The following is a 72,089-nucleotide window of genomic DNA, read 5'->3' as shown; positions in this document are numbered from 1 at the left end:
ATCCTGCTATCATATTTATGAATACTGCTTTTCTTTTATATGGGTTATTCATGATTAATTTTTCACATAAAGAAGAATCAGTAGTTCAGAGAACTATAGAAGCTTTTGTGAATTGCATTAATTGAATAGCCCCCCTTTTTTAGTAGTTATACAAAATACTTGGATTTTATCAATCTACCCTACTCAAAGGAATATATATATATATATATAATCAAATTATAGAACAAACTGTACTTTTTAATGTATTATTACTCGACCATTTTTGAAGATTGTTCTTTTGTTTTGCTATGATGTTTGATAAACTTACAATTTTTTTTTTTATTTGGTGGTTGAAGCATATCTCATGAATAAATTTTTGTATTTAGAAAAATAAAAAATGGAGAAAACATGAAGCCTGAGGATCTATTTCTTCCTCTACATACCAAATGAAACTGCCATCACAACTTCCTTGATGTGGCATAAAATGGCGAGAGCAGAGATTCTGTGCCCTATGGCAAGCCATTTGAAGTGTTATTGATTGCCTTCTCTTTCAATAAGTCCAGAGTAAATAGGATTAATAAACTAATATTTCTAAAGTAAAGATATTTTTATTGAGGTTTGTTAGCAAGGGAAATATATTTAGTAATTTCTTGTGATACTTATCTTGGTTTATATGGTTTAATTTGCATTTTTGACAGAATACATTGCTTCTTAAAGAAAACAAATCTACATAGTATAAAAAAACAAGTAGGCAGAGTAAAATTAAGTTTGGGATGTTTAAATGTTCACTGAAAAAAGTACCCAAAAGCAGATTAAAAACAGGATTAGAATTATCTGAAATGAAGGTGATCAAGATAGCCATATTGCTCCACTTTGTTGTTATGCAACCTCAACTAGAGTGATAGATTAGTAGAATATTCAGAGGAACTTATTGTGACAGGAGCAATCATGGCTTCTAAAGATGTCCATATCCTGGAATCTATGAATATGTTACTTTTTAAGGCGCAAGGCTATGATTCAATTAAGGACCTTGCGATGGGGATATTATCCTAGATTATCAAGATGAGCCCAGTGTAGTTAGAAGGATCCTTGTAAAGTGGATGAGAGAGGCAAGAAGGGAGTCAGAGAGATGTGACTAGGGAAGAAGAGTCACAGAGACATAATGTTACTGGCTTTGAGGATGGAAGAAGAGAACCAGGAACCAAAGAATATAGGCAGCCTCCAGAAGCTGGAAAATACAAGGAAAACAGATTTGCCCATGTCTTAGTCTGCCATATCTGCTATCAGAAATGCCATAAAGTGCTTTTGACCTAACAACAGGAATTTATTGGCTCACAGTTCTTAGGCTAGAAGAAGTCCAAAATCAAGATATCAGCAAGGCTTGCTTTCTCCTAGAGCTGACAGACTTCTGGTGCTGGCTGCTGGCAGTCCTTGGGTTTCCTTGGCTTGTATCTCATCTCTGCCTCCTGTCACATGGCAGTGTCCTCTTCTCGTGTCTGCTCTTCTGGTTTCTACTGACTTCCAACTTCTTTCTGTTTGGCTTTCTACAACTGGCTTCTGGCTTCTTTTCTTTATAATGCCTCCAGTAATATGAACTAAGACCCACCTTGAGTCACTTGGGTCACACCTCAACTAAAAAGAAAATCTACAATGGTTTATACCCACAGGAAGGATTAAGATTAATAATATGTCTCATTTGGAGTTCATAAATCAAATTCTACCACACCCCTGAAACTCCAGAAATGAACCCTGGCCTGTTAAAACCTTAATTGAATTTAGTAAGGCCCATGCCAGACTTCTCACCTACTCACAGAAGTTTTTCCACTTAGTAAGATGGAACTGTAAAATGATAAGTTTGTGTTGTTTTAAGTCATCAAGTTTGCATTACTTTCTTACAGCAGCAATGTAAACTAATAAATTTGTTAACCACAACTCCAATTCTAAGACAACTATTAGTAGCAACAATAAAACATCTGATATTTATTGACCTCTTACCATCTGCCAGTACCATGAAAAGCGTTTTGCAAAGCTTATTTAATTTAAATCTCACAATAAACTTGTAGGATTGGTACTACTAGTAGCTCCCTTGTAGAGATATGAATATTGAGGCTGTAACTCAATTGATAGAGCATAAGTATACAGGAAGTTTGAGTTCTGTAACGTCTCTCTGAACTCCTTTCGATGTCCCTCCTGTCTGTTCTATGATGGGTTAAACAAAATCCCCTTTTGATCCAATTCTGGTTATTGAAAATCTTTCTAATAGATTTTATAAGTTTAATATTCATTTAAACTTAGTGATTTGTAGGAAAAGGTAGTTTGATCTTTCTAAGTAAGAGTCTTGCAGTACCTCAAAATTATAATTCAAACCACCAATTCCTAGTGGGTCAAAATATAGGGAGAAATATCAGGACAGGTAGATTCTGTTTTGACTCTGGGATAAAGTTAACTCGCAAATCCCAAAGAAATCACTCTTTTCTTGTCCCATTTGAAGAAAACAAAATGTGTCATTTAATTCATACTATTTAGATTTCTGTCATCTAGACTGGATATTCCGATCAAGGTAAAAATTTCTTCTTTTCATTCTCTATCCTACTCCTTTGTGACTGCTTTGACCCTCTTAATCATTTGAAAAATATAATGTTTAAAATCTTATTTTATTTAACTGAGTATAATATAGCTAGTTAATTTAAAATATATCAACTATTCTCTGTTTTTAGTACCTGACATTTATTAGGCTTTCTGTGTTTCTTGTACCTTTGTCTGCAAAGATTCTTTTACTTAATGTTCCCTATTTTTTCTTAAAATTTTAATATTTTTCATCCTTCCAGTGTTTACAATTTTTGCCCTACTTGCCATCTGCCTTCTGAATCTGATTAATCAAATCTATATAGTCTTCCTAAATTGGCTTATTTTTTTCTTCCTGAATTTACATTGTATAAAATTGTGGACAAAAGTTATTTTTCTTGGACTCATTTCTAATTTTCTCTACAAATTTTAATATGTTAATATCATTGAACCTATATTTTCATGTAGGTATTATCCAATGATGATAGCTGTTGCTGTATAAGTTGTATACAAGGCAGCTTTGAATGCATTTTATAATCACACAGTGTGACACAAAGTAGAATCTTAAGACTTGGCCAGCTTCATTCAAATCTTCCTCAACAGAGCTTTAGGGGACTACTGATCCCAGCTTCCTGGCACAGGAAAACAGACAGTAATGAAAGCAATAAAGACAATCAACTGCAAATATCATATCTTAGAAGACATGGAATAAAGTATTATTGTTATTATCATTTTGTATTAATGATACAATGATGAGAATGATAAGACCCACATTTCCTATTGCTGCCCGTCTCCAAGGCTGCAAGATACAAAGAGTTGTTTAGAGCTTTTGCCTGAATTCTCCATCAGCAGCCTACTGCTATGGCAGGTTCATGAAGAAAGTGAATTACAGACAAGAAAACCAGGTGAAAAACTTTCAAATATCTGGGACTCTTACTACAATTTCTGTCTGGAGCCTCTGACCCTCATGAGTTGACTAATCAGTGGTTCTCAAAATGTGGTCTCCAGATCAGCAAATCAGCTCCAGCAGGGAACTTGTTAAAAATGCAAAATCTCCAGGTCTACCTCAGATTTATTGTGGTAGATTGAATTATGTGTTCTAATTTAATCTTAATATGTATTTCTGTGGGTGTGAATGTTCTGAAAATAGGATCTCTTAAAGATGCTATTGTAGTTAAGGTGTGGCTGAACTAAATGAGTTAGTTTTAATCTGGATTACTGGAGTTCTTTATAAACAGAAGAAATTAGGGGAGGACCTAAAAACCAGAAGTCAACACTGGAAGAGAAAGAAGAGAACATCACCATGTGAGTTGAGGCAGAGCTATAAACCAAGAATCACCAACAGCCAGCACCAAAATGTTATAGACTTTGGGGAGAAAGTATTGCCTAGCTGATGCCCTCAATTTTGGACTTCTCCATGCCTTGAAACCGTGAGACAATCCCATTGTCTAGGGCATCCATTATGTAGTACTTGCTATAGCAGATTAGGGGCTAATCTGGGGAAGAGTCCCAGCTATCTGTGTTTTAATAGTCCCTCCAGATGAGTCTAATACACACTAGAGTTTGAGAACTACTGGATTAGACCATAGGAGAGTCAAGAGGATTTTTCTTGCAAGGACCAGAGTGTAGTTAAGCAATTCTGATGAGCTTCCTTTTCTCGAGACCCTATGCCAGCCAAGCCTCTGTTTTCCTTCAGAGAGTGGAGTGACCTTCCAAGGCAGGAAGGCAGCTCCCACAGGGCAAGCCAAAAAAAGTGCATACGAAGACCTCATAGGTAGAAATGCTTTTAACTTCTTTCCATACTGAGAACTCTATTCCCTACCCGGTGGGTTAAAAGTGTCTTTGGAGCTGGTCCAGTTTGGCGTGTGATGTGATTGTGTGATTAGGTTGCCAGTTTATGACATGTGCTAAAATATCAGAGAAATAAATTTGAAAATGCTGCTAGTCAATACAGATTTCCACAGTTGAGTGGGTCCGTAGCTTGACTCCCAACAAAGGGTTACCACCTTGGATAAATGAGCAAACAATCAGCTTCACCGTTACCAGGAGTCCTTCTGTGACTCTCCATGCTGGCTGCACTATACAACCACAGTGTGCCGACCAAACCCTGAGGCCAGCCACTTGACAGATGCAGTCAGCTGAAAATTCAACACTGAATAATGCATAGTGGTGTTTACTAGAAATAAGCAGAATATTTTATTAACTGATCGAAATACCTTTATTATGCCTCTTATGAAGTCTCTGGTTTGGAAAATTGCAATTTGATGACATCAAATATTTAAAATGCGTTATTTTCATGTATATTATAAATCTATTTCAATCTTAAATAGAGGCATAGCATTTTTATTAATAGAAAATTTGTTTCTCACTGTTGCTACTAAATAAATTTAAGGGTTTAAAAAATACCAGTGAGCAAGTCATCAAATTCTTAGCTTGCAAAAATGTCCATGTGTTTCTGTTTGTCTTTGTCTGGGTTTGCTGTGAGCCATTCTCTTCAGGTGGAATGAAGAGGGGGGTCTTTAACAGGCACCAGGATGAAATCACTGCTGTAGTTAACATTACGTATGTTATGTTTTGGGGGAGACTTCAAGTTTTCAAAGAGTAATATTCGTTGTGGGACTCTCCCTCTTTGCCTAAAATATTGCAACAGCTTCCTTGTTGACCCACCCTGTCCCAATTTTTCCCCTTCTAATCCACCCTGCTACCAGATAAGTCTTTCTAAACATTGTAGAACCTTACTAGTTTATATTACCTATGATCTAAGTCATTTCAACTGTATCCCTTATTATAACCTTATATCTAAGCTTTGGAAAACTGAGTACGCACGAGCATGAAAAACCTGGTAGTATAATAGAAAGTGTACAAAAGCACAAGTGTAAAAATGTCACATATTCTTGGAGTGTCATTTTTACTCCATAATAAATAATTTAAATAATTTTTATATCAATTCATTTTCATTTTAAAAATAATTCAGCAGTCTTCTTTTATGCTTATGTACAGCTCCTATGGGCTCTGTTTTAATCTTTCTATAGAAATGTTTAAGAAGAATTGCATTGTCCAAACTCTCTGTTTCAGAAAGCTATGCTGCATTGTCTCCCCTAAAGGCTGTCTAAATCCTGGGTCTCTCAGTGGTCCCCACTTACCAGTGACAATCCCTAGTTTCTCCTTATCAAGTGGTTTCACCATCCTGTGTTGCTTCAGAGTTCTTAAATTTCTCTGACTAACCAGATTTGCTTAGCTTGTGCAGATCAGCTTGATATGACCACTTTGAATAAACTACTGAACCAGCAGCTGCTGTTGCTGGGTTGCCATATTATGCCTCCTAATTTTTGACATTTCTCCACTGGTTCAATGCCTACGTATTTATTTTCCTAATGGTTTTTTTTTTTTTAATTTTTGAGCCTCCAGATTTTTATGAGCTTTTTCTAAGAGTTTTAAAAATTTTCTTTAAGGGACCTTTTCATAACAACTTAAAGAAAACGTTAATCATCAACTATTTTGAATCTTTGAATGTATGATTATAAGGTACCAGGCATGTGAATTATTTTATTTATATATAAAGTCCCAAGATGGCTCACTGAAATTCTAAATTGCCCTTGACAGACTCATTCCAGGGCATCAAATATTTGGTACTATTTGGCACCATAATGTCTGTACATATAAGAAGCTTGACAATGACCTGGGAGTTCATTGAATGACTGGCGATTGCCCACATTCAAAGGATGAGAACAAACAAGAGACAATAATTGTCCCAGAGAATCTTAGTATTATACCCCATCTTCAAAGTCCTGAAGAGTGAAAAATGATTCAAATCAAGAGGCTTATATGACCCTAATGTGTTTTAATAGTACCTCTAAAAGAGAAGTAAATTTTAGAAAACATAGTTCCGAAAACACAAGAGAAGATGTTGGATAGTGAATGTGAACTTTTTTGTTTCAGAATTTTGGGTCAAGGTCCAAATTAAGGACACAGAAATAAGTATATCCACATTATAAAGAAAGCACAAAATGGTTGCCAAATATCTCTCCCAGCAACAATTAAAGAGCAAGGAAATTTTTTTGAGAACCTCAGTCACCACTACACCATCCAGCCTATAACTAGAAGACAAAACTGGAGAGATGTCAGTTAAAGAAGGAGGATACACTAGTGAGTCGTTGACCTCAGAGGAGAGGCCTGGGGCTGACATCCTTCCCTGCCAAGGTTACTAAGAGATTTACAGAGATTCAGCTTTATGGAAGCAAACTTCACATACAATAAACTGTACCACTTGAATGTATAGTCTGAGAAATACATACATCCCTATAATTACTGCCACAGTCAAGATGCAGAACATCTATGGGTTTATACTTCTTATCAAAGATGGAAAATGTTTGGACATTATTTCTTCACATATTTTTTCTTGCTGGCACTCACTGCTATCACTTCAACTACGCCTGTGTAAGGCCAGTTTATATGTCCCACAGGTAACTGGTGCTTTGTCCACTTTTCTTGCATCATTTTCTCTATGTGTTTTACTTTAGGTGTTTTCTAATCACTGTGTCTTCATATTTAATGATTATTTTTCTATAATGTCTAATCTATTAGGCCTATGTAATAGGCCTATGTAATAGGCCTAATACAGTATTTTCCATTTAGAGTATTTTTTAAAACCAGTTTAGCCTGATTTTTAAAGTGCAATTCTTCTGATGTCTCTAGTATCTGCCCTGATTATTGAATGAGCTATCTCCTTCCACTCTGCTGATCGGTACTTGAATGCCTCCTAGTCCTGTCTTTGGGACTATCTCTGGGAATTGTTCAGTTTATAGTTTGCCTTTAGTTTTTCCCTTGGCCTCTGGCATTTCACTTCATGCCTGGCACCTTAGTATTCAAAAACACACTTTAGGAAACCCACCATGAATGTTTCTGGAATTCTTCCTCTTTAAAACTCGTCCTTCTCTGCATTGCCTGAAAAATGTTAGTTGTCTCAGTGAGAACTCGTTTGAGTGTCTGTGGTGCAGTCCAGGATGTTCCTTTAGGCCCCAAGCCAGGAAGACCGAAGGGCTCACATTGTTTGTTTTCCTTCTCTCAGAGATCACTGTGTTCAATTCTTCAAAGGAGGTATTTCATCCAGTGTTCCGGTTGTTTACTTCAATATGGCAGGAGACTTGTGAGCAACTTTTTCTTCATTTTTTTTTTTTATAAATTGAAAAAAAATTTGAAATACTTTCAAACTTACAGGACTATTGTAAAATGATACAACCTACCTACAGAGGACACCAATATATTCTTATCCCCCAGATACCCAGATTCACCAATTTCACATTTGTCATATTATTGTGTATCTATCCTTCCATCCTTCCATCTATACATACATATATACATTTTCTAAACACTTAAGTGTAGGTTGTGTACATTATACTTCTTGAGCACTTAAAATTGCTATGTACATTTCCTAAGAATGAGGACATTTACTTTTGTAACTGCCTTTAGTGCAGTTATCAAGTTCAAGAAATTAAATCTTAGTGTAAAGGTTACAGTCAATGTTTACATTTCTGTTCCTATGTACCAATTATGTCCTTTTGAGCCCTATCTACTCCCTTATTAGATCCTATCCAGGATCATGTATTACTTTTAAATATCATTGTCTCCTTAGTTTCTTGTTCTTTCTTTTTTTTTTTTTTTTTTGAATTATGGGAACATATACAATGTTCTCAACTTAGTCGCTCCAAGGATACCATTCAGTGGGGTTAACAGTTAATAGCTTTCACAATGGTGTGGTACTTCGCCATCTTCCACTTCTACAGCTTTCCCATCTTCCCAAATAGAAATGTACACCTTAGGCAACTCTCCATTCCCTCTGCCCCCTGCCCCTGGCAACCTGTATTCTACTTTGTGTCCGTGACTTGTAACACTGGTATTGTCTTTGTAATATTCATGGGGCTTAAATTTAATATCACAAATCTTATAACAATATTGTTTCCTTTGATACTAATTTAACTTCAATAGTTCAAACTATGTTCCTGTAGTCCTCTGTCCCTGCATTTTTGTTTTTTAGGAAAAGCTGTATTTATCTACCACAGTTTTTAGACTATATCATAAAGTCTGAGAAGACGATTCATGGCATAAAATAATTAATCAAAAGACTAGAACAAATATTTACAGAGAAGATATATGAATGGCCAATAAGTACTTGAATGAACACTGAACTTGTTAGTCATCAGGGAAATAAGTGAGATACCCTTACATAGCTATTAGTATAACTAAAACTAAATGACTGAAATTACCACATGTAAGTGATGTTCTAAGGCATCAGGAAAGCTCATCCACTTGTGGTAATGAAAAATGATACAACCTCTTGAAAAGAAAAAAATTATAAAAATTTAAACATATACCAGTGATATGGCCAGCTACTTGAGTGTAGGTATTTACATTATATATCTACACAACAGTCTTCACTTTGTGTTCACTCTAGATTTATTTATAATTTCCAAAATCTAGAAACTACACCAGTGTCTGTTACTAGGCTGGGAAAATAAGTGGTTGATCCATTCTTCCTTCTTTTCCTTTTCATGAATGTTCAGAGGCCTGTGGTCACACCTTTGTCACCTCAATGGAGGCAAAACCAGCAGCCAGCCTAAAGAGAAACATGCTACAGAGGAGTCATCCGAGAGCCAGGCTTACATAACCTAGGTGGAAATGGATGCCTAGAAGGTGAGGGAATGCAGAGGATCACTCTCCTCAGCCCGCCCACCCCTCTCTTCACAGCCTTAGCCTCTATGCCGCTGAACCTCATGGTACTTTTTTTTAATTGTGTAATATAACATATATACAAAACAAAGAAAGAAAAAAGCAATAGTTTTCAAAGCACTCTTCAACAAGTAGTTACAGGACAGGTCCCAGCGTTTGTCATGGGCTACCATACAATCCTCTCAGATTTTTCCTTCTGTCTGCTCCAGAATATAAGAGGCTAGAAGGAATAAATATTTTTTTTCATCACAACCAACTTTTTTTGTGTGAAAAAATAACATATATACAAAAAAGCAATAAATTTCAAAGCACAGCACCACAATTAGTTGTAGAACAGATTTCAGAGTTTAGTATGGGTTACAATTCCACAATTTTAGGTTTTTACTCCTAGTTGCTCTAAAACACTAGAGACTAAAAGAAATATTCGTTTAATGATTCAGCAATCATATTCATTTGTTAAATCCTATCTTCTCTGTATTACTCCACTATCACATTTGATCTTTCTGTTCCTCTGTTTAGGGGTATTTGGGCTATGGTCATTCTAACTTTTTCATGTTGGAAGGGGCTATCAGTAATTTGGGATGGGGAGATGGAACTATCTGATGTTCTGGAGAGGCTGGGCCCTCTAGGTTTCAGGACTTTTCTGGTCCAGGGACCCATCTCGAGGTTGAAGGTTTCTGGAAAGTTATTCTAGTGCATGGAAACTTTGCAGAATCTTATATATTGCTCTAGGTATTCTTTAGGATTGGCTGTAATGGTTTTGGTTGGGGTTTGGCAAGTTATGGTAGTTAACAATGTCTAATTGAAGCTTGTATAAGAGCAACCTCCAGAGTAGCATCTCAACTCTATTTGAACTCTCTCTGCCACTGATATTTTATTAGTTACACTTCTGTTCCTCTTTTGGTCAGAATGGAATTGTTGGTCCCAGGGTGCCAGGGCTGGACTCATCTCTCACATTGCCAGGATGAGTTTCACCCCTGGATGTCATGAGGGGAGGGCAATGATTTTGCTTTCAGAGTTGGTCTTAGAGAGAGTGGGGCCACATCTGAGTAACAAAAGAGGTTCTCCAGAAGTAACTCTTAGGCATGCCTATAGGTAGTCGAAGCTTCTCTGCTACCCATATAAACTTCACAAGAGTAAGCCTCAAGATCAAGGGCTTGGCCTATTGATTTGGGTGTCCCTAAAGTTTGGCACAGTATCAGCGTTTTCCTGGTGATAAAGTTTAATAGTTCCATATTTTTTCTTCCATCCCTCAAGGGACTTTGCCAATACTTTTTGATTATCTGCTTAATATACTCTAGCATGTATCCAGGCATTACCTTAAGCTATACAAGGTTAAAGCCCCTCTTTCATATTCTGAGCTCCCTGTGTCTCAGTTGTTCAAATGAGCTTTACAGATAGGTTGGGTTAGATTATGTGCTACAGAAAATTTAGGTTCCAGACAAAATAAACCTTTCTTCCTTTGGTCTCAAAGAGTATATGTGGTTCTAAAATATAGACAATGTCTTCCTTACCCCTGTGTTCTGAATTACTTTAACCCCTACCTGATCAGCTTCATTCTTATTTCTAAATACCAGTTTTATACATACATACATATATTTATGTATAAATCAGCCTCTCAAAATCCAGAAAAAATAATTACCATTCCAGACTGAATGTGTCTGGTATAAGAGCTTAGAATCTAGGCCCCTGTTTTCTTATAAGCATTTTCTAAAGGAGACCATACAAAAATTTTTCTATCGTTTCTGGCTCATTTTGCCTCACCAAATGTCCTACAGATTCATTCACATCGTTGCATGCCCCATGACTTCGTTCCTTTTTGTAGCATCACAATATTCGATCATATGTATCCATCCTCATTCACCAATCTACTTTTCAGTCAGCACATCCTACAGCCACCTGCATTCTTTGGGCATTATATATAATGCCCAAAGCCCACAGTCCATCAACACTCTCAATTTTAGATAATTTCATTGTTTCCAAGAGAAAGATAGCCAATGAACATACTCTCACCAAATAGGAAACCTAACCTCCTCTTAACTTTTGTCCCTCCCCCCATTATTTACCTCTGCTGTTGCTGTGGTAGTGTTGATGTTTTCCTTTTAAACGTAGCCCCCAGCATGCAATAGCAGTTTTCCCCCTGTACCTAACTCCCTTAGTTGTTGTTTATTTGGAAATGTCTTAATCTCTCTCTCATTTTTGTAAGACAGTTTTGCCAAATGCATAATTTTTGGGTTGCAATCTTTTGCTTTCAGCACTTTAAATATGTTGTCCCATTGCCTTCTTGCCTCCATGGTTTCTGATGAGAAATGAATACTTGTCCTTATTGAGTCTCTCTTGTAGTGACAATTGCTTGTCTCTTGCTGCTTTCAAAATTCTCTATCTTTAGCATTCAGTAGTTTGATTATAATGTATTATAGCCTGGTCTTTTTTGTTTTATCATGTATGCAGTTTGTTGGGTATTTTGGATAGGTATATTTATGTCTGTCATTAAATTTGGGAAGTTTTCAGCCATTATTTCTTTGTATAGTCTTCCGTCTTCTCTTTTTCCTCCTTTTAAGATTCCCATAATTCATATACTGGTATGCATGTTAGTGTCTCTCAGTCTCTGTTCACATTTCTTCATTAGTGTTTTTTCTTTTTGCTCCTCAGACAGGATGATTTCAATGGTCTCATTTTCAAGATCTTTGATTCCTTCTTCTACTGGATATAATTTGCTGTTGAACTCCTCAAGGTAAGTTTTACTGTTACTATTGTTGCAACTCTGTTTAGTTCCAATTTCTTTAGTTCTTTGCCCGTATTTTCCTCTAGTTCTTGAGTATTTTAGGACCATTTTTAAAAGTCTTTGATATGTCCCAGATTTTTTCCTCTTTATTGGTGATTTTTAATCTCTATTATTCTCCCTGTTTCCTTATATGTTTTGTGATCCTTTGTTGCAATCTGTACAGTTTGATATTTTAACATATTGTCACTGGAATTTAGACTCTGAGATATTTGATTCTTATGCTTGTATCCAGTTAGTGTTATGAAAGCACTTTCTTTGAATGGCAAGAACTAAAATAAGTAAATGGGAAATAAAGAAAACACCTTTCCCAATCTTTGCAGATTGACCTGAGAGATTGCTATGCTTCAGAGCTCAACCATATGATGAATTTAGAGAATAGCTTCAGGTCAACATGGAGGGGCCTCCCCGATCCTTTCTGTGCGTGTGTCTTGTCTTACATGTATATATGCATGTATCTAGGAATTCTCCCATGCACACAGATCCAAATGTACCCTTTCCCCCAAGAAACAGCTTTCTTACAGTACTGGGTATTGCACTGCATTTCCCACAGCCAAGAATGTCTTGCTCCAGACACCCACAACTTGACTGCTGTCCCACAGCATTCTGGAGGAGAGCTCTGGGACCTACCTTCTAGGGCAAGTTCTGGGATGGCAAGCCTAGAGTGATTTTCCTGGTTTAGTTTCTTAGGCTGCCATCAGAGAAATTGGGTCAGACATACATGCTCCCAATTGTGCATGAGGGCTACTCTGTTCCTTCCAGACCCAAGAGCAGGCATCTGTACTGGCTGTGCGGGCTATCTCAGGCTGATCCAGTGAGGGGATGGGAAGGTCCAGCCAGGATACCAGGAGATCCTACCACTTTTAAATTGCTGTTTTCTTGATTCAGTGTGGCCCTGGTATTGCAGTCTTGAATTGTTTACTAGAACTTTGAGAAAGATGTTTTTGTCAGTTCTTTCTGGTTGTTCAAAACCTATGGGGGGATGGAGCCCTAAAGTTTCTCACTCTACCATCTTGGTACCTTCAGGTGTGAGGAATTTTTAATACAATTTAATACAATCTCCTAGTTTAAAAAGTGTAGGAAAGGCCAGCATACAGTGAAAAGTCAAAGGGCTTCTTTGAATCTCTGAAAGGGACATGAATGCTATATGCAGGAGAACTTACAGAATATGTTTGACGATAGAGAAGAAAAAATAAAACAATTTCATATTTGCATCTGTCCCAGTTCAGAACGTTTAGTAGACTGAGAATTTAGGTGAGGATGTTTTATAGGGATTCTTTTCTTCTCTACATTTGTAAATGGAACAATTTGAACCAAAATAAAAGTAGACTGACCCTTCTGATATTTTTCAACTTCAGGAGAGACTGACATTCAGATTCCTTGTTTGCATTAGATGAATCAGTTCTTTCATCTTCTGATTTAATTCCCTGATAAACTGTATGTAGCTTATTTCAACATTTACATCACTTCTGCCAAGTTTCATAATGTTTTCTTGGCTATCTGGTCACTTTTTAATGCTCTTTTAACCTCTTTTATACTTTGAATCCTGTAGAGTTATTATTTCTGGGGATTAGTGGTAGGATCAATGAAACCACTGTGAAATTTAAAATATTGCTTTTCTGTGGACTATTCCTCCAGGGACAAAATAATCAATCAAAATAAAAGCTCCCCCACCACATTTATCTGTAAACAGAATGTGCTGAGTTGGAATAAATCTTGGGGTAATTTAACTTCGACATTCTGTGATTCTGGCCTCTGAACTTTTCTCTATGAGTCCTGTCTTTCGACTCCTCTTTGTCTATTTTAATTTTGATCCAGGTCCCAGCTAGAGTTCCATTCCATTCATTAAGTTTTTTTCTGACCACATCAGCCAACATTAATCTCTTTGCCCTCTCAATTCTTAAACTATTTTGCCTATATCACTTGCATATAATTGATCATATATTAACTTGCTGCATATTTTATCTATTATTTGATCTATGAAATGTTCCTGTTTCCGTCTTCATGTGTATGAAAGCACAGTTGATTCTCATTATTCACAGTAGTTACGTTCTTCAAAGTCACCACAAATACTGAACCCTTGCACATAGTGGTAACATGGGTTAGTTTCCCGCGAGCCTCTGGTCACAGCATTCCTATCAATCAATCTATATATAACCTTATTTTATGTGAGCTTCTGTTTAAAGACATCTTATTTAGTATGTATTATTGATTCATTAGCATTGAATTCATAGCAAACAGCACTATAATCCATGCCTGAATGAAGCTTAATTAACCCCTATTTTTCTCTGTAAGGCATGTCACAACTTCTTATGCTTAGCATTATGTGTGGAGCACGCTTTTAAAATAAAATTACCAATAAAAAACACAAAAATGTGGAAAACTTGGCCTTAATTATATCACAAAGAAGATATTTATTTAGGGTATAAGGACTGCAACACCTTATACCATGTGTAACCTCTGCTAGGAATGTATTTATCAGGCAATTCACATTTGTTGGCTGGTTGTTGCGTGTCCAAGAAAAACTGTAAAATTGCCATGAGTATTACTTTTTGGGTTACAAATAAGTTTTAGCAAGTAGGTGAATTTGTTCACATTGAATCCGCAAATAATGAGAGTAGTGATTTGTTCATAGTTATTTGTTCCCTCATTTATTCGAGTATTTATTAGGCCTCTATTCCATGCCAACTACTGTGCTGGGAGTTGGATATACACTGGCAAAGTAAATAGATAGGTGCCTGCCCAGGCATAGCTTAGAATGGCAGGGCAGAATTAGAATTTACTATGATACACAAATGTATCATAGTAAATTGTGTTAAGTGTTTGATAGAAAGGAATTGGGCTGTATAAAAATAATGTTAGATAGGATTTAATTGCCTTTGGGTGGTTAGGGAAAGTCTCTCTATGAAAGTGACATTTGAGCTAAGAAATGAAGAATGAGGAGTTACCTGAACAAAATGTGGTAAGACCCTTCCAGGTAGAACACATAGCATGGGATACAGCCTTGGGTTGAGAAAGAGTTTGACATATTCAAGCCACATTATGAAGTTAATTGTATTCTTGCGTCTATAGTAGTTGCATAATCATTATACTCTGATAGAAAATTAATCCAGGAGGCACAACATTACTTAGAACACATTTCAGTAACCCCTAAAGAGAATCAGCCTGTCCTTTGAAGCTTTGAAGCCAGGTATTGATTTTTTCTCTCTAGCTAGGAAAGTCCTAGAGGACATCTTCCAATAGAAGACAGTTTCACCTACATTGAAAATCTTTTGTTTAACACTTTCTTCAACCATTTTAGCTAGATCTTCTGGATAACGTGTTTCAGTTTCTGCATCAACACTTGCTACTTCTTGCAGTTTTATGCTGTGGAGACAACTACTTTCCTTAAACTTCATGAACCAACCTCTGCTATCTTCAAACTTTTGTTCTGCAGCTTTCTTACCTCTCTCAGCCTTTACATAATTGAAGAGAGTTAGGGCTTTGGATTAGGGTTTGGTTTAAGGGAACGCTGTGGCTATTTGATCACCTTCCCAGATCACTAAAACTTTCTCCGTGTCAACAATAAGGCTGTTTCTCTTTCTTGTCATTTGTGAGTTCGTTTGGAGTAGTGCTTTTAATTTCCCTCAAAAGCTTTTCCTTTGCATTCACAACTTGGCTATCTGTTTGCTTCAAGAGGCCTAGCTTTCAGTTTATCTTGGCTTTTGACTTGCCTTTGTCACTAAATTTCATCATTCTTAGCTTTTTTTTTTTTTTTTTTTTTTTTAAAGAAAGAGAGAAGGAAGGAAGGATAGAAGGAAGGAAGAAAGGGAAACATCTTTAAACATTTTCTTATTATATTTTGTTTGTTTGTTTGTTTTTTACATGGGCTGGGGCCGGGAATCGAACCGGGGTCCTCCGGCATGGCAGGCAAGCACTCTTGCCCGCTGAGCCACCGCGGCCCGCCCCATTCCTAGCTTTTAATTTAAAGCGAAGACATGCAACTCTTCCTTTCACTTGAACACTTGAGGACAATGTGGGGTTATTAATTGACCTAATTTCAGTACTGTTGCATCTCAAAGGTTAGGGAAGACTGAGGAGAGGGAGAGAGATGAGAGAGAATGGTCAGTTGATGGAACAGTCAGAACACAGCATTTATCAGTTGAGGTTGCCATCTGATGTGGGCATGGATGTGGTGTCCCCAAACAATTATGATAGTAGCACCAAAGATCACTGATCACAGATCACCATAATAGATACAATAATACTTAAAGAGTTTTAAATCGAATAAGAATTACCCAAATGTAACACAGAGATATAATTGAACACTTGCTGTTGGAAAAATGACACCAACAGACTTGCTTGATACAGGATTGCCACAAGCACAATATGCAAAAAAATGCAAAAAATTGTGAAACACAATAAAGTGAAGTGCAATAAAAGAAGGTGTGCCTGTATAAGGCAAAGGTAAAAATTTATTAGAGTAATAGTTCTCAATCCTTTACTGTCAATCAGAATAATCTGTATACTTATTAAAAATGCAGATTTCTGGCGCTAAACCCCAGAGATTTTTGTGCTCCAAGTAATATTTTCTGATCTAGATAGCCCAGAATACACTGTTTGTGAAATATTGGTCTAATTTGTTCTTTTCCCTTTTTTTAATAAGTAAAATGAAGCTAAACAAATTCAAGAGGAACCAGTAGCAATATAGGCAACTGGGTGAAATAAAAGGACTAAAAATTTGGTGTACAATGATGTACAATGGAATATAGATTAGGCTTGAAATATTAGAAGTTCAGATATTAAATTCTAAGTTAGAAAAGACTTTTTAACCTTAAAGGATAGATGGTAATATGAATTTCTTTGAAGGAAGTAACAAAATCTTAAGGAGGATATATATTTTTCAGCCTACACTGTACCTTGCACAAAACTTCTCATATACTTGGTCAATTTATAAATGTTGAATGCATGAATGAATGCATTAATGAATATTTTCCTGATCCCTCTTATCTTGCTCTAATTGTTTCCAAAGCACTTATCACCTTCTAATAGACTTCTTAGGGGAGAGGTAGGACCCTGATAGTTGTTTTAATTGATGTATTGCCTCTTGGGAATAATGTAGGTTAAAAAAAAATGTAATGTCTGGAAGAGAGAGATGATTAACCCAAAGGAAATTATCTTCAGTCTATGTTCTCATAGCACTTCATAAAGGTATCTATTGTATAGAGACATAAAAAATAACACATGCTGGGGTACCACATTTGAGTGACCTTGAGACTAATTTTATATCTCAAAAGAACTCAACTGAAGATGTTGATTTCTGGAAAACTTGGTGCCAACAGCAACAGGATGAGTATTAGATGGAAACAACATTTTTAGTTTGTGGAAGGCAGGGCTAAGTAAAACACATGGGCTGGTAAAGAATGACCTCAGACTTGTAAGTGATTCAAAGCACAATATCAGCAATGACTTGAGAGTTGGATCATTGGAGCTCAAATCTGGTGATGGTGACAGTGGGCATATGTGAGTATCCAGTTGGTAGTTCAGGCAAGTGACATTTGGGCTCAGGAAGTTGGCGCTTATTTGGTAGAACCCCAGGGGACATGTGGGTAACAGAATATAGCTCAGGTCAAAATGGTCTATTGGGAGCAAGTCCATGGGTATAATTTGCATGAGGGTTTCAGATCTAGAAGGGATTAGGAGCATGTGTTAGTTTGCATGCTGCCAGAATATGATATATCAGACCTAGAATGGCTTTTTAAAAAAGATATTTAATAAGTTCCAAGTTTACAGTTCTAAGAAAGTGAAAGTGCCAAATTAAGGCACTAACTAGAGGTTACCTTCACTCAAGAAAGGTCAAAGGGTCTGAAACACCTCTGTCAGCTGGGTAGTTATGTGGCTGGCGTCTGCTGGTCCCTTGCTCCTGGGCTCCACTGCTTTCAGCCTCTGTTCCTACGGGGGTTCCTCACTTTGCTTCTCTGGGGCTGGCTTTCATCTTTTGGCTCCCCTTAGCTCTCTCTAGGTCCTAGGTTATGTAACATCTCATGGCAATGTCTGCTGGGCTTCGAGCATCTCCAAACATCCGTGTCTCTGTTCTCTGAAGCAACTGTTCTCCAAGTGTCTATATTTGCTCTCTCTGTTGGTTCTGAGGCTTCTGTCATTTCTGACTCTCTCCAAAATGTTTCCTCTTTTAAAGGATTTCAGTAAACTAATCAAGAACCACCTAGAAAGGGTGGAGTCACATCTCCATCTAATGAAAAGATCACACCCACAATTGGGTGTATCACATCTTCTTGGAGATAATCTAATCAAAAGATTCCAACCAACAAAATTGAATCAGGATTAAGAGAAAGGGCTGCTCCCACAAGATTGGATCAGGATTGAAATGTGGCTTTTCTGGGATACGTAGTATTTTCAAACCAGCACAGAATGCTCAAGTGAGAAAGTAGGCAAATTGAGGTAGATATTATGGCAAATCAGTGTCCAGCAATTGATCTCTGGTAAATCTTGTTTCTCTGATGTGTTCCTGAGAGTCAACCTATGTAGGTTGATGTCTACAGAACATACTTAAATAATTCATTTAAAATACTCATGATATGATTGTATTGTATAGCTGACCTCATTCATTTTGAACCCAACAATAGGCAGAAGCAGTACTAACTTGCTTGGTTGAAAAATGCATTGTTTTGAGAACCTTAGTATTATTTTATAGAAACACTTCTTTTTTTCTTTTTTGATTCTCCTAAACCTAGTATATGAAGAGCATTTTCAGTTTCTCTTTAAGAACATATTGAAAGGATGGTTTTGTGTCAGCTGGTGACTAGCTCTTCATCAGCCTCTTTCTAAATTTAATTTTCTTGTTTCCTTTCCTTCCTCCACTGAGCCCTTCCTTAATTATCAGATTACAGTGTTCAGCATGATTCCTGGAATTGTTCGTTTTGTCAACCAGAGAGAAAACAGACCATTGATATATGTAAGACTGTGTACTTTCTCGTTTAATGATTCTCCAATTAGCGTCCTGGTCAATCTCAGGAAGTGCAGCTAAAAAAGCCAGTAAGCACACTGTCTTTCCTTCCTGCTCCCTAATCCCTCTCCCACCACTGTCTTTATCTATAAATTATAAAGCAGGAGTTTTGTGAAGTGGTCAGTCATACAATGTCATGCAAATATCAGATCATTGTGCTTAGGTCTCTATTCTGGTAAATGTATAAACCTCTGTTCATGTAGAACTCAGTATGCCCAGGGGATGGGCAAACTTTCATTTCATTAATTAAACGAAGAGGCATCAAACTACTGAGAAGGTTGGGAAAATACTTTGACCAAATATTCAAAGCAGTATGTCAGGTCTGGCTTCTTTCTTTTTTTTTCACATGACCAGGCACCGGGAATCGAACCCGGGTCCTCGGGCATGGCAGGCAAGCACTCTTACCTGCTGAGCCACTGTAGCCCGCCCAGGTCTGGCTTCTTGGATATGCAACTGTGCAGCTGCACAGGACCTGCTATCAGAAGTGCCTACGTTTGATTAATGTTCCACTGTTCTTGTTTTTGAAATGTTCAACAATTTTACCTTTGAACTTGTGTTTACATGTTTACTTACAGTGAAGTTTGGTGGGACAATGGAACATGTGTGTGAGCAGGAAAGGTAAGCACAAAAATGTCACTGTTCCCCACTGCTACATATTCACACAGTGTTTGTGATGCTCCCTGAGCACAGAATTCCAGTGGATCCAAATGTGTTACCCATGGAATCCCAGTGTGATCCAAATTCAGCAAGAATTGAAGTGGGTGTAAGGTGTGTTACATCTGCAGCTGAGTGGGTGGAGCTACTGACAGACCCAAGGTGCCATGTTTTCCACTAGAACAAGAACTTGCTTCAAATGTCTGAGGAAATCAATGATCTTCTAAAACACATGAAGAACCAAACAACCCTATCATTTCCTGTCCTACTCAGGTTTCTTTCTTGTGTTAACCAATTAGTTATACTGAAAATGATGAGAGGGAAGGAAAGAGAGAGATAGGGACACTCATAGATCATTTTCATTTCTGTCACTTCTTATTCTTCAATAAATAGAAGGTAACAAGACTGATAGAATGTGTACATATCAAGTGAAATAAAAACAGTCGAGTTAGTTTTGTGCAGTGTTTCTATTGTTTTTGTAGAGCAACATTTACTTGGTATATGAGCTATAATATATGACTGGTGTGATTTTGGTGATTTTGCATATGAGTTAAATTCTTTTATCTCTGCATTTAAAGTAGGCATTGCACAATATGAAGAATGGTAAAATTCATGCTAATAATTAAAATTTAAATGTTTCTTTGCTGAGAATGACATTCAATAGCAAATAAAAAACAACATGACAAGAGAAAGGCCGGGAAGAAAGGAAAAAAAATTATGCTTTAGTACCTTTAAGGATGCTTTGTTCTTATTTTTTGAACGAGAGGCACCACATTTCCATTTTACTCTGGGCCCTGAACATTCTATTAGCCAGCCCTACAGAGTATTGTTAGCATCGCTTCTATTCTCTTTTTCTTCAGCATACATCCCCCAAATTGTATGTGGCCTTGGGAACAGGCTGTGTGAAAGGCTGCTCTGTGTAAATTCCCTCATAGTCAGCCCATGTCGTATAGGCCAACTTCTCCAGTGCACAGGGAAGACAGTTTTCTTTGTAGGAAAATCTCTGTCTCCCAGGGATGGGGCATTCTGAACAGGGTAGGTCTTGCTGTGTGTGAGAAGGTCTGATGTCTTTCTGCCTTCCCTCTCTGAAGTCTGCTCTTCATTCAGAATTGATGTTGAACACATAGCACTTTGGTTGCCAGACATTTTTGGAGTTGAAAATGTTTTTTTTTTTTTTCTCTTTAAACGTTTTCAGTGAAGCGTCAGTTCTAGGTTACCTGCAGTAAAGAATATTTGGGCTGGAGTCTTACACAATTACTGATTCTGGCAAGGGATATTAGTATCATTTTGTGTGTTTGTGTGTGTGTGTGTGTGTGTGTGTGTGCATGTGAGAGAGACAGAGAGACAAACAGAGAAAGACAGAGAGAGACAGTATGTTTTAGTGGTGGCAGAAAATTGAGGGTGATGATATCCTTTTTTCTCCTCTCTGCTTCCCTACAACCAGCCTAACCCAACTATGAGAAAGTTCAGAAGATGATTTTCTTCATTTGAAGGCTTCAGGATATATTTTGTAACTTTAAATATGAATGAGGATCCAAGGAAAAATTGCCTATAATTTCATCAATCACTTAACCACTATGGATACTTTGGTGTATTTTCATTTTGTCTCTTTCTCTCTTCTTCCAATCCACTTCTTCCCCTCTCAACCTTCATTTCTTCCTCCCTTTATCTTTTATATTTATATATTTTTTTCCACAAAGTAGGTTTATCCTCTTTATAAAATTTTGTCACCTGCTTTTTTAAATGTAATATTAAGGTTGTATTTCCCTCATTATTAACATGTTTCTGAAACATCTTTTGAAGGTTGCATCAGAATATCACTTGGATGCTTATGCTGTAATTTACAGAAGAGTCTTCTATAGTTGTACATACAGATAATTTGCAAACTAGTGTTTCTGGTCCCACAGGTACATTGATTACATCTACTTTTTAAAACTACTTAGAAAATATGGTAGACATTAGCCATGTCTATAATATCCATTGGATTAAGCAATAGCCAGTCTGCGCAGTTTAGGATTTAGATTTCAGTACAGTCAACTCAGTCAGTTGTGTGGTGAGTAAGAATTTAAAATGACCAAAAATAGAATTGATTCAAACAGTCAGTTTGATACCCCTGAATAGAAATAGCTTCAACCATTACAAGATTAATCAGTAAGGTGTTAACATAAACCTATAAAGCAGAGAAGACTTCAGATTAAGAATTTTATATCGTTTAAAGTCTGAGCCCATTATCCTTTGCATGCAAGTGCCCTCAGGCTTTCAAATTAATTGTGTGCAGTTTAAGAAGATTTAAGATGGGGGGCGATACACTCAGCAGAGAGCAAACTTGACCATTGCTCTCCTACTTTAATTAATCTCTTTATTCTCTCTCTTTCTGTTCACCAGCACCTGAATATATATATATATATATTTTTTACTTTTATATATATATATATATATATATATATATATATATATATATAAGTAAAATCATGTTCTTTTGAGTTGAGGAAACAATTGAGTTACAAAGTAATCTGATATGGAGAAGCATGAAGGAATGTAAAACTTAGAATTCTTAACAAGTGAACCTGAATTGAAAGTCCTTTTACACAAGCATCCTTTTCATGCTTCAGTGGCTGGCTTTTCTTCCAGGTTCCTGGATCATGCCCTTAACCTCTTGGGGGCTGTGAACATTAAGCTTTCTCCCTTTTACTTACAGCCTAGGCTGGCATTCTAAAAATGATCAGGTTCAAAAAGCTACTCTTTTTTTTTTTTAACTCTGTAAGAATTTAAGGCACCTTTAGAAATCAAAATCCTCTCAGGACAACTGAAGAGTATTTTCTTTTTCCATAGCAAGTCTTTCATTGTATGTTGAAAACTTAGCTAGTTTATAAGTAATTTGTGCGTGCATTCATCCTTCAGCCTAAGAAATATTTACTGACCACTTATTATATACCTGGAATAATGGTAGAGGAATGAAAAGAAAGCCTTTTTCCTCTTGGAGTACACTCTCTGGGGAGAAACCAACATGAATCATATGAACAAAGTGAAATTACAAGTGTTAAACATGCTGGAAGGAGAGCTGGTTGGGGCTATCAATGCCGATCCTAGGGGGATAATGGTCACAAAGAATAGCGGCTTTCTTTGAGATCTGAGAGATGAGTTGAGGTAAGCCAAGGAAAAGAGCAGAGAAAGAACATTCCAGAAAAGAATAATTTGACATAGGGAGGTTCAAGGACTGTAAGGGACACCTGGAAAAATGTGAGTGGAAGTGATAGAGTGTGTGACCTGGTCAGAGTTACATTTAGAAAAGAACACACTGGTTGGAGTCAGCGAAATGGATGGGCTCCAAGTCCCAAGACTATGGGCTTCTTTAGGTTACTGGTGAAGCTACTAAACCCATCCTAGGCTATATTATCTAGAATGCATTTTATTCAAAGCTTGGAAACAGGATACAAAAAAAAAATGTTACAATATTAAAGGTCCTATGACAAAAACCACATTTGGAAATGAAATAACTTAGGGAGTCTGGAAAGGCAAGACAAAATGTAGCAGTTTAAAACATTTTCCACTCAACAATGCAGTGTTTCAGACTAGGGTGGTGGTGGTGGAAAGGTCGGAGAGAGGTGGTGTTCTAGGTACTAATGATACCTTGCACAGTGGAGGACAGAGTCACTGCCTTCCAAGAACCTGAGTCTGGTGTGGCCTGCAGATGCACGATAAGTTCCTACAGCACACTGTAAGACTGGACTATGACATTTGAGCACACAGGACAGAGCTCCGATGATGTGATTCTGAGCCTGAAGTCCCGAAAAGTGACTGAGAATTCACAAAGTGAATGTAAAGAGAAAAAGAACAAGAGACAAAAGGATCAAAATAAGTGTATGCTAAATAAATTGCTCATTATTAAGAGAAGTATTTTACAAAAAAACTGGTTTGGGATTGTATTTTCACTGGTCTGTCAAAAAATGAGAAACATAAGAATGATAAGAACACATACACACACATTTTCAAAGACACACAGTTTTTCCCAGATGCTGGGAATACAAAAGTGATCAAAGACCCTGTCCTTGAGAAGCTTACTTTCTGAGGGGGAAGAGAATGGATAAGTTATAAGTGCTTTGAAATAGAGATAAGTGCTTCGAGGAAATATAAAGCTGTGTAATAGAGAGCAATGGAGGATTATATTTTAGATACTGTGGTTGGCATTTCTGATGAGGTGACATCTAGATGGAGACCTAAATGTAAAGGGAAAGTGAGTCAGGCAAATAGCTGGGAAATGAGTGTTCTAGGTCGAGGTAAGAGCAAGGGTAAAAGCTGAGAAGCAGGAACACGCTTGGCTTGTTTAAAGAAGAGTAAGAAGACCAGTGAGACTAGAGTAAAGTAAGTGAGAAGGAGAAGATAAGATATGAGAGTTATCTCAGGAACAGTTATGTGGGTGACATCTCTGCCTCACATTCTCTTTTAGGACATCAAGATAGGGAATTTGGAATTTATTTTAACTTTGTTGGAAGAAAACTCATCTAGCCTTTTGTTTCCCTGGGTGTATTACTTGGAACATCTAAGATGAGAAGTATTCTTTTAAAAGATGGTACCGTAGTTTGCCAGAGCTGCCATCACCAATGCCAAACAATGGGTTGGCTAAAACAAAGAGAAATTATTGGCTCATTGTTTTGAGGCTACAAGAAGCCCAAAATCAGGAAAGAGGTAAAGCTTGCATTCTCCCTGAAGACTTAGATTCAAAACTCCCCCGTCTTGTATGTCATCAACATGGTAATGTAAGACATCCCCTGAAAAAACTCCCCCTCCTCCCAGAGATTTAGCAAATAAAAAGACAAACCCCACTTGTTTAGAGTTCTGGAGGATGGTAGAAACTGTAGAAGGACTCCACAAATGCTGAACCAAAGAAACAGAAAAATATCAGGTAGGAAAATTTCATCCCAGAACCCTGGTCCTTTCCCGTTGTCCTCCCTCTCACTTGGTCCCATGCAGCTTGAGAGTCAATGGAAGCAGGATGGCTCTGGTTCAGGTTTTCCCACCATGGACAGAGACTATAGAGTGACTTACAGCAGTAAATTAGAAGTCCACACTCATCCAGGTATAGGGACTTAAGTCTGCAGAGACCCAGGGCAGACCACAAGCCTCAGAGGAGTGCTGCATACAAAGGGTCTGGGAGGGTGGGGGGAGAGAGACTACAATAAAACTTCTGGCAAGAGCTGGTGTGCGCTTCGTGCAGTTTCAGTTAGCTGGAACACCTAAAGACAAAATGGGCTTTTCTGGAGTGACTCACCTTTCTGGATTGACTCCATCTGGCTCATCAGGGCAGGATACCCTAACCAGAGGGAAACCAGAGGCAGAAATGCCTCACAGAAAAAAAAAAAGGGAAGAGAAGAGTTTACACTGGCTGCTGTAAAATGGGACAAGTACCAGAACTAAAAAGTGAAAGGAAGAAAGGTCACTGATTGAGGGAAAGAATTTTAACAAATCATAGGAGCTAGGGAAAGAAGTCTGCAAAAAGAAATAAGCCCAAACAGAATAGATAAATATTCCCAGAGAAGGAACAGAGGAAAGGAAACTCTTTTCTAGAAGTAAAACAATTTCACAAAAAGTATAGTCATGAAAATTGTACCACATACCTAGGGCAAGAATCAGATGAAGTAGAGCTGAAAAAAAATCTGAACAGTTAAACAAGGCTATTCTAAAGGCCCAAAATAAGTTAGACCAAGTGTCAAAGAAGAGCCTTAACACAAAGCCAATCAATAATAAATCCTAGACAAGAGGGAGAAATAGACCTTCAGAGTTAAATCATCAAGATAATCAGATGCCTAGACACCATCAAATATTACAAGCTATACTAATAAACAGGAAGCTATGGCTCAGTTGTGGGAACAAATTAAAACTTCAGTGGAGACTCAGAAATCGGAACAACTAATCAAAGATATTCAAAGAAACCTCTTCAATCAATTCAATGAGATGAAGGAAAATATGTAATATAGAGCTCAAGGATATGAAGATAATGAGTGGAGCCATTAAGCAGAAGACAAGCAGCCCAGGCAGGTAGGTGTGAGGGCAAGGGAGGCAGTGTCATTGGATCTACCCTCAGTCTGCAGCTTTACTGTGCCTGAAGGCAAGTGGAATCACTGGTCCCAGTCAGAGCCCAGCCGTGGACACTTTGAGGGTATGGAGAAGTAGGGGGCCCTTTGGGGACCTTGTGCCCTGACCCTTGCCCAGAGAAACTGGCAATATGAACTAATAATATAGTTGCATGAGAGGGAACAGCATACTCAAGATATCATTCCTATAAATAGCCACTTTAGATGTGTTCAAGAGGTAGAGGAAACTCTTCTGATATGACATACCATCAAACAGTGGCTGCAAAATTTGGGGTCAGTGGGACTGGACCAGAGCGTGCCACTTTGAAATCCTTGACAAGAGACACTGCTTGAAGTTCCTCTCAGAAGTCCTCACTGCTCAGGAGGCTCAGTCACAACTTCTTATTCCAGAGCAAAAGGACTCTTCCAGCTGGTACCCGAAATTAGACACTAAGGACAACCTTCTGTTTTTCCAGGACTTCTTGATTTGAGGATAATTTTCATTTACATATTTGGACAAGAAAATAAATTCACAAAACCAGCCCATTGGGATTCATTGAGAACCGCCTCCCCAACCCCCTTTAGTGAATAGAATACTTCTATGTGAAAAAAGATGCTACTAACAAGGTCAGCCCAAAGTGACCAACACCAGGAGGGAGCTCTTTATACCCGTTACCCAGAGTGGGCAGGGGAGAGTCTCATCAAACATAACCTGGCAAAGTGTGAGAAAGAATATGTCACATTCAGATTTTTTTTATTGGAACTTGGAATGTGAATGGTCAGTCTCCAGGTTAAAACTTTGGCTGAACTGTATCCAAATCCTCCTATCTATTGTGTTGGGTTACAAGAACTGGACTTGAGCACAGAAGACTTTTTCTATTTCAAAGGAAGAAGAGTGTTCTGTGTCTGTGGAGAGGGATTTGCACTCCAAAGCCATGTAAAAGAAAGCTCAACTAGTCCACCTCATTGGGATGATGCTTCTTATATTTGCCAGAAAGGACCAGTGGTGACATAGTCATGATGTTGCTATGGAAACAATCGAAACTAGAATCATGGGAAAAATGGGAAACAAAGGAGCTGTAGCTGTGAGATTTGTATTTCACAGCACTACATTTTGCATTGCCAATTCCCACCTGGTTGCCCAAGTGGAGGACTTTGAGACAAAGAATCAAGAGTATAAGGACATCTGTGCATGAATGAGTTCTGTGATCCTAAATCAGAACCTTCTTCAGCTAAACATCATAAAACATAATGTGGTCATTTGGTTGGGGGATTTGAAGTATAGGCTCTGCATGCCTGATGCCAATGAGGTAAAAAGTCTTATTAGTAGAGACAACTTTCCAAGATTCTTGAAATTCAACTAGCTAAATATTTAGCAGACATAGAAGAAAGCTTTTGCTGACTTCACAGAAAGGGATATTAAATTAATTCCCACTTACAAGTATGGCTCTACAACAAACCAATGGGATTCCAGTGGGAAATGCCAGGTTCCTGCCTGGTGTGACCAAAATTCTTTGGAGAGCCACAAATGTTAATCAGCTTCATTACTTGAATCACATGGAACAGAAAACCAGTGACCACAAGCCTGTTAGCTCCCTCTTCCATATTGAGGTGAAGGTTGTGGATGAATGGAGGTATCAAAAAGTCTTTGAGGCTATTGTATGTATCATGGACAGAATGGAAAATGACTTCCTTCCTTTCTTAGAATTCAGCAGGAGGGAGTTTGTATTTGAGAATGTGAAGTTTTGGCAACCAGAAAAGGAGGAGTTTCAGGTCAACAACAATGGACATTTTCCTTGCCATTTTTCTTTCATCCTTAAACTTAATGACAGCCAGTACTGAAAGCCATGGCTTCAAGCCAGAGCTTTTGAGGGCTAGTTGGAGCCAATTGTGATGCTGGATATTTCCCTTGTTGTATATGTCAGCAAAAACTCTGTGACTATCCTGAACTCAGGGGAAGATAAGATTGAAAATATTCTTGTTCTTCACCTGGCCTGAGGCAAAGATTACTTCTTAACCATCAGTGGAAATGACTTCCCAAGTTGCTTTGGTACATCCTTAAAGCAAAGGATGCTGAATGAAAAGACCAATCCAAGAAGTACCTTTTATTCATAGACTTAGAGAAATCCTTTCTGCAGATGGTTCCCTTAGAAGAAGGTGTGAGTGAGTGATTCCTTTTTAGGTCCCCAAGGAGATCTGGCTTCTAGATCACTTATTTAGATCACTTATTTAGATACACTTGCCACCAGAAGGACTGTCCAAATCCCCGGAATGTAAGAGAACTACAGCAGATCATTGATTGTCTGGATACCAGCATTCCTGAGACAATCCTTGGCAATAATCATTCTGTGGCTGAAGCACTGCTCATTTTCCTGGAAGTCCTGCCAGAGTCAGTCATCTGCTGTGAGCTGTAACAGTGATGCCTTGACTCTGCCCATCATCCCCATGTCTGCTGACAAGTGATTTCACAGCTTCCATGATGTCATAGAAATGTTTTCTTTTACTTGATGGCTTTCTTTTGAGAACTCTTAAAATTCTCTGAGTATGTCAGTACCAACATGATCGCTAATCTCTTCACTAGTCTCCTCCTGAGGCTTCCACTCAACCTATGACAAGACTCTCTCTGAGTCATTGCTAGCATGCTGTCCAGTTCTTTTGAGTTTTCTGTTTATGAGTGATGAAGACTAATTATTTTCCTCTTACAACTCTCTGAGATTCTAGCAGTAGAAGATCTCAGGCTCCAAGTATTTCAGAATGGTTTGCAAAGTTGAGCCACACAGAAAGGTTCTATTGCAAAGTTTCAAGGCTAATGGTGTGAGCCACCAGCCACTGACTTTGAAAACTGCTTAATGCAATTGGCTTCCTCCTGGTTTTCTTTCATTAAAACCACTCTGGGGTTCCCATGGTGGCTCAGCAGGCAGAGTTCTTGCCTGCCATGCTGGACACCCAGGTTTAATTCCCAGTGCCTGCCTGTAAAGAAAAAACACTCTGATTTGAGGAATTATTGCCTGATAACTTTAAATCCAAGGAGCATAATGTACAGGTTCTGCGTATAATCTTGGTCCTTGACTCCATGACTTCTAGTGCATCTAAGGAAAGGAACATGGAAAACACCACCACTGAATGGTACTCCAATTCCCCCAGTTCTCCAAACAAGAACTTCATAAGATAAAAGCACTAAATTGGTTCAATCTTTTGTCAGCTCTGATAATGGGCTGTGTATACAGTTGAGGGTTTTAGACAAGTCTCTAAGTAGAGGGGACAAGAAGTCGACCAGACATAACAAATACACCTCCCTACTGTGCCTATTCCAGGACCCCAACCTCTAATTCCTAAGTGATTCTAATGTACTATTTTTTCTTTTTTTAAAATTTTTACTAATAAAACCAATCAACATACAACGTGAACATTCTTAAGATATGAACATTCCATACTTGGTGTGCAATGGATGGCTCACCATATCATCACACAGTTGTATATTCATCACGATGATCATTTCTGAGAACACTTACATCACTCCAGAGAAAGAAATAAAAAGAAAATACTCATACATAACCCTTAACCCTCCCTCTCATTGACCACTAGTATTTCCCTCTACCTAATTTATTTTAACATTTGATCCCCCTATTATTGTTTATTTTTCATTCATATTTTTTACTCATCTGTCCATACCATAGATAACAGCAGCATCAGAACAAGGTTTTCACAATTACAGTCACTTTGTGAAAGCTAAATCATTATACAATAATCTTCAAGAAACCTGGCTACTGGAACACAGCTCTATAGTTTCAGGCACTTCCCTCTAGCCTCTCTAATATACCTTAAATTAAAAAGGAATTGTCTATATAATGTGTAAGAATGTCCTCCCAGATAACTCTTGACTCCATTTGAAATCTCTCAGTCACTGACACTTTATTTTGTCTCATTTCTCTCTTCCCCTTTCAGTCAAGAAGTTTTTCTCAATCCCTTGATGCTGAGTCCCAGCTCATTCTAAGTAGGATTTCAGATCCAACTGGCAGGGAAGGATTCTGCCTTTATTGATTTTAGGAAAGAGATGGTTAAAATCCATCTGGTAAAGTTGCATTAGTCTCCCTTTCACTGTTTTCTGATTCTTGATCTGTAATTGTTATATACTCCAAAATGTCATGGTCACTAAGCAAAGTTGCTAGTGGGATTCTGTATTTCATGTCATCTTATATATTATAATTTATTACATTTTTTTTCTGAATATATGTTGTGTGAAAAAAGACAAGTGAGCATAAAGAAGAATTTGAAAATATGACAAGAAACTTAGAAATTATGGGGATGAAAGGCACATGGTAGAGATTAAAAATTCACTAAAGACATATAGCAGCAGATTTGAAAGGTAGCAGGAAGAATTAGTGAACTACAAGACAGTACAATCAAAATCATGCAGTCAGAAGAACAGATAGAGAAAAGAATAGAAAAAAATTGAGCAATGTCTCAGTGATTTGAGTGATAGCACAAAGTGCACAAAAAATGCACCATGGATGTCCCAGAAAGAGACAAGAAGGGGAAAAAGGGCAGAAAGAATATTTGAGGAAATAATGACCAAAAATTTCCCAACTCTTATGAAAGATATAAATACACGTCTTCAAGAAGCGCCATGTACTCCAAACAGAATAAATACTAATAGATTTACTCTGGAACACATACTAATCAGAATGTCAAATGCCAGACATAAGAAGAAAATTCTGAAAGCAGCAAGAGAAAAGTCACTCACATATAAAGGATCCTCAATAAGACTGAGTGCCTATTTCTCTTCTGAAACCATGGAGGTGAGAAAGCAGTGTTATGATATATTTAAGGTACCAAAAGAGAAAAACTGTCAGCCAAAAATCCTGTATCCAGAAAAACTGTCGTTCAAATGTGAGGGAGAGTTTAAAATATTCACAGCTAAACAGAAACTGAAAGCATTTGTAAGCAAAAGATCTGCCCTACAAGAATTGCTAAAAGGAATTCTGCAAGTTCAAAGGAAAACACAAGAGTGGCTTGGAGTAGTGTGAAGAAATGAAGATCATCATTAAGTGTAGCTGAAAGGACAAATGAAAACCCAATACTACTATCCTTAATATAAAACTCTAATCTTTAATTCATACATCAATATGAATACAAATTGAACAATAAAACGGCATATTTCCTGATAACAGATATATAAATTATAAAGTGGGAAAGTGGGAAAAACAACATAAAGAGGGTAAACAGAAGAATATGGGAGCAGGGAATATGTATGCCAATGAAGCCAAGTCTGTATCTTTTCAAATTAGTAGGTTATAGATATAGGTTGTGTAACATAAACCCCAGCATAACTGAAAAGAAAATACTTTAAAAATATACAGAAACAGGAATGAGAAAAAGATTAGTCACATACATCACAAAAGATCAACTACATAGAAAAGGAGGTTGAAATAAAATATATGATATATGAAAACAAAATGGCTGAAGTAAGGTGCTGCCTTTACAGTAATAAGACTGAATATTAATGGACTAAATTCCCCAATTAAAAGACACAGATTGGAAGAATGGATAAAAAGGCATGATTCAACTATGTGTTGTTTACAAGGACTTGACACTAATGGATTGAAAGAAAAAGGATAGAAAAAGATATTTCATGCAGATTATAATAAAAGGCCTGGGATAGCTATACTAATGTTGAACAAAGTGGAGTTTAAGTCAAAAGCTGTTATAAGAGATAAAAAAGATGCTATCTGTTAATAAAAGAAGCACTCCACCAAGAAGAAATAACAATTGTAAATATTTATGCCCCTGACCACAGTGTCCAAAAACACATGAAGCAAATACTAGCAATAGTGAAGGGAGAAATAGACACCTCTACAGTAAGAGCTGAAGACTTCAATACACACCACACTCAATATTAGAACATCTAGATAGTAGATTGATAAGGAAACAGAGAACTTGAATAATATGATAAATGATCTAGATTTAACGTACATATACAGCACATTGCACTCCAAAACAGCAGGTACACATTCTTCTCAAGTGCACATTGATCATTCTCCAAGATAGGTCACAAAAACAAGTCTCAATAAATTTAGAAAGATTGAAATCATGCAAAGCATCTTCTCTAATCATAATGAAATGAAGCTGGAAATTATAACAGGTGGGAAACTAGAAAATCCACAAATTTATGGAACTTAGGCAATACTTTTTAAACCATAAATGGGTCAAAGAAGAAATTGCAAGAAAAATCAGTAAATATCTTGAGGCAAATGAAAACTAGAACACAACATATCAAAACTATGGGAAGTAGTAAAGGAAGTTCTAAAATGGAAATTTATAGTCTTAAACACTGACATTAATAAAAAGACTGTGCTAAAATCAAAGACCTAACTGCATAGTTACAGGAACTTGAAAAAGAACAGTAAACTAAGCAGAAGGAAAGAAATAATAACTATTAGAGCAGACATAAGTGAAATTTAGAATAAAAAATAATACAATTAACCAAACCAAAAGTTGGTTCCTTGAAAAGATCAATAAAATTGAGAAACCCTTAGCTAAACTTAAAAAGAAAAAAAGAGAATATGCAAGTACATAAAATAAAAATCGAGAAGGGGGAGGGGAAATGAGAGGGGGACATTACTACTGACCATATAGAGATAAAAAGGATCACAAAAGGATATTATGAATAATTGTATGTCAATGAATTAGGAAATCTAGATGAAATGAGCAAATTTCTAGAAACACACAAACAACCTACACTGACTGCAGAAGAAATAGAAGACCTTAATGGACCGGTTACAGAGATTGAGTCAGTCATCAAAGACCTCCCAACAAAAAAAGCCCACAACCAGATAGCTTCATAGGTGGATACTACCAGTCATTCCTAGAACTAATACCAATCCTGCCCAAACATTACAAAAAATTAAAGAGATGGGAACACAACCTAACTCATTCTATGAGGCCAACATCACCCTAATACCAAAGCCAGATAAAGACACTACAAAAAAAGAAAATGTCCTCCTATAGATTATGGTAGTGAAATCATGACCATGTACTTAGGTTGGATTGTATGATGTGCAAATAAAACTGTTTAGAAATGAGCAGAGAGAAACAAGTACTAGAGAAAATGTGTAGAAAGACATATCTATTCAGTGTTTGTAAGGAAGCTGAGAGGTGCAGCTTCTCTGGTGGGCAGCATGGTGGTACCACAGGAGGCTAGTGGTGAGATTGCCATATGATCTTGTAACCCAGTTGCTAGGTATATACCTGGAGGAACTGAGAGTGGGAACACAAATGGACATTTGCACACTGGTGTTTATGGTAGCAATATTAGCAATTCACAATGGATGTAGGTGGCCTAAAGGAACAAAGACTGAGGAATGGAAGGGGGAAATGTGTTTGCATACAGTGGATGCTGAGCAGCTGCAAGAAGGAATGAAGTTGTAAAGCATGCAACTAGCTGAATGAACCTTAAGGACAGTATGTTCAATTAAATGTCTGAAACAAAAAGACGATATTATCATGCATCATTCATATGGTCTAATTATAGTATACAAACTTGGAGAATTGAATTTGAGAGCATGGATTATCAGGTTGGGGCCTAGTGTAAAAGTTCCTAGAATGTAAGCTCTTACAGCAGTCACATATATTCAAGAATTGTAACTGTTATTTCTAAATTCTGAAGATACTGAGCTATTTGTATATAATGCTGTTGTTCCCTGAAACTTCAGATATTTATGTGACACCTGAGATTTAGAGTTAGATTACTGAAGCTAAGAAAGTCAGCATTACCCTGTTCAACAACTGTTAAAAAAAACTGAAAAAGTGATCAGTCTTTGACTAGAGATATGAATGAAGCTGATGTGGATAGGACTTAGGGAAATCAGACTACTACGTAAAGGATGATATGGCCTATATTTTCATACTTCAACTTCTGTGTGAGACCAAAAGGAAAGATGTTTATTTGGTGCAAAAGTTTTATTTTGGGTAGCACATTATCAGTTTAACTTGTATAGTCAGTTTACTTGAATACTATAAGTACATGGAATCTTGAATAGGGCGTGAGAGCTTGTTGGTTTGTCCAAGTTAGTGTGATGCCATGATATATCCCACAGTAATTTAGTGAGAGAATAAAAAAGTATTTGCAAATTTCCCTTGAGAGTCTGGGGAGAAAGAAGGAATTATTCAACTTCATCTGGGGAATTCCTGCTATTCTCTCAAGCAGTAGGGACTAACAATTCAATAGGTTGAGCCCTCAATCCTATGAATTGAACCTATCATTCCTATGAAGCTTATTCCTGCAAAAGAGGAGCTAAGCCTACTTACATTTATGCCTAAGAGTCACACACAGAGAACCTCTTTTATGGTTCTCTGGGCAGATGAACTCATTGTCCTACGTAGAACATGATGCCAGGGGTATAAACCTCCCTGGCTATGTGAGACGATTCCCAGGGATGAATCAGTACCTGGCATCATGGGATTGAGAAAGCCTTCTTGAACAAAAGAGGGAAGAGAGAAATGAGACAAAATAAAGTTTCAGTTGCTGAGAGATTTCAAACAGAGTGAAGTGGTTATTCAGGAAGTCATTCTTAAGCATTATATAGATATTCCTTTTAGGTTTGTGGTGTATTAGAGTGGCTAGAGGGAAGTACCTGAAACTGTTGAACTATGTTCCAGTAGCCTTGATTCTTGAAGACAACTGTATAACTATATGGCTTTTAAAGTGTGACTGTGTGATTGTGAAAACTTTATAGCTGATGCTTCTTTTATTCAGGGTATGGAGAGATGAGTTAAAAAACTTAAGGATAAAAATAAATAAATAATGGAGGGCATAAAGGGTAAAAAATTGGGTAGATTGAAATACTGGTGGTCAATGAGAGGAAGAGGTAAGGGTTATGGGATGTACGAGTTTTTTCTTTTTGCTTTTTATTCCTTTTTCTGGAGTGATGTAAGTGCTCTAGAAATGATCAGGAGATGAATACACAACTATATGATGATATTTTTTTTTTAAGGTTTTTTTTTGTATTCTTTTTTTATTAATTAAAAAAAGAATTAACAAAACAATTAGAAATCATTCCAATCTACATGTACAATCAGTAATTCTTAATAACATCACATAGTTGCATATTCATCATTTCTTAGTACATTTGCATCGATTTAGAAAAAGAAATAAAAGACAACAGAATAAGAATTAAAACAATAATAGAAAGAAAAAAAAACAAAAAAAACCAAAAAAAACCTATACCTCACATGCAGCTTCATTCAGTATTTTAACATAATTGCATTACAATTGGGTAGTATTGTGCTGTCCATTTCTGAGTTTTTATATCCAGTCCCGTTGTACAGTCTGTATCCCTTCAGCTCCAATTATCCCTTATCTTTTTTTTTTTTTTAAATAATGGAAAAAAAGAAATTAACCCAACATTTAGAGATCATACCATTCTACATATGCAATCATTAATTCTTAACATCATCACATAGATGCATGATCATCATTTCTTAGTACATATGCATTGGTTTAGAAGAACTAGCAACATAACCGAAAAAGATATAGAATGTCAGTATAGAGAAAAAAATAAAAGTAATAATAGTAAAATCAAAACAAAACAAAACAAAAACCTATAGCTCAGATGCAGCTTCATTCAGTGTTTTAACATGATTACTTTACGATTAGGTATTATTGTGCTGTCCATTTTTGAGTTTTTGTATCTAGTCCTGTTACACCGTCTGTATCCCTTCGACTCCAATTGGCCATTATCTTACCCTGTTTCTACCTCCTGCTGGACTCTGTTATCAAGGACATATTCCAAATTTATTCTCGAATGTCTGTTCACATCAGTGGGACCATACAGTATTTGTCCTTTAGGTTTTGGCTAGACTCACTCAGCATAATGTTCTCTAGGTCCATCCATGTTATTACATGCTTCATAAGTTTATCCTGTCTTAAAGCTGCATAGTATTCCATCGTATGTATATACCACAGTTTGTTTAGCCACTCCTCTGTTGATGGAGATTTCGGCTGTTTCCATCTCTTTGCAATTGTAAATAACGCTGCTATAAACATTGGTGTGCAAATATCCGTTTGTGTCTTTGCCCTTAAGTCCTTTGAGTATATTCCCAGCAATGGTATTGCTGGGTCGTATGGCAATTCTATATTCAGCTTTTTGAGGAACCGCCAAACTGCCTTCCACAGTGGTTGCACCATTTGACATTCCCACCAACAGTGGATAAGTGTGCCTCTTTCTCCGCATCCTCTCCAGCACTTGTCATTTTCTGTTTTGTTGATAATGGCCATTCTGGTGGGTGTGAGATGATATCTCATTGTGGTTTTGATTTGCATTTCTCTAATGGCCAGGGACATTGAGCATCTCTTCATGTGCCTTTGGCCATTTGTATTTCCTCTTCTGATAGGTGTCTGTTTAAGTCTTTTTCCCATTTTGTAATTGGGTTGGCTGTCTTTTTGTTGTTGAGATGAACAATCTCTTTATAAATTCTGGATACTAGACCTTTATCTGATATATCATTTCCAAATATTGTCTCCCATTGTGAAGGCTGTCTTTCTACTTTCTTGATGAAGTTCTTTGATGCACAAAAGTGTTTAATTTTGAGGAGTTCCCATTTATTTATTTCCTTCTTCAGTGCTCTTGCTTTAGGTGTAAGGTCCATAAAACCACCTCCAGTTGTAAGATCCATAAGATATCTCCCAACATTTTCCTCTATCTGTTTTATGGTCTTAGACCTAATGTTTAGATCTTTGATCCATTTTGAGTTAACTTTTGTATAGGGTGTGAGAGATGGGTCTTCTTTCATTCTTTTGCATATGGATATCCAGTTCTCTAGGCACCATTTATTGAAGAGACTGCTCTGTCCCAGGTGAGTTGGCTTGACTGCCTTATCAAAGATCAAGTGTCCATAGATGAGAGGGTCTATATCTGAGCACTCTATTCGATTCCATTGGTCGATATATCTATCTTTATGCCAATACCATGCTGTTTTGACCACAGTGGCTTCATAATATGCCTTAAAGTCAGGCAGCGCGAGACCTCCAGCTTCGTTTTTTTTCCTCAAGATGTTTTTAGCAATTCGGGGCACCCTGCCCTTCCAGATAAATTTGCTTATTGGTTTTTCTATTTCTGAAAAATAAGTTGTTGGGATTTTGATTGGTATTGCATTGAATCTGTAAATCAATTTAGGTAGGATTGACATCTTAACTATATTTAGTCTTCCAATCCATGAACATGGTATGCCCTTCCATCTATTTAGGTCTTCTGTGATTTCTTTTAGCAGTTTTTTGTAGTTTTCTTTATATAGGTTTTTTGTCCCTTTTATTAAATTTATTCCTAGGTATTTTATTCTTTTAGTTGCAATTGTAAATGGGATTCGTTTCTTGATTTCCCCCTCAGTTTGTTCATTACTAGTGTATAGAAATGCTACAGATTTTTGAATGTTGATCTTGTAACCTGCTACTTTGCTGTACTCATTTATTAGCTCTAGTAGTTTTGTTGTGGATTTTTCCGGGTTTTCGACGTATAGCATCATATCGTCTGCAAACAGTGATAGTTTTACTTCTTCCTTTCCAATTTTGATGCCTTGTATTTCTTTTTCTTGTCTAATTGCTCTGGCTAGAACCTCCAACACAATGTTGAATAATAGTGGTGATAGTGGACATCCTTGTCTTGTTCCTGATCTTAGGGGGAAGTTTTCAATTTTTCCCCATTGAGGATGATATTAGCTGTGGGTTTTTCATATATTCCCTCTATCATTTTAAGGAAGTTCCCTTGTATTCCTATCTTTTGAAGTGTTTTCAACAGGAAAGGATGTTGAATCTTGTCGAATGCCTTCTCTGCATCAATTGAGATGATCATGTGATTTTTCTGCTTTGATTTGTTGATATGGTGTATTACATGAATTGATTTTCTTATGTTGAACCATCCTTGCATACCTGGGATGAATCCTACTTGGTCATGATGTATAATTCTTTTAATGTGTTGTTGGATACGATTTGCTAGAATTTTATTGAGGATTTTTGCATCTGTATTCATTAGAGAGATTGGTCTGTAGTTTTCTTTTTTTGTAATATCTTTGCCTGGTTTTGGTATGAGGGTGATGTTGGCTTCATAGAATGAATTAGGCAGTTTTCCCTCCACTTCGATTTTTGTGAAGAGTTTGAGGAGAATTGGTACTAATTCTTTCTGGAACGTTTGGTAGAATTCACATGTGAAGCCATCTGGTCCTGGACTTTTCTTTTTAGGAAGCTTTTGAATGACTAATTCAATTTCTTTACTTGTGATTGGTTTGTTGAGGTCATCGATTTCTTCTTGAGTAGAAGTTGGTTGTTCATGTCTTTCCAGGAACCCGTCCATTTCATCTAAATTGTTGTATTTATTAGCGTAAAGTTGTTCATAGTATCCTGTTATTACCTCCTTTATTTCTGTGAGGTCAGTAGTTATGTCTCCTCTTCCATTTCTGATCTTATTTATTTGCATCCTCTCTCTTCTTCTTTTTGTCAATCTTGCTAAGGGCCCATCAATCTTATTGATTTTCTCATAGAACCAACTTCTGGTCTTATTGATTTTCTCTACTGTTTTCATATTTTCAATTTCATTTATTTCTGCTCTGATCTTTGTTATTTCTTTCCTTTTGCTTGCTTTGGGAATTGTTTGCTGTTCTTTCTCCAGTTCTTCCAATTGAACAGTTAATTCCTGCATTTTTGCCTTTTCTTCTTTTCTGATATAGGCATTTAGGGCAATAAATTTCCCTCTTAGCACTGCCTTTGCTGCATCCCATAAGTTTTGATATGTTGTGTTTTCATTTTCATTTGCCTCGAGGTATTTACTAATTTCTCTTGCAATTTCTTCTTTGACCCACTCGTTGCTTAAGGGTGTGTTGTTGAGCCTCCACGTATTTGTGAATTTTCTGGCACTCCGCCTATTATTGATTTCCAACTTCATTCCTTTATGATCCGAGAAAGTGTTGTGTATGATTTCAATCTTTTTAAATTTGTTAAGACTTGCTTTGTGACCCAGCATATGGTCTATCTTTGAGAATGATCCATGAGCACTTGAGAAAAAGGTGTATCCTGCTGTTGTGGGATGTAATGCCCTATAAATGTCTGTTAAGTCTAGCTCAGTTATAGTAATATTCAAATTCTCTATTTCTTTATTGATCCTCTGTCTAGATGTTCTGTCCATTGATGAGAGTGGGGAATTGAAGTCTCCAACTATTATGTTAGATGTGTCTATTCCCCTTTTCAGTTATTGCAGTGTATTCCTCATGTATTTTGGGGCATTCTGGTTCGGTGCATAGATATTTATGATTGTTATGTCTTCTTGTTTAATTGTTCCTTTTATTAGTAGATAGTGTGCTTCTTTGTCTCTTTTAACTGTTTTACATTTGAAGTCTAATTTGTTGGATATTAGTATAGCTATTCCTGCTCTTTTCTGGTTGTTATTTGCATGAAATATCTTTTCCCAACCTTTCACTTTCAACCTATGTTTATCTTTGGGTCTAAGATGTGTTTCCTGTAGACAGCATATAGAAGGATCCTGTTTTTTAATCCATTCTGCCAATCTATGTCTTTTGATTGGGGAATTCAGTCCATTAACATTAAGTGTTATTACTGTTTGGATAATATTTTCCTCTACCATTTTACCTTTTGTATTATATATATCATATCTGACTTTCCTTCTTTCTACACTCTTCTCCATACCTCTCTCTTCTGTCTTTTCGTTTCTGACTCTAGTGCTCCCTTTAGTATTTCTTGCAGAGCTGGTCTCTTGTTCACGAATTCTCTCAGTGACTTTTTGTCTGAGAATGTTTTAATTTCTCCCTCATTTTTGAAGGACAATTTTGCTGGATATAGGAGTCTTGGTTGGCAGTTTTTCTCTTTTAGTAATTTAAATATATCATCCCACTCTCTTCTAGCCTCCATGGTTTCTGCTGAGAAATCTACACATAGTCTTATTGGGTTTCCCTTGTATGTGATGGATTGTTTTTCTCTTGCTGCTTTCAAGATCCTCTCTTTCTCTTTGCCCTCTGACATTCTAACTAGTAAGTGTCTTGGAGAACGCCTATTTGGGTCTAATCTCTTTGGGGTACGCTGCACTTCTTGGATCTGTAATTTTAGGTCTTTCATAAGAGTGGGGAAATTTTCAGTGATAATTTCTTCCATTAGTTTTTCTCCTCCTTTTCCCTTCTCTTCTCCTTCTGGGACACCCACAACACGTATATTTGTGCGGTTCATATTGTCCTTGAGTTCCCTGATACCCTGTTCAAATTTTTCCTTTCTTTTCCCGATAGTTTCTGTTTGTTTTTGGAATTCAGATGTTCCATCCTCCAAATCACTAATTCTATCTTCTGTCTCTTTGAATCTATCATTGTAGGTATCCATTGTTTTTTCTATCTTTTCTACTTTGTCCTTCACTTCCATAAGTTCTGTGATTTGTTTTTTCAGTTTTTCTATTTCTTCTTTATGTTCAGCCCATGTCTTCTTCATGTCCTCCCTCAATTTATCGATTTCGTTTTTAAAGAGGTTTTCCATTTCTGTTTGTATATTTAGCATTAGTTGTCTCAGCTCCTGTATCTCATTTGAACTATTGGTTTGTTCCTTTGACTGGGCCATATTTTCAATTATTTGAGCGTGATCCGTTATCTTCTGTTGGCGTCTGCGCATTTAGACAGATTTCCCTGGGTATTGGATCCAAAAGTTTGGAAGATTTTCCTGTGAAATCTCTGGGTTCTGTTTTTCTTATCCTGCCCAGTAGGTGGCGCTCGTGGCACACGTTTGTCTGCGGGTCCCACCAGTAAAAGGTGCTGTGGGTACTTAAACTTTGGAAAACTCTCGCCGTCCGGGGGGTTCGCTAGCCGAAGCAGCTTGAGCCGGCCCGGGGTCCGAACGCAGGGAGGGTTGCTGGTCGCCGCAGCCCGGGAAAGAGCCCGTCCGAATTTCCTAGTCGGCCCTGGGCGACAAGCGTGGCGGGAGGGCGCCAGCGGCAGCGGCCCGCCCGAGAGAGTGCACGTTCCCCGGGAGTCACGGGTTTGGAAGGGGCCTCCCCCACCCGTCACCATTCTCCACGGCCTGGGGGTTTCCGATCCAATTCTCTCAGTTGGTCCGGGGGCTGTGCGTGGTGTGGGCGCCAGCCGTCTTTGTTTCAGGGGACCGCCTCTCCAATTCTCCCACTATATGATGATATTTTGAGCCATTGATTGTATACAATGATTGGACTGTATATGCATGAAGATTATTCAATAAAAATAAAGAAAAGAAAACTACGGGCCAACTTCCTTTATGACTATAGATGCAAAATCCTCAACAAAATATGTGCAAATTGGATCATGGAGACAATTATATACCACACACAAGTAAGTTTTATCCCAAGTATGTAATGGTATTTCAACATAAGAAAAGCAATTAATATAATAAATCACATCAACAAAACAAAGGGAAGAAAGTACTTGGTCATCTCAATTGATGCAGAAAATGCATTTGACAAAATTCAGCATTCTTTCTTGATAAAAGTGCTTAGTAAAATAGGAATAGAAAGAAACTTCCTCAACATGATAAAGGGTAAGTATAAAAACCCAGAGCTAACATCATACTCAATAATGAGAGACAGAAAGCCTTCCTTCTAAGATACGGAACAAGACAAGGATGCCCACTCTCTCCACTGTTATACAACATTGTACTGGAAGTGCTAGGAAGAGCAATTAGGCAAGAAAATGAAATAAAAGGCATCCAAAATTTAAGGGAAGAAGTAAAACATTCACTATTTGCAGAAGACATGATCTTATTTAGAGAACACCCTGAAAAATCAACAACCAAGCTACTAGAGCTTTTAAACAAATCCAGCAAAGCGGCAGGGTACAAGATCAACATGCAAAAACCATTAGTCTTTCTCTACAGTAGTAACGAGCAAGCTGAGGAGGAGATCAAGAAAAAAAATTCCATTTACAATAGCAACTAAAAGAATCAAGTATCTAGGAATAAATTTAATGAAGGATGTAAAGGAATTATACGCAGGAAACTACAAAACATTTATAAAAGAAATCAAAGGGGACTTACCTAAATTGAAGGACATTCTTTGTTCATGGTTTGGAAGGCTAAATATTATGATATTAATCCTACACAAAATGATTTATAGATTCAAAGCAATCTCAATTGAACTCTGTGCTGGTTTGAAAGGTTGTGTGTCCCCTAGAAAAGCCATTTTTAAATCCTAATCCCATTTTGTAAAGGCAGCCGTTTCTTCTAATCTCTATTCAACATTGAATGTTTGAAACTGTAATTAGATCATCTCCCTGGAGATATGATGTAATCGAGAGTGGTTGTTAAACTGGATTAGGTGAGACATGTCTCCACCATTCGGGTGGGTCTTAATTAGTTTCTGAAGTCCTATAAAAGAGAACACATTTTGAAGATGAGAAATTCGGGGAGAGCAGAGAATGCTTCAGCACCACGAAGCAGACAGTCCATGAGCCAGCAACCTTTGGAGATGAAGAAGGTATATGCCTCCTGGAGAGCTTCATGATACTGGAAGCCAGGAGCTAGTAGATGACATTGTGTTCGCCATGTGCCTTCTCAGAGTAACCCTGAACTTCACTGGCCTTCTTGAACCAAAGTATCTTTCCCTGGATGCCTTAGATTGGACATTTCTATAGACTTGTTTTAATTGGGATATTTTCTTGGCCTTAGAACTGTAAACTAGCAACACATTAAATTCCCCCTTTTGAAAGCCATTCTGTTTCTGGTATATTGCATTCCAGCAGCTAACAAACTAGAACAAACTCCTAACTTTGCAGAAATGGAAGTCAATTATTAAAATTATTTGGAAGGGTAAGGAAAGTCAATTATTGAAATTATTTGGAAGGGTAAGGGGCCCTGAATAGCCAAAAACATCTTGAAAGAGAACAAAGTGGGAGGGCTTATACTTTTTAACTTTAAAAAGCTACTGTAGTCAAAACAGTAAGGGACTGGCACAAGGACAGACTTATAGACCAATAGAGTCAAATTGAGAGTCCAGAAATAGTCCCTTATACTTATGGCCAATTGATTTTTGACAAGGCTAACAAACAACTCAATTGGAAAAGAATAATCTCTTCAATAAATGGTGCAAAGGGAACAGGATATAACATGCAAAAGAATGAAAGATGATCTCTGTCTCATACCATATACCGATACAAACTCAAGATGGACTAAAGAGCTAAATATAAGAGCTAGGTCTATGAAACTCTGAGAAGAAAATGTAGGGAAGCACTGTGGCGTATTATTTGGGATTGGAGCCTAGCAGCCCTTAAAAATTTTTAATCTCACTCCCTATTCTTCTTACTTGCAGTCTCTCCCCCCTCCTGTCGTGGACCGCCCATTTCCGTAGCCCGCCACAAAACTGCAACCCTTCCTGTTATGTTCTACACTTCCCTATTCCTAACTTCTGCCCTAAGCCTAGCAACTGCTTCTTAGCTTGTGTGGTTGGCTACCCTCCCCTGACGTACATGCCCCGACTCCACCCCTCCTCCAAACTGTATATAACCCGAGCTCACTGAGCTTCAGGGTCCTCTTAGCACCTGAGCCCCCGAGCACTTAAGCTCTTGCCATGTAACAATAAAGTAGCTTTGTGCCAACAATTGGTATTCGGCTCAGGTTCTTGGGTCCCTCAGCAGCCTGCTGCTGAGCCTCGGCGCCGCCTTAGACCCCGACTACAGAGCTCTGCATTTACATTTAGCAGTTAGAGAGTTGCCCCCAAGCGATCGCCTTCAGGGAAGACGACCGCAAAGCACCTTCAGTATCTTGTGTTAGGCAATGGGTTCTTAGACTTTACATCCAAAGTACAACCAACAAAAGTAAAAATAAATTAGAACCTCCTCAAAATTAAAATATTTTGAGCATCAAGGGACTTCATCACAAAATTGAAAAGACAACATACTCAGTGGAAATATTTCCAAAATATTTGGAAACCACATATTCCTTAAGGGTTTAATATTCAGAATATATAGAGAAATTACACAACCCAATAATAAAAAGACAATTAAAAAATGGTCAAAGACTTGAACAGACATTTATTAAAAGAGGATATAAAAATGGCTAAAAAGCTCATGAAAAGATATTAACATCTTTAGCTATTAGAGAAATCCAGATCAAAACCACAATGAGATAGCATGAAACATCCAGTAGAATGGCTACTATTTAAAAACAGAAAATTACACGTGTTGGAGAGGATGTGGAGTTATAGGAACACTCATTCATTGTTGGTGGGAATGTAAAATGATATAGCTGTTTTAGAAGACAGGTTAGTGGTTCCTCAGGAAGCCAAATATAAAATTACCATATGTCCTGGAAATCCCTCTACTAAGCATATGCCCAGAAGAATTGAAAGCAGAGACTTTAAAGATATTTTCACAATAGTATTCATAGCGGCATTATTCCAATTGCCCAATGAGGAAAGAAATCCAAATGGATAAACAGAATGTGGTATATACATATAATGGAATATTATTCAACTGTAAAAAAGAATGAAGTCTTGATGCATGTGATAACACGGATGAAACTTGAGGACATTATGCCAATGGAAATAAACCAGACAGTAAAGGACAAATATTGCATGAACTCACTGATATGAACTAATTATAACAAGCAAACTCACAGAGTTTTAATCTAGGCTATAGGTTACCAGTGGATAAACTGTAGGTAGAGAATGGGGAGCTGATACTTAATGGAAATGGATGGTGGCAATGATAGCACATTATTGTATGTGAATGTGGTTGAAAGGGGAAGATTTGGGTCATGTATGTCACTAGAATGAAAGAAGATAAAACATGGGACTGAATAAAACAGCAAACCCTGGTGTGGACGAGGGACTAGGATTAATAAGTACAAGTGTGAGAATGTTCTTTCATGAATTATAAAATTGTGATACTAATACAAGGTGCTGATAATAAGGTGGTATATGGGAAAAATAAACTATGGATTAATAGTACTATTTTTAGTACTATTAATAGTTAATAGTGCTATTTTAGTACTATTAATAGTTAATAGTACTATTTTAGTACTATTAATAGTTAATAGTACTATTTTAACATTCTTTCATCATTTGTAACAAAGGTACCACATTAATGCAACATGTCAACAATAGGGGACTTTAGGGGAATGCTGTATTTTTTTATATGAGTTTTCTGTAAACTTACAACTTCTCTTGTTTAAAAAAAAATTTAAAAACCATTATACTAAATGAAAGAAACCAGATACAAAGTACTACATATTTTATGACTCCATTTATACTAATTGTAAATATAAATAAGCCTATAGAGACAGAAGTAGATTAGTGGGGAATGATGGAGGGATTGAGAGGTGAGTGTTAAGGGGTATGGGTTCTCTTTTTGGAGTAATGAAAATGAGCTAAAATTGATTGTGGTGATAAATGCACAACTCTGTGATTATACTAAAGGCCACTGATTGCACTTTTGGATGGACTATGTGGTATGTGAATATATCTCAATAAAACTACTTTTAAAAAAGAAAAAAAGTCCTCCTGAGTCTTTTCCCTGTCTGTGGCAATGTAACGTGTTGGCAACTCCTCGAACTGCAGCTTCAGAGGCTTCATGTTGATGTGCTGAGGTGCTACTAGTAACTGAGTTACTTTAAAAAGTCACTCTTGATTTTGGACATGTTTCCTTATTTGAAATTAAAGGGCTTGGATTAACTCTAAGATTATTTTTTAACTCATTAGGTGTTTCTATGAGTTACTTTTAATTTATACCTTGTGCATATCTGTGTACTTTTTTTTTTTCTGTTTTAAGGCTAAGTAAAAGGCTTTTAATCTAATCACACTTTACCTTGTTAGGATTGGAGTATCAGTTATGTCCTTTGTGGTAATTTGAATGTTACTTCTGACACTATGGATTTGTTGTCCCTCTTAGCTTCATGACACATTAGGATCTTTTTTTTGTATGCTATATGGTGGGGTCACATTTCATTATTTTTTCATGTGAGTATCTTATTATTGCAGCACCATTTGTTGAATTTTTGTTTTGTTTGTTTTGCTTGTCTTTTTAATTTTTTTGGAAAGTGCGTGGACTAGGGAATTGGACCTGGGAATTGAACCCGAGTTTCCCACATAGCAGGCAAGAATTCTACCACTGAACTACTCTTACACCCCTCACATTTGGATCTTATCAAATGCTATGCATATTCCTATAAAAGATATTGATTAAAACAGGGGTTAAACGGTGTTTCATATTTTGGTCCTGGGAGAGAAATCTAGGTGGATAGAGAATATTATGTTGCACAATTCTATGGGTGTTTTGTTGATTAAGCATGAATGGAGGAAACCAATGTACCTAAGCAGCAAAGCACACAAAACAAAAATGACAGGGCGGGCCACAGTGGCTCAGCAGGTAAGAGTGCTTGCCTGCCATGCCTGAGGACCTGGGTTTGATTCCTGCCCATGTTAAAAAAAAAAAAAAAGAAAAGAAAAAAAAAAAGAGAGCAAAACCAAAAATCCACAAAACAAATCATCAGAATGAGATGCAATAGGAAAGCAGCAAGTTACATTTTTTACAAATAACCACATTTTGTGAGTAACAATGGAAAACATTAAGGTATAATCTAATTAGTGTAAAAATCTGAGAAAGCTTTTCCATTCTAGACTTCCCAATAAGAGGTAAGATTTTTCAGGAAAGTTTATGGGAGTTTAATTATTCTCCAGAGTCTAATATCTGCCAAATTGTTCACTATTCCTTTAAATTTGGTTATACTCCCTGTGGAGTAGTATGCCACTTTTGACTTCTATTTTAATGGAAGGAAGGATTTAATTAATATCCTTTTCTTTACTACTGCTTTAATTAATACATTCAAGTCAAAAGAGCTGATTTTCACTACTTGGATTTCATAAAGAAGGTATTCTAAGAAGTCACAAAGCAAAAGCTTTATCTAAATACATGGCTAGATGCTCAACAATGCATAATAAAAGTGAATTTCTCATAAGGGGTCAACCACCTAGAGTTCCTGTGCCAAGCAATTCCACTGGCAGAATGTAGAGTTGTGTTTTCTCTCTCCAGGGGGCTCAGCTGAAAAAAGAGCTCAACAAAATGAGAAATATTTGAATGAAGGCTGGGTAAAAAGAAATGCTACTCCTATTTTATAAGGACTCTACATTCAAACATTCCAGCTCCCTGTCATTTATTTGAGTAACTCTAGCTTTATTGTAGATTCTTCTCTCTGTCTTGCAAATAAGCAAGAGCAGAAAGATTGGCTGTTCTTCTTGTATATCACCTTCTTAGGAATGGTTTCTAGGCATCTAAAGCAGAGTTGTTTTTTTGTTTGTTTGCTTGTTTTATTTTTATTTTTTAGTTCTGCAGGTTTGTGGCAACACCAATCAGATGAATCCAAACATTTCCTAATCTCAAGTACATTTTGCATTTTAGTAACATCTGCCAATGGAAACCCTGAGTATAATGAAGATAAAGAAATAGGTGCTGTAACTACTGTACCTTATAGATTTTATTTTAAAGAAAGTCCCAAGAGTATTTGGATAAGATGTTACAATATAACTTCCCTTCATATATTTTCTGGAAACTGATTGTTTTGTAACAATTCTGAATTCATCTTTTATTGTTTCTGCCATCCTCATCTGTTACTCTATGAAGGAGTCTTAAATTGGTTCTTTGATATGATAAAACTCCCATAGAATTTTCAGGAAAATTTACATGTGAAACATTTGATTTCAACCCATCAAAGTATTATGCTAAATGCTGGGTATGATTCAAGTATGCTGAGAACATGGCTACCTCTCTCATCGATATACAAGAAAAGTCACTAAAGGAGAAAAAGAAGCAATTGAATCTAAACCAGAATATGTTAAACACTGCAACATATATACCTGGTACTTAGGGTTTGGGAGGAAGGGGTTTGAATCAGAACCTTCATGAGAGAAAGAACATTTGAATGGATCTAAAAGAAAGGGCTGGATGGGAAAAGGTCAATTCAAATAGATGGAATAACATGAGGATTGGCATAAAAACGAGGAAGGGTAGATATCTCCAGGGGATGGAGAAGAATCTGGATTGACGAAATCATAAGGTTTTGAGGGGAAGAAGCAGGATAAAACTGGAGAAAGAGGCATAGTCAGATCCTAGATGAGTTGGAACGTGGCAAGGATTCTGTCATGGTCAGGTTCATGTGTCAGCTTGGCCAAGTGGTGGTACCTGGTTGTCTGCTTGGGCAAGTACTGGCCTGTCTGTTGCAATGAGGACATTTCATAGGATTAGGTCATGATCACGTCAGCTGCATCCACAGCTGATTCCATTTGTAATCAGCCAAGGGGAGTGTCTTCTGCAATGAGTGATGCTTAATCTAATCACTGGAAGCCTTTTAAGGAGGATTCAGAAGAGACAGGCTCTCTTCCTGCTTCAGCTGGTGAGCCTCTCCTGTGGAGTTGTCCAGACCCTCCCTCAGAATCATCAGCTTCACAGCCTCCCCTGCAGATTTTGGACTCTGCATTCCCAAGGTCATGTGAGACGCTATCATGAATTTTATATTTGCAAGTGTTCCCTGTTGATTCTGTTTCTCTAGAGAACCCTAACTAATACAGATTCTAATGATGATTTACATGCAACGGTAACATATGTAGATCTTTCCTCAGAGGAGTGGCATGAACCAAGCTGTGCTATCAGAAGATTAATCAGAAACTCGGAATATGATGGAGTAAGGGAGGGAAGAGATATATAGCAGGAAGAACAATTAGAAGGCAAATGCAGTAGTTTCAGGCAACAGGTTTGAGAACTTTCATCTCCGGATAATGGCAGTATGAATAGCAGATATATATTCAATGATATTGGTGTAGTTTAGAAAGAGATTTTTGAACCTTGTCAGTTTGTGTACTTTTATCCTAGAGGCTAAAAACTGAAAAATATTTAAATTTTTTAGATGACTTCCTCCCTCTCCTTTTAGTTAATTAAAAAAATTCTCATTTTCTAATAAGCTACTTATGTTAAAAACATACAGCCCTAACTGTGTCAAATATGTAAAATATGTTTCATAGCCCATGACAAAAAGGTAGACCTTCTACTGTTTCAATAGATTTCTCTATTTCTATGCAGGAAGCATGAGTACCCTTATGATTACATCTTATCTTGCAAAAGAACCCTCTTCTTGTTTTTTCCTAGGGATGATCATAGTATTTGAGGTATATTTTACACAGTACCACTCAATGAAAATCATACACTATTGGGAGCCCAAGTACAACACTTCAAGTGACATTGATTGATTTGGCACAGGTTTCTATGAAGAAAATAATTTATCCAACTCAGTTGTTCTGCTGATATTGAATTAAATGCTAATACTTATTATGTTCTCAATTTGAGCAAAAGTGAAACATCCCAAGATTCCATGTTTTTAATTTAAATATTTGTGTATGGATACTGACTGAACTAAATTTATTACTGCTGGTGCAATGTGACAGGATCATCATTCCTTAGAAATTTCTATTACAAAACTATAAGTGGACTGTTAAACTTTGGCTCAAGGGCACAGTAACCCTCAGATCAACATAATTTAATCATCAACATAAGCTAATGGAAAATTAAATTTGATGTTTAATACCCTATAATTCCTGTCTTATACATCCCATGATTACAGATTTACTAAAAATGGGTTAATTTTATATATTTAAATGTCATACTAGAAATAAACACTTTTATGTATACTTTTTTTTTTTGGCATAGCAGGTGAGAGTTCTGCCATGGAGCCACTGTTGCACCGCCCTTACATATTCTTTTATAACATTTCTTTTGAGGAAGGAATTATCTCATTTCTCTTCTATCTACTTGGCAAATGATTTTTTTGGTTATGTTAAAAAGTAATTTTTCTTGAAAGCATAATCTTTTCTTATAGATATAAATGTAATAAAAAATTAACAATTGGGCGGGCCGCGGTGGCTCAGCGGGCAAAGTGCTTGCCTGCCATGCCGGAGGACCTCGGTTCGATTCCCGGCCCCAGCCCTTGTAAAAAACAAACAAACAAACAAAATACAATAAAACAAGAAAATGTTTAAAGATGTTTCCCTTTCTTCCTTCCTTCCTTCCTTCCATCCTTCCTTCCTTCTCTCTGTCTTTCCTTCCCTTCCTCCCTCTCTCTTTAAAAAAAAAAAAAAAAAAAAATTAACAATTGGAAATTTGAGAAATACACTGTACTATACAGTTTGCATAATAGCTCATTTAATTTTCACAACATCTCTAATAGAAAACAAATTCCCACCAAATTTATTGACAAAGCACCCAAGGGGAAAATGAATATTTTTGACAGCCTAGTGTTTAACAGAGCTTATGTAATTTCTTTTGTATAATCATCATAAACTGAAGAAACTGAGGCTCGAAAATATTAACATTTACTGTGGTCATTCACCTGTTTTAACTTCAAAATCTCGAGTTCATTTCTATACATCTGTTGTGGTGAAATAGTACATAATATTAGCAGGTGGAGCTGCAGTCCTTCCTGGATGGCTTTGTGTAGGATTTTCTATACAAAGGATTCATCTCAAAGGTGAGATGTTAAACAAGATGACTTCTACAATTCTGTGATTCTAGAACATTTCCACCCTATTACACAATATTCTAGAATCTGATTAAATTTTAGAGCCTTGTCATGGTCAGGTTCATGTGTCAACTTGGCTGGGTAGTGGTGCCAGGTCATCTGATCAGGCAAGTGCTGCTGGCCTGTCTGTTGCTATGAGGACATTTCATGGATTTAATTCATGCTTATGCAGCTGCATCCACAGCTGATTGCATCTGTAATCGGTTAAGGGGAGTGTCTTCTACAATGAGTGACACTTAATCTAATCACCAGAAGGCTTTTAAGGAGGATTCAGAAGAGACAGTCACTCTTCCTGCTTCACTGGTGAGCTTTTCCTGTGAAGTTCATCCAGACCCGTCATTGGAGTCACCAGCTTCACAGCCTGCCCTACAGATTTTGGATTCTTCCATTCCCACAGTTGTCCAACCAGCTTCTCCTGGGAGTTCATTGAGGACCTTTATCAGAGTTATCAGATTGCAGCCTGCCCTACAGACCTTGGACCCTTCCATTCCCATAGTTGCCCAACCAGCCTCTCCTGAGAGTTCACGGAGGACCTTCACTGGTTACCAGCTTGCAGTCTGCCCTACAGATCTTGGACTCTACATTCCCATGGTTATGTGAGACACTTCTATAAATTTTGTATCTATGGATATCTCCTGCTGGTTCTGTTTCTCTAGAGAATCCTAACTAATACAGAGCCCCTACTACAAACCAGGGTTCTTGGTGAAAGCATGCAGTCTGTGTATTCACAGAGCACATAAAGTGGAGAAGCAGTGCTTAGTAAGAACACGAGTAGTCAATCAAACAGAATTTAATCCCCAGTCAATTTACTGTGGTCTTTTGTAAAGACACAGTGAGGGGTTCTTGGTTACATTTCCAATTGAGGAAATGGCTTTGTAAAAGTCATCAGTTTCTAAATGGAAAGTCTAAGATATCCAAGTTATTTCTATTATGTATTTAATCAATGTCTAAATCCCTGTATCTTGAATATGAAAAAATGTAACTGGACTAGGAGTCAAGAGGCCTTGATTCTAACTTTGGTTTTGCCAATAACTAGCAAATGATGTAATCTCTTCTCCCTGATAGTTATATCTATAATATGAGAGAGGGTATCATTGTTTACTTATTCAGCAAACATTCACTGAGCTCTTAATAGGTTTCAGGTTCCTCTGTGAGCATTATGATGTAGAAGGCATAGGATGGTGAAGCGAAATATGTTGAAATGTGCTAAGGGCTAAGTGTAACTGTGTTAAATTTTTTCTAAATACCATTTCCTCTTCTAACAATTTGTAATATTTTGTTATATGAGAAAAACATTCCCTAAACAGTGTATCATACTCTTATATTATTTAATAGGAAGCAGTTAAAAAGCTCTTTCTCTCCATTTTGAAAATTTTAATAGATATTTAAATAATAAAAATAAGGCAGACTATAACTCTTTGACAAACACAAAGAAAACTATCCAACATAGCAGAGCCAACACTTTTTAAAGCCAGCATTTGGGTTTACATGTATTCAGTATGATATTTATTTATGTAGCATTATTTCTCAAGTTGGGAAATATTAGGGTGCAAATGAGTCAGTTGCAAGGTTAAAGTAAAAACAGAAAAGAACTTTAATTGCATTTATAGAATCATGCTAATCGTGCTAATTAACAAAATGAAAGGAGAAAATTTAAAATTTTGAGTCAACACTTCAGTTCAAATGCGGCCAAATTGGGGAAATATCAATAATATTCGATGACCTCTTTCCTCATAGTTCCAAGATTATTAGCACATGAGCAGGATGAATTCTGGGTAGCTTTGTGGAAACACAGAATAATGTGAGCGCTACCAGGAACTTCAAGAAAAGATCATTTAGTCTAATTATTCAGATAAAATGTCTGAGGATAAGAGACTTGTTCAATGCTTATTGTGCATCACCATCTTTTTTTTGGGGGGGGGTGCATGGTCTGGGAATCGAACCTGGGTCTCCCTCACGGAAGGCGAGCATTCTGCCACTGAACCACCCTTGCACCCATCTATTTTTGAATTGAATGTAACAATCCATTTTTCTGCCCACCAGTCTTCTTAGAGGCAAGAGGGTTCCTTTTTTCCCCATTACTCTTTACATATATATTTGTATCTGTCTAACGGGTGTTATACATTTTGGTGCTGAAATTCAGGAAATTCTTGCATAGCTTTTCCCAACATAATACAATTTCTTGACTCTTCAGTGATCCTATTAGATTGACTCTATGATATAGCTTGTGATCTCTTCCATATCTTTTCCTGTGATTGTGCATCCAAAACATGACATCTTTGGTTTAGTAACATTTACTGAATGCATATTAATAGGACACAAGCCATGTAGCATTATCAATTAAAAATGGTGTACCTTATATTTTAGTGCTTAATTCTCATGTTTTTATGTTAGTAGACATAATAAACTATTTTTAACATTTTTGAAAATACTTAAAAGTTTGTTTCTTACAAAATAATTTCTTCTTTTTTTAGCAGTCAAATAATATACCCCATCCGAATTATTTTTCAAAAAAAGTGCTATTTATGCATGTTAGGCAACTATTAAACAATAAATACTATTCTTTTAAAACCAGTACCTATAAACTAATAAAATCATCTAGCAGGGAAAGGTTAAGGTAGAGTTTGAAGAAGCATAATCATTATATAGTTTTTATTTGGAAGTAATGTGTCTTGTTTTCATAAGTGAGATGACAGACAATAAAACAGGGCAAATATCTTCTTGACTTGGTGGGTTACATACAGGATACATACAAGATACGTTCAGTTGAGGGGATGACCCCATAGGGGTATAGCTGAATCCCTTAGAGTTTATGAAATGTGTAAGCTTATTCAAAGCAATTACAGGTTAAGAAGAACCTGACGCTCAGTTAATAGTTTAAAAAAGAAAAAAGTCTTAAATTTAAATTTGCCAAATCTTCAATGAGTAGTTTTATAAACATGAGAAAAGCATTCAAATTTTTATTCTGCTTTTGATATTTTGCCATATCATCCAAATAGGAGAGTTAAACTCATTCGAGAGATTTGTCTTTATTTTTTTTTAAGGTAAGACACAACTGTTGTATGTATTTTAAACATCTTGTTGACTTTCCTTATTGCCTCATACTCAATTTTGACAGTTTGCACTTTGTGCCCTAGAAATGATGAAATATCATGAATAAAACTCTGGAGATTGTTTTCTTGACCTTCAGTGGAAAAAATGGTATCAGAAGTGATACAATTAAGTCTATCTTTCTAAGATAGTTTGCCCTGTATAATAGACCCCAAGGATGAGGTGGCTCAATAGCTAGCCATAAATTTTCACATCTAAGGCAGTCTATGAATAAATACAGTTTAGGATCAGCCTGAATTTCCTTCATAAGCCAATTCACATATAGATTGAAAAAACACTCACGATTATGAAACTTTCTATTGAACAAAAGGTATTTTTTGGGTATTCATGAACATAAGTCACTCAAAAGAGTGTATCGACTATATAAGTTTACATATGAATTCTTGTAAGATGGCATATTGACACAAAATGATTTGGTTGTATTTTCAATTTATCATTCTTTGGGTTTCCCCAAAGCAACTTATTGGAAGATTGTGATGGTAGCCAAACCAGTCATTTCATGACTGAAAGTTTTATTTAAATTTCTATTTTAAAGCAAAAAACTGACTACTGAAAAATTGTTATAAGATTCAGAATTTTGGACAAATTTTCTCAAAGCTTGAAATGTTAGTAAATGAAGACTATTAACAGTGTAAATAAAGTCTTTAAAATAATTTAAATAATGAGTATATTTAGATTTCCTAACCAGGTGAGATATCAATTAAACTAACATTTCCGTATCTGGAGGTGAAATGAGGTAATCTATTAAAAATATATAGTGGATTGTAGATTTTGCATCTATAAGAAGATATTACTAATATGAGATCTTGTCCATGTTAATTTTTTTAAAATTCAAACACAAAGTATCAATTTGCCCTTAACAACTGTGGTAGTTAGATTCAGGTGTCAACTTGGCCAGGTGAAGGTGCCTAGTTCTGTTGCTGTGGACATGAGCCAATGGTACATGAACCTCATCTGTTGCTGATTACATCTACAGTCAGCTAGGAGGTGTACCTGCTGCAATGAATGATGTTTGATTTAATTGGCTGGTGCTTAAATGAGAGAGCTCAACTAAGCACAGCCCAAGCAGCTTAGCATACCTCATGTCAGCACTTGCAGCTCAGCCCAGGCCCTTGGAGATGCAGAAAGAAATCACCCCAGGGAAAGTTCTTGGAACCCAGAGGCCTGGAGAGAAGGCCAATAGAGATTGCCCTGTCCCTTCCCACGTAAGAAAGAACCTCAGTTCAAAGTTAGCTGCCTGTCCTCTGAAGAACTAACAAAATAAATCCCCTTTTATTAAAAGCCAATCCATCTCTAGTGTGTTGCATTCCAGCAGCTAGCAAACTAGAACAACAACCTTACTAACCTATGTATTTAGAATATATGGGCTACTGGAAGATGTCAAGATTTGAGGTCAAAAGGTAGAATTCATATTCTAGCCCTGTAATTTTGAGTGTCAGGCAAATCTTTAATTATGTGCTGCTTCAGTTTCCTCCCCAAAATGGGTTTAATAGTAATTCTCACCCACCTATCATAGGGTTGTATTAAGACTTGCGATGTCTGGCACAAAGTAGGTCCTTAATAAATGTCTGAGGAACATTGATAAATATATGTATAAGAGTAAAGCAGTATAAAATTAATGCATCTTCTGATTTATCTAAATATCTGAGTGTTTCAAATGTTGAGCCAGATGTATATGTTGCTCCAGATCCCCAAAGATCCTTTTGATTGCATTTTCTCTCAATTTCACATCCAAAGCATCCACTGGAGATCCCTGGCAGAGCCGCCCCATGTCTGCATGTCACATAACTCCAGGGAACATTTCTTTTCTTTCAGTTTTCACTTGGAACCATGTGCTCCAGTGTAAAGTTCAGTTAACTTATAGCTGAAGCTAATATGCTTATATTTAAGATGTGATTAATCTCTTGACTTTTACAAAATACAGTCTACACACATACACATTTATCTGGTTCAAATATTGTAGATATCAAGGACTGAGACAAGTGTGGGATTTTTATACTTGTTAGCTTACTAGACTTTCACATAATGACTCCAGGGTCAGAAAGAAAAACTTTATTAGTCACCACACAGCAGCAGCATGATCTTTATGTTCACGTTGGTTCCTCTTGTCCCCGAGTCCCACAGGCATGATGAAGAGGCAGGCCCAAGGGGTTGTTGTACAAATAATAGGATTGTGTCACAGCTGAGGAACCTGAATTTAGGAAAGCCCAATAGTTTATAAGAAGGTTGCATGCAAATCTGCTTAGCTTTTGCATAGCAAGAGGCATTATCTCTGTCTTCCATTCATTATACAAACGTCCTTGACAAGATAGTTTGGAAAAAAAACTGTTAGTGCTTGGACTCCCAAAATGTGCAGAAGTGTGAGTCTATTTGAGAATTTTATTGTAAGAGTAGGTTGTAGACATCACCACATTTCATCGCTGAATGCTTTAGTGTGCATCTCCTCAGAATGATTGACATTCACCTTCAACACATTATCATCACTCCAGAGAAAATTAGCATTACTATTAAATTTTTCTTCATTATTTGTTCACTTTCCTCTAATGGTAGAATATTAGTATCTTTACTATATGCAAGTATATATATATATACTAGTTAACTAGTGTTCTATTTACAGTTTCCTAGTAAGAAGTAATCATTTGTAAATACAGTCGATGATCTCTGGTGTGTCCTATGGGATCATGTAAAAGATTGAATAAGCAAAATTCACCTTTGTCAGAAATGAAAAAGTATGATATTGACATGGTTCCAAATATAATAATATGAACATCAATAATAATAGCTGACATTTATAAAGCTCCTAGAACATATTTTACAATAAGCCAAGGATTTTACATCATTTATTTATTTAATTCTTACAGCAATCCTATGAAGTTTTCATTGATGTTGATAGAAGTAACTTTCTCAGGGGTCAGCTAGTAAATAACAGAACTAGGACCTGAGCCCAGGTCCACATAATTCTAAAGGCCATGCTCTCAGCCATTTCTATGTGAGGCAGTTACCCTGTGTTGGCATGAGCTCTGCTGCTGTGAACTTGTTTGTGCCCCATTAGCACAAATCATTTCCACAGGGCTGTTCACTCTTTGAAGATAGTACCATATACCTCTTGGCTTGGTGGCTTCCTGTACCATTTATAGGCATAACCATACTTAGAGCTTTAACAAGGGAAAAACAATGTAGCATCTGAAGGAATTGTGACTAGAGACCTAAGTTCTGGACTCAGACATAAAATGATTCAATTCCTGGCTTATCTTTTAGCAAGTGAGGGACTTTGGCAGGCTAGCTAACCTCTATATTATTATACTTCTCTAAAATGCAGATGACAAGGGCACTTCTGGGCTAGAGCAAAGTCAATGCTTAAAAATGTCCTTTTTGAAGACCCAGGTTTGATTCCCGGTGCCTGCCCATGCAAAACAAAACAAAACAAAACAAAATATCCTTTGTGATTCTTCTGTCAACTCTTCCCTCTGGAGAAGGGCCTATCTCAATTCCCCTGAGTGAGAGTGAGGACAGCAAGAGAAACCTAAACCTATGGCAGCTGAGTTTGCCAGGTCTCAAGACACTTTATACAAGACCCCAGAAGAATGAACATCCAGTTTTAGTCCATCCTTGCCTCCTTCCAGGCAGTGATACTGACTAGCACTTGAAGTGAGATGGCATTATGCATTGTTTCTCTGCTCTGACCCGGAGGTGAATCAATAGGAGGCCATTGCTTAGAAGTGCTCCTTGAGAGCATTGATTCAAACATTTCTTCTTTATTACTTTATTCTTTTTCTGTATTGTGCAGCTTTCAATAAACTCCCCAGACCTTGTGGAACAAATGCAGTCATACTGACTTCTGCCTTTAATTACTATTCACTGCATTTGTATGAGGTTTGCCTTATAATGTCACAGTCATGGGCTTTTTTATGAAGTTACGGTAGATGGAGTCATACACCCAACAAAACATGTTCAAGCCTTACTCTGTGTTTCCATGGACCTGTAGGACTTTTGAAGATGCCACTGTTAATTGAAGTGTGGACTCATTTGTGAATAAAATTTTCAAAGTTCCTGTTTACTTGATGTTTTAGTTCCCTGGACTGCTCAAACAAAACTATGAAACAGGTCCGGTTGAACGATGAGAATTTACTTGCTCACACTTGAAGGGAAAAAGTCCAAATCAAGGTGTCATCCAGTCAACGCTTTCCTCCTGATGACTGATGTTCTGGGGCTGGTTGCCAGAGATCTTCGATCCTTGGCTCATCTGTCACATTGCAGTGCAAATGGTGGTCCCTCCTGGCCTCGCTTTTCTCTTCCAGTTCCATTGAATTTCATCTTTTTTGCTTCCATGGCATTCTCACTCTCTGTCTGAATTTCATTCTGCTTATAAAAAACTCCAGTAATAGGGTTCAAATTCATCCTGACTGAGGTGGGCCACACCTTCACTTAGTAATCTCATCAAATATTCCTACTTACAATGGGTTCACACCCACAAGAATAGATGCAATTTAAGAAAATATTTTTCTGGGGTACATATAGCTTCAAATGACCACACTCCATCCTCTAGACCTCCAGAAGACATATTCTTTCTGTAGGCAAAATGCATTAATTCCATCAAAATATCCCAAAAACCTCAAGTCCTTTAAAAAACAATGTGTTGTACAAAGTCTCATCAAAATCTGTTACATGTGTCATCTGACTTGGGGCCTGATACTCCTCTGTGAACCTGTGAAGACTAAAGAACAAGTTTTCTGTTTCCAAAACATAATGGTGGGAACAGGCTTAGGATAAACATTGCCATTCCAGAGGAAGAAATTGGAAGGAAAACAGAGGTCATGTGTCCCAAACAATTCTGAAACCCAGCAGGGCAAACTCCCTCAGTTTTCAGGGTCTGAGAGTCATCTATGAATTGATATTTTGTCCTCTGGGCCTGATAAATCAGCCCTAATCCTTTCAAATGCTTGTACAGTGGCCATGCTGTCCCTGGAATACTGGGGTAAAGACTCTACCCTCTCTGAGCCTTGGGATGGTAATCTGAATCTCCCCAGCCCCCAGGGCAAAGGCTTCAATCTTCTCCAAGTACTGGGTGGCAGTCAGACTCTCTGCAACCCTTGGGGCACAGACCCCACCATTTCTGAGCACTGAGGTGGCAGCACTCTTCTCAAATAACACGATGGAGGGCTGCCTCTCCAAGTACTGGAGCAGATGACCTTTCCCCTCCACACCAGTGCAGAAGTGAACCCACCCTTTCCACATACAAAGGTGGGCCTGATCCCTTGGCCAAAGGAGATATCTTTAGTCCAGACCTCATCTTCCATAGTCTTCCCTTGAAACCCTTCTTTCTTCATTTTGTCCCTTCTGTGCCCCTTTTAGTCCAGGCTGGCAATGGTTCCACTCATTAAAATCTCACAGCAAACTTGTTAGTTTTGCATGTCGTTCACAGTGGTCCACACCATCAGAGTAGGACTTTCCACAGATCCTTCCTGGATAACCATTCCTCCAATCTTGAAATTTGTGACTCCAAACAGAAACTGCTGACTGGTTGGTTCTGTGTCCAGCTTAACCCTCACATGGAGCACAATTCCCTGGGGACTCACTTTCTGGAAGCTCAACATCTTCTAAACCCTCAGTTTCTGGTTTCTTTGTGCTCAGTTGTTTCTAAACCCTCACATGGAGCACTATTCTCTGGGGACTCACTTTCTGGAAGCTCAACGTCTTCTAAACCCTCAGTTTCTGGTTTCTTTGTGCTCAGGTGTTTAGTTCTTAGCTTATCCATTCCCTCTCATATTTTACTATAAGCTTCAAGGAGAATCTAGGCTGCACGTTCCTCACTTAGCTATGAAATCTCCTCAGCTTAATATTCAAGTTCATCACTTTCGAGTTCTAACTTCCATTCTATATCAGAGCTCAATTTCTCCAAGTTCTTTGCCACTTTCAACCAAGATCAGCTTTCCTTCAGTTTCCAATAGCACATTCATCATTTCCAAGGTTTCATTGTAAGTTCCTTTAGCAACCATATTTCTACCAACAGTTTCACCAAATCAGTCTAAGTCTTTTTTTTCAAGTACCTCACAGTTCTTCCAGTTTCTACCCATTGCCCAATTCCAAAGCCATTTACATATTTTTGGCATTTGCTGTAGCAGCATACCACTAACTTGGTAGAAATACTGTTTTAGTCTCCTGGGATGCTCAGGAAAACACCATGAAATGGGTCAGGTTGAACAATGGAAATTTATTTGCTCACAATTTGAAGCTGAAAAAAGTCCAAATCAAGGTGTCATCAAGGTAATGGTTTCTTCCCAAAGACATGTTCTTGGGCTGGCTGCTGGTGATGCTTGGTCTTTGGGTCCTCTGTCATGTGGTGACAATGCACATGGTGGCCTCTCCTAGCCTCTCAGTTCTCTTCTGGGTTCCATGGAATTTCAGCATCTTACTTCTGTGGCTTTATCTTTCTTTGTCTGGATTTCATTCCACTTTTAAAGGACTCCAGTCATAAGACCCATCCTGATTGTACTGGGTCGCACCTTAACTGAATTAGCCTCATGAACAGTTTCTATTTACAATGGTTTCACACCCACAGGAATGGATTAGATTTAAGAACATGTTTTTCTGGGGTACATACATCTTCAAATCACTACAGATAAGCTCAAACTGAATCAGGGTGGGCTTTTTTAATCTGAATGATTGCAGTCCTTATGAGCAAAGAAAATTCAGATGTAGGCAGTATAAGCTAGAAGTCAGAAGAATCCAGGAGTCAGTGGAAATCAGAGAAGCAGACACAAAGAGAAAAAGATCACCATGTGTTGGAGAATTACTAGAATACTACAGACTCTGGAAAAATAAGATCTGCCAATACCTTTATGTTTAACTTCTAGCCTCCAAAACTATGAGATAGTAAGTTCCTGCTGATTAAGCCAATAAGTTTTGTGGTATTTTTATAGCAGCCTATAGGCTACTATAACAAACAGAAATAGGCAAACCTATTCCTAGTACAACTGAGACTCGGGTCTGAGCTGTGTAACTCCAATTGGACACCCCTGGTCAAATTACAACCATATTCTTGACTTTTCTTGCCTGTGTGATTGATCAGTTTTGCACACTTTCAAATTATTTACATTAAAATATTGTAAAAGTTTCCTCATGATCTGGATAATTATAACTTTCTTTTTCCTTGCCTGCTCTTAAAATACAGGGATAACTGATTCGGAATTCTGTTCCATTGGGCATGATTTCAACCAGTTATGATAACAAAGGATATTAGGAAATACGTCCTCAAAAATGATAGCTACAAGAGCTTTTTGTTGTCTGTGATTTTTAGGGAACTCATAGTGACTAATCCTAAATTTAGGTAACGCAATAATATCTGTCAGCCATGATGTTCTTTCAAAATTTCTGAGAATTAGGTTAGGAATTCTTTCCCAAAGGACCGTGTTTTACATTTCCTTTTTTTTTTTTTCTTTCTTTAGCATGTTGCTTTAACATGCTAGATTATTCAAGTTTTTTTCCCCAGGGTGTTCTCTGATATATTACACAAATGAAATACATCACACTCCACTGAAACCAAAATTGCAAAAAAGCACTTCAGTTATATACCTGATATACATTTGATTGATTGGTGTTCTAATTTGCTAGCTGCCAGAATGTGATATACCAGTAACAGGATAGCTTTTAAAAGGGGGAATTTAATAAGTTGCCAGTTTACATTTCTAAGGCTGAGGAAATGTCCCAATTAAAACAAGTCTATAGAAATGTCCAATCTAAGGCATCCAGGGAAAGGTACCTTGGTTCAAGAAGGCCGATGACATTCAGGGTTTCTCTCTCAGCTAGAAGGGCACATGGCAAAGTCTGCCAGCTTTCACTTCTAGCTTCTTGTTTCATGAAACTCCCCAGGAAGTGTTTTCCTTCTTCATCTCTAAGAGTCACTGGCTGGTGGACTCTCTGCTTTGTGGTTCTGTGGCATTCTGTCATCCTTCTCTGCTCTCTCAGAATTTCATAGCTTACTCAAAATCTCATGGCTTACTCTCTTGTTGTTCTCAAACTTTTCCCAAAGTGCTTCTTCTTTTAAAGGATTCCAGTAAAGCCAATCAAGACCCATCTGGAATAGGTGGAGACTCCACCTAATCAAGTTTAATACCCACACTTGATTGAGTCACATCTCCATGGAGATAAGCTGATCAAAGTTTCCAACATACAGTACTGAATAGGGAGTAGAAGAAACCGTTGCTCCCACAAATTTGATTAGAATTAAAACATGGCTTTTCTAGGGTACATAAACCTCTTCAAAGCAGCACAATTGTGAAATTTAGAAGTGAAAGTGAGGCCACCTAATCCAATAGTTTTAAACATATTTTAGCCATTCATTCATTCATAAAAAAAATATCTCATGGAAACTCAAATAGGAAAAAATGATAGAAGAGACACTCCAACTAAAGCAGGTGTTCTAGTTTGCTAGCTGCCATAATGCAATATACCAGAATTGGAATGGCTTTTAAGAAGGAGGAATTTATTAAATTGCAAATTTATAGTTCTAAGGCTGTGAGAATGTCCAAATTAAATCAAGTCTATTAAAATGTCCAAATTAAAGCATCAACAATATGTTACCTTCACTCAAGAAAGACCGATAAAGTCCAGGGTTCCTCTCTCAACTGGAAAGGCATGTGGTGAACATGGTGACATCTACTAGTTTTCTCTCCAGACTTCTTGTTTCAGGAAGCAACCACAGGGACATTTTCCTTCTTCATCTCCAGAGGTCTCTGGCTGTGTGGGCTCTTGTGGTTCTCTTGTTCTCTTGCAGCTCTGTCTCTCTGTCCAAAATGCTTCCTCTCTTAAAGGATTCCAGCAAACTAGTAAAAAGACCCACCTGGAAAGGATGGAGTCCCAACTCCATGGAAGCCATCTAATCAAAATTTAACACCCACAATTGGGTGTGTCACATCTCCATAAAAGTAATCTAAAAGTGCTCACCCAGCAATATTGAATGAGGATTAAAGGACATGGCTTTCCTGGGGTCCACAAATTTAAACCAGCACAGCAGGGGTGGCTTAAGGTCTGGTAATAGTAGAGACCAGAACTCCTTCCTCATCAGTGCCCCCTCCTTGAAAGCAACCCCCTCCCCCATTTTTCATACCAAGAGTGCTCTAAAGAATCCCTTGGTATCCAGAAAGCACAACTGGAAACCTCCTGATCCAAGTCAGTCCTCTCAGTTCAATTCTAGTTCACCAAATATTTTTGAGCACTTCCTATATTCCTGACAATATTCTAGGGTACAAAAGTGTTTTTTTTTTTACCCCAAAGGGCTTGTATTATATAGAGAGTATTAATATACAATTTAAGTTAATGTGGTCAATGTTTTGATTGAAGTTTGTTTAGGGAGTTATGGGACTACAGATGGCGGTGGGAGAGATTCCAGTAGAAGTTGATTTGATGATTGTCTTATCTCTATGAGGTTAAAATAAAACTACTCTGGGAACATAAACAGGACCTGGAATCTAACAGACTGGTGTAAGGTCTAGGCTTTGGTGTCAGGCTGGGGGTGCTTCATTTCCAGGCCACCATTTACCCTATGGGTCAACATGGGCTAGAGAAACTTGACTTCAGCACTCTCACTGTCAATTGGTAATCACACTTCACTCAGAGTATTCCAAATATTAAATAGCATAATATGTGCAAAGTGCTGAATCCAGTGCCCAGAGCCTGGAAGTTGTTAAAAAAAAAACTCTACTACTATTTTATTCTCTCCCTGTCTCAAACCCATGTTTTTTGGATGAAAAAAAAAAAAAAAAGACTAATTCCCAGGCATAGTGGTAGCAAAGAGGAGACTGTACTTCATAAAAAATATCCTTGAGGTACTACTATTTCAAAACTTGCCGCTTATGCCCTTTGGGGCAAAGAATAAATGCTTCAAAAAGTATAGGCCTCTAGAATTGCTACTGACACAGCAAAACAACTTTTTGGCATTTAACATTTTTTTATATGTCCTCTAAACTCGAGTGGCTGGAAAATAAGGCTGATGTCATGGGGTATTTCTTCAGTATTTCCCCTATATTTTGACAGACACCTAAATTCAGGAGCAAAGGTGATCATTAATAAAAAGAAGTAGTAATTGGTGTACATAAACACACATACACACACACAGAGGTGCATGATTGCTTAATGCAATTCAACTGTGAATGTTTACACAACTTCCACTACAGGGTAATTTTAATTCTCTCTTTATTTTAATCATATCTGAAATACCTGAAACATTTGAATTGTCATAAATTTAAAGGAAACTATTCAGAAATATGTAACAGGTTGATATGACAGGTTATGTTTTAGACTGAAATAGTTTTTTCTTTCTGGTTTTTTTTTTTTTTTTTTTTTTTTTTTTTTTTTTTTAAAGGAAAGACAGAGAGAAGGAAGGAAGGATAGAAGGAAGGAAGGAAGGAAGAAAGGGAAACATTTTTAAACATTTTCTTGTTTTATTGTATTCTGTTTCTCCGTTTTTGTTACATGGGCTGGGGCCGGGGATCGAACCGAGGTCCTCCGGCATAGCAGGCAAGCACTTTGCCCGCTGAGCCACCGCGGCCCGCCCTTTCTGGTTATTTTTTAAGAGTATTCCCATTATCTCTGGGTATGGAAAAAGTGAGTGGTATTTTCATGTCACTACTCAGGGCAATGTTTCTTATGATTGACTGATGAGGATTTTATTTGCAGTTACATTTTCCCCCAGTCCCCATCGGTTTGAAATAGATGTTGAAAGATGCCCCTAGGTATACCATAATTGTTTTCCACCAACCCTTTTGCCTACAGGTTTCTGTGTATGCCCTTAATAAATAAATGTTTGTAAAAGTAACCTTACTATACTGGTTTTCCACTATGACTTTACCAGCTAGATTTTTCATCATTCATTATCATCTACCAAACATGCCTCAAGCCTTTCATTTGAATCCAGTGGTTCTTGCTCAGGGTAAAATAAATGAACCTACTCCTAACCAAAGCCCTAAAGGAATGTGGCTTTGTTTAGTACATGATTTATTTCTTATTTTTGTCTTTCAGGAGGGAGAGACAACCTGTTCTGGGGGGGATTACCAGCCAGATTTTAATTCTCACCTCTTCTCAGAGTCCTGAAAACTCACACAACCTCACCCCAGTTTTCATAGTTATATTTTAAAGGCTGACTTAAAGTCTGTGCTTGCATTTTCTTTTCTAGCTTCGACAGTTTGACCTAAGTGACAGAGAGCAATATCTTAGGTGGTTGTACTCTCAGTTACATTTCACAATGGATTACACTTAGCATCCAGTTCAATGACTTTTCAGAACTTCTTTCACATTGATCTTCACATTTGGATCACACAAAAATAGTACTACTGTGTTCATTCCAGTCTATTCCAGAAAATATGGCTCCTGTGCATGAGTGGGCAAGGCAATACCTGTTTACAGTAAATACTTGTTTTGTGAACAGTTCATAAACACTCTGAAAGTAGAGAGAGAGGAAAACATTCTGGTGAAAACATCTGTTCATCCAAGAGAATTACCCTCACAATCTATTAATTCCCGCTGGACATTGTTCTGAGAACTAGATTAATTTATCTTGTGATTGTCAGACATTTTCTCACAGAAAAATTGTGAACCAGACTAAATTCCAGATTTCAAGAGTTCACAAGTAAGTTCTCTGGGTTCAAAGTAAAGAAGCAGTTGGTTAGCTCTTCTGTTTGTTCCATTAAGTCATTATTGTTAGTGTCGTGCTTTTTGAAAACACGCAAAAGGCAATTTAGACATGTATTTTTCAAAAGCCACCTAGACATCTACTTGTTTGGCAGATCAGTCTATAATAAGGCCATTTAGTCCAATACGAACCTTAGAGGGGAGATATTTTTCTATTATATGGCTTACATATTTAAATGGTCTCATGCATTTGGAATTTATTTTAAGTTTTCACTTTATTCCCATAATAAAAAGAAACAAAATGCTGGGGAAGCATCCAGAACTACCTTTGGGGCTTTCTTCTAATATGTTATGGTACTGAAAGAACACTGGTGATAGAGTAGTCATTAATGTAATTGCATCTATTCTTTCATGCAACAAATTATTTTAAATGACTATTGTGTACTAGGCATTCTGAAATATTAGGAGAATTCAGAAAGACTAGACAACTCCTGCCCTGAGATTTCTTGATATAAGAGAGGCCAAAAGGTAAGTCAACAATGACCAAATAGTGTGAATAATGTTTTGTGAAAGCTATAAATTTGTGATATGGGAGCACAGGAGAAGCAACTAGCTCAGCAAGGGGTTATGAGGTAAAAGGAAAGCATAGCTTACACTTATCATTGAAAAACAAATGGGAGTTGTAGGGGTCATTGGGTAGTGGGGCAATAATTGGAACTTATCTTCTAGAATGACATTTAGTAAACTTTGAGATTGTCAACTGGAATGGACAGAATGTGCTGAAAAGAATTGAGAATAGATGTGGATTAGAGAGTTAAGAGAGACAAGGCTGAAGAGGAGATTGGAGACTATCATGAAAGGCCATGAATGTGATTTTAGGAGTTTGGATATTATCTCGAAAGCATTAAGCTTCTACTGTAGGATTTTCTTTTTTTATTTCCTTCTTTCTTCCTTCCCTGTTCCTTCACCTTCCCTTCCTGTTCTAGTTTGCTAGCTGCTGGAATGCAATGCACCAGAGATGGATTGGCTTTTCATAAAAGGGGATTTATTTTGTTAAAAATGTATAGCTCTTCAGAGGAAGGGCAGCTAACCTTCCACTGAGGTTCTTTGTTACGTGGGAAGGCACAGGGTATCTCTGCTGGCCTTCTCTCCAGGCTTCTGGGTTCCAACAACTTTCCCCAGGGTGATTTCTTTCATCTCCAAGGGCCTGAGCTGAGCTTCGAGTGCTGAGATGAGGTATGCTGAGCTGCTTTGGCTGTGCTACGTTGAGCGCTCTCATTTAAGCACCAGCCAATTAAATCAAATATCGTTCATTGCAACAGGAATACCTCCTAGCTGACTGCAGATGTAATCAGGAACAGATGAGGTTCACATGCCATTGACTCATGTCCACAGCAATAGAACTAGGCACCTTCACCTAGCGAAGTTGACACCTGAATCTAACTACTACACTTCCCTTCCCTATTCTTGTCTTCCCCCTCCCTTTGCTCCTCTTTACATATTGTTGAATTTGATTTGGTAAAATATTGTTACATTTTTTGCATCTATAGTCATGAGAGATTTTTTATTGTAGTTTTCTTTTCTTATAATGTCTTTGTCTTGTCTTGATGTCAGGATAATGTTGGCCTCAGAATAAATTGGAACTTTTCCTCCTCTTCAATTTTCCATTTATATAGATATGGTATTACTTCTTCCTTAAAAATTTGGCCAATAGCTGTCAAATATTTTAGAAATATATTTTTCATACTATTTCTTTATTGTCATTTTAATATCTGTAGACTCTGCAGTAATGGCAACTCTAATTTGAGAGAATCATAAATTACTTCCTCTCTCTTTTTCCTAAGGACCCAGGTTTTAATTACAGTGATTTCTTTGTTTTTTACTTATTTTCCATTTTATTGATTTCTGCTCTTTTTTAAAAAAAATTATTTCTCTTTTTCCTTTCTATTAAATTTGGTCTTCTTTTTCTAGTTTCTTAAATTGATGCTGAGGTTATCAATTAAGATGTTCTTTTTCTCTAATAAAGGTATTTGATACTATACATTTCTCCCTAAGTACTATATTGACTGCATCCCACAAATTTTATATGCTGTATTCTCATTTTAATTCAATTCCAAAAACTTAAATTGATTGCTTTTTTTTCCCCTTTGATCCTGGACTATTTTGAATACAATGTTTAGTTTTCAAATATTTGGGGATTTTTCCAAATATCCTTACCTTATTGATGACTAATTTAATTATATTTTGGTCTGAGAAACTACTTTGTTTGATTTAAATAAATTTATTGTTTCATTTTATGGTGTAGAATATGGTCTCTTTTGGTAAATGTTCTTTGTGCACATGAAAAGAATTTTCATTTTCCTGTAGTGTAACGAAGAATCTATAAATGTCAACTTGGTAAAGATAGTTGATTGTGATGTTAAAGTCTTTTTTTTTAAAAATCCTTACAGAATTTCTATGTGTTTGATCTATAAATTACTGAGAGAGGGATATTTAAATGTCTGGCAATAATTGTGGATTTATCTATTTCTCCTTGTAGTTTTGAAAGTTTTTGCTTCATGTGTCTTGAAGTTCTGTTATTGAGTGCATTTGTTTATTTTTTTTTAGGTCCTTTAGTTGGAATCACCCCTTTTTCACTTTAAAATGACCCTCTTTATCCCTAGTTGTATGTATTTTTTGCCATGAAATATATAATGTGTGATATTGCTATAGCCATTCCAGCTTTTTTTTTTTAATTTGTGTTACTTTGGTATTTCCTTTTCCATCCCTTTACTCTTTAATTATCTGTCTTTATATTTCAAGTTGGTTTCTTATAGGCAGCATAGAGTTGGATCATTCTTTTTTATCCAATCCGACAATCTCTGCCTTTTAATTGGGCTTTTAGACAATTAATATTTAATTTGATTACCGGTATGTTTGGGTTTAAGTCTACCACATTAGTATTTTTTCCATTTTCACCCAATTTTCCTTGTGCCTTTTTCATATTTTACTACAAGTAATTTCCTCCCTTTGTATTGAATATTTTTCTGATTCCATTTAAGCTTCATTGCTGACTTATTAATTATAGCACTTTGTTTTATTTCTTTATTTTTAGTGGTTGTATTTTGGGTGTTTATTTTATATATCTTTTTTTTTTTTTGCATGGGCAGGCACCAGGAATTGAACCCGGGTCTCTGGCCTGGCAGGAGTGAACTCTGCCTGCTAAGCCACTGTGGCCCGTCCTATTTGATATATCTTGAAAATATCATAGTCTACCTTCAGATAATATTAAATCATTCACATAGAGTGCAAGAATTTACTACAGTATATCCCTATTTCCTGCATCCTGAACTTATTTTTGCTATTGTTTCCAAACATTTTATGTCTACATATGTTATAAAGTCCTTTAATGCTTTGTTATGATTTTCCTTTTATTGCTAATTATCTCAAAGGAAAAAAAAACTTCTATTTGCCCACCTATTTATTACTTCTGGTCTTTTAATTTCTTTTTGTTGATCCAGATTTTTCTTTTGGTATCGTTTTATTTCTGACTGAAATATTTCTTTTAATATATATATATATTTACTGCAGGTTTGCTTGTGATGAAGTTTTTCTACTTTTGTAAATATGAGAAAAATACTTCACCTTAATTTCTGAAAGATATTTTCACTGAATAAAAAATTCTAGCTTTGTAGAGTTTTTTCTATTTCTACTTTAGACATGTTGCTCTGATCTCATCAGCCTTTCATTGTTCCTAATGTGAAGGCTACTGTAATTATTATCTTTGTTTCTCTGTATGTAATGTGTTTATTCCCCCTGGAATCATTTTAGTTTTCTGTATTTCACTGGTTTTAAGCAATTTGATTATGATTTATCCTGATGCTGTTTTCTTTATGTTTCTTATGCTTGGGTTCATTGAAATTGTTGAATTTATGGATTTGAGTTTTCCTTAGATTTGGAGAATTTTCAGCCTTTATTTCTTAAATATTTTTTGTGTGCCCCTTGCTTTTGGGGACTCCCATTAAATAAGTATTAGGCTGCTTGATGCTGTCCCACAGTTCAGTGATGCTCTGTTCATTATCAATCATTTATTTCCATGGGCTTCATATTGGATAGTTTCTATTGCTATGTTTTCAAACTCACTAACCTTTTTTTTTTTGTTATCTTTAATCTTTAGTTAATCCCATTCAGTTTTTTTTATCTCAGAATTTGTGTTTTCCTTCCTAAAAGTTACAGTCTTTTTCATATCTACAGTTTCTTTATTTAATATGTCCAATATTTCTTCTACTTCTTGAACTGATGGACTATAAGTAAAATAACTTTTAATAACATGACCCACAATTTCTGTCATCTGCGTCTCTTTTTATTTATTGATTTTTTTCTCTTCAATGGGAGTTATATTTTTATACTTTTTTGCATGCCTGGTATTGTTTGTTGCATGAGAAACACTGTAAATTTTCCTTTGTTGAGTGCCAGGTAAATTTTATTCCTTAAAATGTTCTTGAGTTTTGTCTGAGATATGGTTACATTACTTGGAAACCATTTAATCTTTTTCAATCTTGATTTAAATATTTGTTAGGCCAGAAAAGTATTTACTCTAGCACTCTAGCTAATTTTTTCCCACTAATGAGACAAAATAATTATGAGTACTTTACCTGATATCCCTGAATTAAGAGCTGCTCCACTTTTGCTAGAGGGAATGATAGCTATTCCCAGCCCTAGGTGCTCCAGGCAGTTTTCTCTGTTTTCCTCTTGGGTAGTTTCCTCAGCCTCAGGTAGTTTCTTTTCATGCATGTACTTATCAAAACACAAGTGAATACTTAAGAGGAACCTATGCAGATGTCCAGAGTTGTCTCTCTCTGTATAGCTCTTTCCTCCATGCTATTTCACTCTGTCAACTCCAGTCACCCTGGCCTCACTGGACTTTCAAATCCATCTACTCCATTCAGTAGGACTACAAGGCCTCACCACAGCAAGGCCTGTGCCACAGCCTGGAAACTTTCTCCAGGCAGTGAGAAGAGGTAAACATAGGGGTTACCTCTTTATTTTCCTGTCTCAGGCAAAACTGCTCTATGTTGTCTGATGTCCAATGCTTAAAATGTTGTTTTCCATATTTTTCCAGATTTTTAGTTTTTTTTTCAATTAAGGGAGTGATTTAGTTCCTGTCCTAATTGTCTTGGTTGAATGCATAAGTCCCATTGTAGTTTTTTAAGAATGGAAGTAACATAATCATTTTATATTTTTGAATGCCAGCTGTATTAGTTAAGGTTCTCCAGAAAACAGAACTGAAAGTAGGTATGTATAAGGAATTGGCTCACACACCATAAGGTTTGGCAAGTTCAAATTCCATCACTTATAAGCAAGTAGGGAAATCTGATGAAAGTTTCCAAAAATTCTCTAGGAGAAGCTGGTTGACTGGCTGAGATAGAAATTCTTCTTTCCAATTGCTGAAATCATCCATTTTTCCTTTAAGGCTTTCAATTGATTGGATGAGATTTCTCTCATTGCTGAAGGCAGTCTCTTTGGTGGATTGTAGATATGATCAGGCCTAGATGCAATCAACTGACTAATGGTTTAAATCCATGAAATACCCTCACAATAACTATCAGGCCAGTGCCTGCTTGACCAAACAACTTGACAACCAAAACTTAGCCAAGCTGACATATGAAATCAGCCATCATGTAAGAATTCGAGAGTTTTGCCACGCAAAGGAGGACTCCAAGAGACGTTCTCTCGTGCAACACGCAAGGGGTTTATTTACCACACATGCGTGGGGCTCACTGAACATGCAGGAACAGAGAGCCCCGAGCCTGGGTTTGGGGAAGCTTTTAAGGGGTAGGAGGAGGGGGGTGAGGGTCGAGCATGGGTCACAGGTGCTGCTTCATGCAAGAAGCAGATAACAAACATTTTGCAAGAAGCAGATAACAAACATTTTGCAAGAAGCAGATAACAAACATTTTGCAAGAAGCAGATAACAAACATTTTGCAAGAAGCAGATAAACATTTTTCGCGCATGAGTCATGGGAGCTGCTTCATGCAAGAAGCAGCTGTCTCGTTGTGCAAAGCTCCCTTACTCAACCTTCTCAGTTGCATTCTTAGATAAACTTCCTCCGGCAGTTACAACCTTGCATGACCAAGGCAGCAGATAACCTTGCATAACCAAGGCAGTAGATAACCGCCCCTGGGAAGTTCCGGGTTGTTTTCCTTAGCCTGATGGGGCCCATAACTCTTTTCTTTACAATTCTTAACTCACACCAAATGCATAGCAGTGAATATAAAATGACACAAATGCTTCTGCTGGATATTTCTATCATTCAGAAGCTAAAATATATGTAAATAGCTAAATTAAGCAAGAAAAATTAGCTACTGTTAAGCTTTATAAAATCCTTCTTTACAATCATACTAACTATAGTTTAATATAGACTATAGATTTTAGGGGAGATTAGTTAAAATTACTTTTATAATAATGCGGACAAAAAAAATGATGTGATCTGAATGTAGCCTGTGATAATGGAGCATGAAATAATTAAATATTTTGTAGCCATTCAAATACAAAGTTTACAAGGACTAGTAGTGAGATTGAAAATAATTTCTGGCACAATAAATTATTATAAAAAGCAGAGTACTAAATCATTTATATAATATTTCACAGTGAAAAACTGCCCATAAAATTCTACATTTAGAAAAAAGTTAGCAGAAACACAAGACATCTTAAAACCAAGAGTAATTACATTTCTTAATGCTTTTCTGTATTTTCCAGTTTTTCTTTGATGGTACTTATAATGAAAACTAAACTTGTGAAAAGTTTTAGAATATAAAATGGCAATAAATATTTATTTGTATTAATGAATAAGTATAAAGGAAAGTTTTAGGTTAATCCTTTTATGTCTAATTTGTAGGTTGATGGATAACTAAAGAGCACTGAAGATGGAACCCCTGGATGGGGGAAGATACTGAAGTTTATTTTTGTACTTTTTGGATTTAAAGAAATTGAGGAACATCTAAGTAAAAATGTCTAGCAGGATATTGGTT

At 36.9% G+C, this 72,089-nt stretch overlaps 1 pseudogene; it reads left to right on the top strand.

Moving 5' to 3' along the window:
• Positions 1-23,862: 23,862 nt before the first annotated feature.
• LOC143681464 (inositol polyphosphate 5-phosphatase OCRL pseudogene) lies at positions 23,863-28,392 on the top strand (annotated as a pseudogene).
• The last annotated feature ends 43,697 nt before the right edge of the window (positions 28,393-72,089 follow it).

This window comes from Tamandua tetradactyla, chromosome 1 (assembly GCF_023851605.1).
Source record: "Tamandua tetradactyla isolate mTamTet1 chromosome 1, mTamTet1.pri, whole genome shotgun sequence".
NCBI classification, from domain to species: Eukaryota; Metazoa; Chordata; class Mammalia; order Pilosa; family Myrmecophagidae; genus Tamandua; species Tamandua tetradactyla.
The sequence above is the reverse complement of the archived record's forward strand: the minus strand, read 5'-3'. Positions and strand labels throughout refer to the sequence as shown.